The sequence below is a fragment of the Spinacia oleracea genome, chromosome 2 (assembly GCF_020520425.1).
Source record: "Spinacia oleracea cultivar Varoflay chromosome 2, BTI_SOV_V1, whole genome shotgun sequence".
NCBI lineage: Eukaryota > Viridiplantae > Streptophyta > Magnoliopsida > Caryophyllales > Amaranthaceae > Spinacia > Spinacia oleracea.
Window position 1 is genome coordinate 4,707,460 of NC_079488.1, and position 72,089 is coordinate 4,779,548.

Sequence of the window (72,089 nt, forward strand, 5' to 3'; positions counted from 1 at the left end):
CCTTAAGGTACTAGAAAATTTCGGCACTTTTGAGCAAGATGTGTGTTTGATTTTCTCTCAAAAAACTCACTTTTGAATACTTTGAAACTTGTATCTAAATTATGACCCCTAGGCCTTTATTTATAGAGTTATGGAAAAGGAATCGTAATCCTAGTAGGATGCGAATTAATTGGAATTAGAATCCTACATGAATTCTATTTAATTAATTTATCCAATTAGGAATAGACATTTAATCATATACTGACTCTTGCAGATTCAGGAATCACGCATGAGCACAAACTCACACACACACGGCAGCCACAAGGACTGCCCATGCGTGCGAGCTGCAGCCCACGCAGCAAGGCCCACGCATCCGTGGCCTTGGCGCGCGCTGGGCTTGTGGCGTGCGTGCTTGCTGGGCGACGGCCTGGCTTCGTGCTGGGCCTTCGTCCGGCAGGCCTCGTCCGATGCTAATTCGTACGATACGCTTCCGATTAAATTTCCATTTCCGGAATCTATTTCCGATACGAACAATATTTAATATTTCCGATTCCGGAATTAATTTCCGTTTCGAACAAATATTTAATATTTCCGTTTCCGGAATTATTTTCCGATTCCGGCAATATTTCCGATTCTGACAATATTTCCGTTTCCGGCAATATTTCCGATTCTGGTAATATTTCCATTTCCAATAATATTTTCCGATACGTACCATGTTTCCGTTTCCGGCAACATCTACGACTTGGATAATATTCATATTTCCGATACGATCCATATTTCCGTTTCCGGCAATATCATCGTTTCCGGAGTATTCATTTCTTGCCTGTGACGATCTTAGCTCCCACTGAAACCAAGATCCGTCGGTTCCGAATATTCATAGATGGAGTATTTAATGCCATTAAATACTTGATCCGTTTACGTACTATTTGTGTGACCCTACGGGTTCAGTCAAGAGTAAGCTGTGGATTAATATCATTAATTCCACTTGAACTGAAGCGGCCTCTAGCTAGGCATTCAGCTCACTTGATCTCACTGAATTATTAACTTGTTAATTAATACTGAACCGCATTTATTAGACTTAACATAGAATGCATACTTGGACCAAGGGCATTATTTCCTTCACGTTCGCCCAAGCATGGGGCTCATTAGCTCCTTTGGAGAACAACAGCCCATTCCCATACTTAGCAAAATAATCTAAGTCATTTTCAAGAATGGCGCATCATCGTTCGCCCAAGCATGGGGCTCATTAGTCCCTTTGGAGAACATCAGCCCATTCTCATACTTAGCAAAATAATCTAAGTCATTTTCAAGAATGGTGCATCATCGTTCGCCCAAACATGGGGCTCATTAGCCCCTTTGGAGAACGGAAGCCCATTCCCATACTTAGCAAAATAATCTAAGTCATTTTCAAGAATGGCGCATCATCGTTCGCCCAAGCATGGGGCTCATTAGTCCCTTTGGAGAACAAACAGTCCATTCCCATACTTAGCAAAATAATCTAAGTCATTTTCAAGAATGGCGCATCGTCGTTCGTCCAAGCATGGGGCTCATTAGCTCCTTTGGAGAACAACAACTCATTCCCATACTTATCAAAATTTATCTAAGTCATGTGCGGAAAGTAGAAGCCATGGCACCGTCATGTGTATGACAAGTAGAAGCAGAAGCCATGGCACAATCATGTGCGGCGAGTAAAAGCCACGACACCATCATGTGCGGCAAGGAGAAGCCATGGCACCATAAGTATAAGCCTTGGCACCATCATGTGCGGCAAGTAGAAGCCATGGCACCATAAGTAGAAGCCATGGCACCATCATGTGCGGCGAGTAAAAGCCACGACACCATCATGTGCGGCAAGGAGAAGCCATGGCACCATAAGTAGAAGCCTTGGCACCATCATGTGCGGCAAGTAGAAGCCATGGCACCATAAGTAAAAGCCACGACACCATCATGTGCGGCAAAGAGAAGCCATGGCACCATAAGTAGAAGCCTTGACACCATCATGTGCGGAAAGTAGAAGCCATGGCACCATCATGTGCGACTCTCTCTCACGCACCGCACCCGACATCGGGCGACAAAACAACAGCCACGCCAAGAGAAAGCATCAGCCATCATCCTACCCACGTACATACAGCGAAAAAAAAAAGAAAAAAAAAACAGGAGCAACCACGCCGAGAAAGGAACAGCCACGCCTGGCATGCCCTTCCTCCGCCAGCCTTCGCCAAAAAAAAAAAAAAAAAAGGGAGCAGCCACGCCTGGCATGCCCTTCCTTCGCCAGCCTTCGCGAAAAAAAAAAAAAGGAGCAGCCACGCCAATCGGCGCCTCTTGCCCGATTAACAAAGAGCAGCCACGCCGAGTCATAACAGCAGCCACGCCGCTCAACCATGCCCGCGCCCTTGGGGCGGAAAACAAAAGCCAAGACCAGCCTTGTTCCCGCGCCCTTGGGGTGGAAAACAAAAGCCAAGCCGAGCCTTGTGCCCGCGCCCTTGAGGCGGAAAACAATAGCCAAGCCGAGCCTTGTGCCCGCGCCCTTGGGGTGGAAAACAAAAGCCAAGCCGAGCCTTGTGCCGGCGCCCTTGGGGCGGAAAACAAAAGCCAAGCCCAGCCTTGTGCCCGTGCCCTAGGGGCGGAAAACAAAAGCCAAGCCGAGCCTTGTGCCCGCGCCCTTGGGGCGGAAAACAAAAGCCAAGCCGAGCCTTGTGCCCGCGCCCTTGGTGCGGAAAACAAAAGCCAAGCTCAACCTTGTGCCCGTGCCCTAGGGGCGGAAAACAAAAGCCAAGCTCAGCCTTGTGCACACGCCCTTGGGGCGGAAAACAAAAGCCAAGCCCAGCCTTGTGCCCGCGCCCTTGGGGCGGAAAACAAAAGAAACAAAAGCCAAGCCGAGCCTTGTGCCCGCGCCCTTGGGGTGGAAAACAAAAGCCAAGCCGAGCCTTGTGTCGGCGCCCTTGGGGCGGAAAACAAAAGCCAAGCCCAATCTTGTGCCCGCGCCCTTGGGGCGGAAAACAAAAGCTAAGCCCAGCCTTGTGCCCGTGCCCTAGGGGCGGAAAACAAAAGCCAAGCCGAGCCTTGTGCCCGCGCCCTTGGGGTGGAAAACAAAAGCCAAGCCGAGCCTTGTGCCGGCGCCCTTGGGGCGGAAAACAAAAGCCAAGCCGAGCCTTGTGCCCGCGCCCTTGGTGCGGAAAACAAAAGCCAAGCCGAGCCTTGTGCCCGCGCCCTTGGGGCGGAAAACAAAAGCCAAGCCGAGCCTTGTGCCCGCGCCCTTGGGGTGGAAAACAAAAGCCAAGCCGAGCCTTGTGCCGGCGCCCTTGGGGCGGAAAACAAAAGCCAAGCCCAGCCTTGTGCCCGCGCCCTTGGGGCGGAAAACAAAAGCCAAGCCCAGCCTTGTGCCCGTGCCCTAGGGGCGGAAAACAAAAGCCAAGCCGAGCCTTGTGCCCGCGCCCTTGGGGTGGAAAATAAAAGCCAAGCCAAGCCTTGTGCCGGCGCCCTTGGAGCGGAAAACAAAAGCCAAGCCGAGCCTTGTGCCCGCGCCCTTGGTGCGGAAAACAAAAGCCAAGCCGAGCCTTGTGTCGGCGCCCTTGGGGCGGAAAACAAAAGCCAAGCTCAACCTTGTGCCCGTGCCCTAGGGGCGGAAAACAAAAGCCAAGCCAAGCCTTGTGCGCGCGCCCTTGGGGCGGAAAACAAAAGCCAAGCCTAGCCTTGTGCCCGCGCCCTTGTGGCGGAAAACAAAAGCCAAGCCGCGCGCGTCACACCCATACCTCTCTCAGCACAAATTTGAAGCAACCGCCCAATGTGGAATGTCTCAACTAGGCATGGCCTTCGCCAAGCTCACAAACATTGCTAGCCAGCCGGGCAAGTAACCCATGTATACGTAACAAAAGCCGGAGGGCTGAGTTCATTCCGCCAAACTCCCGAGTCTTTGGCCAGAACTCGCAAATTTGGCGTGGGGCTAATGTTCGGGCCCCCCCGTGTGGGACCCACTTTCTACACAAATTACCAAGATACCCTTTCAGGGGAAATTACTGAAAATACCCTCAAACACAAACCTCTTGATGGGCTCAGACCAGAAGTTAGGGGCCCATATCTCAACCCCCTACAGGCCCAAGATTCCATACCCCTACACTTGCCTATATTTACTAATAATGCCATCCTGCACTACTATAAATATGCTTCACCTAATCATTACTCAGGTATGCAATTATTCCCACACTGACTCTCTCACTACTTTCTCTCTTTACAAGAACTGACTTGAGCGTCGGATAGGGTTTTCTCGGGAACACCCCCGAGCCAGTTTACGTTTGTCGTTTTTGTAGGACAAACCACAACCGATTGGAGGAAAACGACAGCCTGGTTGAAGAGGCTTCCCCTATTTTCACACTTAGCATTTTCTTCGCAGAAACAATACTTAATACAAAGGATAACGTGAAATAAAGTAAACTAGTTCTTTTTAAAAAAAATACTATTCAAAAATCGGTGTCTATATAAGCATATAATATCTCATCAGAGTCATCACACTAATAATTGGAAAAAAAAATTGCCTTATTAGTCATCGAACCCACTACTTCTCTTTAAAACTATGAAATACAAATTAAGAGAATACTTAGTATAATTCGAGTTGTTCTAATTTTCTTTATTGGACATGTAAAACTCTCATTAAGGTAACGTCTTTATTCGATCATTTTAAATATTTGTATATATAATGAAGTATAAGAAATTGTCCATGAGTACATTCATATACGATCAGATCAAACACTCAGAAAATCAAACTAGATCAAGTGAAAAGAACACAGATTCTTATTCTCTTCTTCGCCCTTGTGCCTCATTCGCTAAAACATAAAAAATTTAAAAAATTAACCAAAAACCAAAATAGAAACCCTTTCTATAAAATGCCTACACTGTACTCATATCCTTCCCTCTAATTTCCTCGAAAACACAACCACTCTATCTCTCTCAACACTCTTCCTCGTTGCACAAACACATCTCCCACTTTTTTTTTATCGAAAGAACACCAAACCCAGAAACCCAGAAAAATGGACCACCACCTCAAATTTGTGATCAGTGCATCAGAAGCAGAAACAATGGCCAAACAACAAGGCTTTAAATCAGTCCTCAACCTCCTCCCATTCATCGCAAAATCCTCTAAAAAACTCGCCCGCCGTCCTATCTCCGGCTTCTCCGTCGCCGCCGTAGGCTTAGCTTCCGACGGCCGTATCTTCATCGGTGTAAACGTCGAATTCCCAGGATTACCCCTCCACCACTCTATCCACGCCGAGCAATTCCTCATCACCAATCTCTCTCTCCACCACCACCACCACCAACCCTATATCAAAAACGTCGTCGTCACCGCCTACCCTTGCGGACATTGCCGTCAATTCCTCCAAGAAATCAGGGATGCACCAGAAATCCAGATCTTCGTTCTAAAATCTGATAAATCGGATTGCCCAGATGATGAATTAGATCAATTTATGCCGTTATCTTACTTTCTACCTCACAGATTTGGCCCGGATGATTTACTGGATAAAGACGTTCCTCTAATTCTGGAGAATCGCGATAACAATCTGGTTCTCCTCGATCGTGAAAATAATGTTGAAAATGGTGGATTGTGTAATGGATTTTCGAAGTCTGAAGAAAGGGGGGTTGTTTTAGCAGCATTAGAGGCGGCGAATAAGTCTCACGCGCCGTACAGCGGGTGTCCGTCTGGGATGGCGTTGATCGATAAGGATGGAGTTATCTACAAGGGTAGTTACATGGAGTCTGCGGCTTATAACCCGAGTATGGGACCCGCACAAGCCGCCATTATCGCTTATATGGCGGCGGCGGCAGAAGGCGGCGAAGGTGGTGGTGATTATGAAAGGATTGTGGGTGCTGTGTTGGTTGAAGTTGAAGGTGCTGTTGTTAGACAAGAAGAGACTGTGAGATTGTTTCTGAATGCTGTTATACCAAAATGTGAATTTCATGTGTTTCATTGCCAGAAATCAGGTTCTGGTAATGTGATAGGTAAAGGGAATCAAATTGTTCAAAAATGATTTCATGAAATCGATTGTTTGTAATAATTCTGATGATTATTCATATATTATGATCATTGTGTATAGAAAATTGATATAAATGGTACTTTGATTTGTTGTGTCTCTAAATAATGGGTGATTTGATTGGGTATTTGTTTATCTTAACTTGATTGTCTGGTTTTTGCCCTTTGATTAGGCTAAAAGGTTCAAAACTTTCATGTAAGCAAAGTTGTTTGGTGATTTGAGTTGATCAGCATATTTGATTTGAGCTGCAAAAAAAAAAAAAAAAAAAAAAAAAAAAAAAGCATATCTGATTTGTACTAAAATAGTGCTGTTACATTAAAAAGCTGACCCATCTTGGCCTCATTGTGACTTGGGCTAGAAAGTCGAGTCTCGTCAGTAGCGAAATGTTTGAGAAGGGCTAAGCCTAGACCCATTTCTTTGTCTTTTCATATAAAAAGAAAATGTGCTTAGTTGAGCTGATTACCTTGTGACAGGTGTTGGTTCAGTAAGATCTATTATTCTAACCTAATAAAATTAAAAAGATCTTGGCCTTATTATAACGAAAGGAGCAGCCCGACTGCTAGATATGTTTGGGACGGGGGCTTAGAACTGATTTGATCATAGGGTCAACCTCAAATGGCTCGAATTGAAATTTACGCGACCAAAAATCACTTGTTCTACGGATTTTCATAAACTAAACTGGATCACAAACTTATTATTGGAATCGATAGGATAAAACATCGAATATAGCTCGAACATGTTCTATTTCAAATGATCAATTTGTCATCACTGTAAACGATAAGCACAAAGAGATCACTACATGATTGACTGAACTAGCTTAGTTGATATCCATATAGCAACCACTAGATAATTCCTATAGAAATGATGACTAGATTGTTTATGTGTTGTTAGTGGCCACGTGGCCCACGACCCACGGCTAATCGCAGTCGTACACGTATTAAAGCCTTGAAGTTGTTGGCTTAGGAGAAAAACGTTGGGGCAACAATAATGGTTGTGCAAAATTAACCATAATCACAGATCTTTTTGTTTTCTTAAATAGTAGAGTGATCTTACTGTTGTATTCAAGGTATGAAGCCGCTAAAGCAAAACTTTTTGGTACTTCCCATTAAGCTCAGTGAGGCGGCATGATGTGAAGTGTGAGCAAACACATCACACCGCCAAACATGTACCCTTTCTTTAAAAAAGAGTACAATTTCATTTTTAAAAAAAGAGTACCATTTCGATAAAAACATGTACAATTTCGTTAAAAAGAGTACAATTTCATTAAAAACAGAGTACCATTTCGATTAAAATATGTACCATTTCATTGTAATAGAGGATACGTACTTCCTAGGAGTCCAGGCGATACGTACTTCCAAAGATTTATTTTTGTGTCAGAAAAAATATTCATAATTTACTTATGAAATTCCATCTGCACACTGCTAAACCTGTGCGTACCCCTCTTCCTAGTCATACCACACTTTCATCATTGTTGACTATAAATAGGCTGATGTAGATGACTAGACATGCATATTCTCAAAGACAACTTGGTTTTAGATAAATAACATGATCCAGCCACCACCTCATCTCAAGTTATTTAACAAAAAAAAAAAACATGCATATTTTGATAACTTGTTTCAAATCAAATGAAGCTTTTTCAATATGAAATTATTCGTTTTTTATGCTTTGTTTTGAACTAGAGTTAGGATTGTGTCAATTCTAAGTGAACTCATTTAATCAAGTCGTATAAAATAAACACAAAGAGGTAAATCTGATGATGTTCTTTTTTAGTTGCGATTCTGTATCACACGTTATTAGAGCTGTCAGTTCTCAACCCGAGCTCAGAAAGTCGGGATGTATCTTGTAGAAATTTGTATCCGGTTCTCCACCCTCAATATCCTAGACTCAACCGTATCACAAGGTTCCAAAAACAGAAGATTAGCGATCATGTATCACACGTTACAAAGGCTGTCAATCTTCAACCCGAATCGTTGAATCCGTGGGTTAGTCGGATGATCGGATAAAACCCGAACCGTTAAACTTTCCTGTTATCCTTAAACTAACAAATTTATTAAAATACCCTTAAACTTTCCTATCATCTCCTCCTTAATTCCACCAAGTGACATTATATACAAAGTGGTCAGTGTTTCTCGTGATAGTGAAGGTTCGACTGCAAGAGAGTAGTTGGTTTAGTTCTACCCTCCTCCTGGATAGGATGCAAGTTAGTGTTTGGTTTTGTCAGGTTTAAGGGAGGGGTAGTTTTTGGTAATCTTAGTCAGGGTAGTTTAATTGTTAATATTTTGCAGTTAACGGGCTACAAGTTTTTGGGGTTTGCCCGATTATCTTTTGTAAAATGCTTAAATGTTGATATCCTAGTAATATAATGTTCTCCTTTTGCGCGTAAAAAAAATAAACTACTCTTTGCTAAACATCTATACTATATATTAAAAGGCGTTTCTAAATAAGTTATGTGCCACGTGGCGCTCTGTTTGTGAATATTTCATTTCACATAAACTTCATATATTTAAAAATTTAGAAATGGAGCATGTATAAGATTCGAACCCACGACTTCACGTTTAAACAATGAAGTGTTTACCATTGAGCTATAACACATTACATGCTTCCATTGTAAAAAAAAATATACTAATAAATGTAATAAAAATGAATTGATTAATAATATTTTCAAAATACGAAATAAGAATAATATAAATGTTACTAATGCAGTAACCCGGGGCATCGCCCGGGCCTAAAAACTAGTTCTTTAATTAAATACGGATTACGTATTATAATTTATAAGAAAATTATAAATGTAGGTTATATCCTTGATATGTTACCATTTGTGACATTTTTTTGAACAATTAAGGTGTGAATGAATTAAGGTGTTACTACGATAAGACAACGAAATTACCTTCCAAAAAAGCATGATTCAATGATTTTGACCCTATATTAAAACAATTAAATCGTGCTTTCATAGAAGTTAATTAAATAGATTCACCTAGTATACTTGTTATTGTTCACAACTCAAAAATTCAAATAAAGTATGACAAAAATGGTGACATGTCAATGTTCTGGCTTTCAATTTTACTGTGCAATATATATTTAGTCAAGAGTGTTTAGAAATATATTATTTTAAACACCCCTAATTAAATTTAGTACACATAAAATTGTAACGAAATAATAAAAGTGTAGGTCAGAACATTGATATGTTACCATTTATGTCATTTTTTCTTTGAACTTTTTAGTTGTGAACAATAAATAACAAGTATTACTTGGTGAATCAATATAATTAGCTTCTATCAAAGCACGATTTAAGTGTTTTAATACTTGGGTTGTTCAAGATTATATCTAAATTTGATGTTGTGATTTAAAAGTTTCTTAAATTGGTAATGAGAATTACATAGATGATTGTTGGGTTTGTGAGACGCCGAGGTTTGGAATTGAATTTGAATCTATTTTGGTACCCTCTTAGGTAAAAACCTAAGATATCTACCTTTAGAATTGGAATTGTAGATTTCGGTTTCCATATTACTCCGTAAGAAAGAATTGGAATTGGAATGTAATTGCAATTTTAATTGTTTGTTTTTTTAAAAATCATATTACATTTAAAGTTAGTTAGTTCTGTGTATAGAGCTTCTTCTAGCCTGGCTAACTAAATATCTTCTTCTTCTTCTTCTTCAAGCTTCTAACTACTTAATAATAATAAACTACAAAGCCAGTCTTATTCTTAAAGAGATGGTGTCGGATGCATAAACCGAGAGTCTATCTCATGCGACCATCCTCATACTGATACTCCGGCTTTATAGTTTTCCTTTGATCTCAGAGTCTGTTTTGGGGCTTGCATAAAGATGCCCCGGCCTTAGAGGGTGGGTGCTGGTGGGGAGTTGTCAAGTGTAGGCAGCATGACCCTTGCTATAAGCCTATAACCGAGAGGTTATTGCAAATAAATGCAGGATATTAAAGAACTGTATAAGAATATTATTAGGGTACTATATAAAAATATGGTACTGTATAAAAATATTAAGAAAGACAGTTCCAGTGGAAGGCTTTCTGCGTTTTCTATAAACTAATTTCCTTTTATGTATGTATGGTACTATATAAAAATATTATTGATTTATTTAATTTTTTTTATTATTATATAACGAGATATTGTCTTTCTTTCTGATTCATTTTATCATCCCCTGAGAAGGGTTTTAAGGTATTTTTGATTTTTGATTTTTTCCCCCGGGTGTTAACTTTTCAGATTGTTAGATGCTGATTTTTTTTCCTATTTCTTTAGATTCTGGACCAGGAGGAAGGAATTGAGGTGAACAATGGAGCATTTGTTGATTCTGGGAAGATTGATTGCAAGGCTGTTTCTTTTTATATACGAATTCGGAAATTCTATTCTAAAAAATGTATTCGAATTAAATTGGAGTTGTCTGACTTTTTAGTTTTCTTTGATTACCTTAGTGGATTATCAAGTTTAGATACGTCAATTGTAACATAATAATTTTAATTTTTTTAATACTTTTGTACGCATCGAGTGCATATAAGACTAGTTACTATATACTAAAAGAGACACCGGGAATGACACGTGTCAATTCCTAGTGCGATTTTTTCCCGCTAAAAATCACTTTCCCAAAAACGTGCATCTGTTTTTATTTTATTTTTATTCTCTACTTTTTTTTATAAACTATTTATGTACGGAAACGAAATTTGATTTATAAATTATGGCAATAATAGATACGGCGTAATAATAAGTATTCTAAATTGGTAATATTTTAGTCAAATCGCTATATTAATAATGGAAAATATATCACTCAATATTTTGGTCAAAGTACCATATTAGCATTATAAATATGCATATTAGTAAATCTGATGAGGTTCTTTTTTAGTTCCGATCTTGTATCACACGTTACTAGGGATGTTAATTAGTTCTCAACCCAAGCTCAGGAAGTCAGGATGTACCTTGTAGAAACTTGTCTCCAGTTCTCCACCCTCAAGATCCTAGACTCAATCGTGTCACAAGATTCCAATATCGGAAGATTAGCGATCATGTATCACACGTTATAAGGGTTGTCAATCCTCAACCCGAATTGTTGAACCCATAAGTTAGTCGGACCGGTTAAAACCCGAACCATTAAACTTTCCTGATATCCTTAAACTAACAAATTTATTATAATACCCTTAAACTTTCCTATTGTCTCCTCCTTCCACAAGTGTCATTATATAAAATCTAAACTACTCCTTATGACATACTCCCTCCGTTCCGGAATACTCGACCCGGTTTGACCGGCACAGAGTTTAAGGGACTTGAATTGACTTATTTAATTTAATAGGTAGTAGTTGATAGTGGGGAATTATTTTAATATAGTTAGTGGGAGGTGGGTTAAGATGTGGGGTTGGGGGAGAGTAGGGCTTGAATTTTTAATTATTTTTTGTATGGAGTAGGGGGTAGGTGGGTTAATAGGGGTGGAGTGAGAAATAATATAATATTGTTAGACTATTTCCATTTTTAGAAACAGGTCAAGTATTAAAGGACGGCCCGATAAGGAAAACAGGTCAAGTATTACGGGACGGAGGGAATATACATTTGAATCAATTTTATTAATATAAAAGAAAGACCATAGATAATATTTAGTGAATATATATTTATCATTCTAATCAAGGTTGTTAGGATTAATTGAGACCTCATTTTTCTTATGACAAATATAAACACTATATTTCTAAACGTTCTTTAATTAAATACGGAGTACGTATTATAATTATAAGAAAATTATAAATGTAGGTTAGATCCTTGATATGTTACCATTTGTGACATTTTTTTGAACAATTAAGGTGTGAATGAATTCACAAGTGTTACCACGATAAGACACTGAAATTACCTTCCAAAAAAGCATGATTCAATGATTTTGACCCTTTATTAAAACAATTAAATCGTCATTTCATAGAAGCTAATTAAATTGATTCACCTAGTATACTTGTTAGTTATTGTTCACAACTCAAAAATTCAAAGGAAATATGACAAAAATGGTGACATGTCAATGTTCTGGCTTTCAATTTTACTGTGTAATATATATTTAGTCAAGAGTGTTTAGAAATATATTATTTTAAACACCCCTAATTAAATTTAGTACACAAATAAAATTGTAACGAAATAATAAAAGTGTAGGTCAGAACATTGATATGTTACCATTTATTTCATTTTTTCTTTGAACTTTTTAGTTGTGAACAATAACTAACAAGTATTACCAGGTGAATCAATATAATTAGCTTATACGGAGTATGAAAGTACGATTTAAGTGTTTTAATATAGGGTCAAAATCATTGAATCATGCCTTTTTGAAAGGTAATTTCGTTGCCTTATCATAGTAACACTTGTTACTTCATTCACACCTTTATTGTTCAAAAAAATGGTCACATATCAAGGTTCTATCCTACATTTATACTTTACATGCAAACCACCTGGAAAAAAAATCATATGAATTAAAAATATGAATAGATACTAACCGAATTCAAACATACCTATCTTCGAGGGTGAATTGAATTACCATTGCACTAAAGTTGAATTTGCTCCACTGAGTACACACAACCTTGAGACAATCAACCTCCATAGATCAGATACACGATACTTAAGAAACAAGTATATGTAAATGTATTTGAAATAATTTCAGGAGATAGATTATTTTTCCTGTATGTTTATTTGTCGAAGGCAATAGTCTTTATAAAGGAAAAGGTTGACCATAAAATCGGAAGGAAATCATTTTTTCCTAAATTAAAAACATAAAAGAAGGAATCAAAGAGGAATTAAATAGTGAAGATTATGGAAAATAATCCTTAAAAAATAGAAAATCATGAAAAATAGTCGGCTATCGTTTTAAGGAAAAAAACTAGTTATTAGGTGTGAGGGGGTCGAAAAGAGCGTTTTCCGCCCTTTTGAAATGGTGTCTCTAGCTCACAAAGTTTTTATTGAGAATGCACACCATGCCAGCTAGACTAAGTCACATGTTAATATTAGTGTAGCTTTATTCTTTTCTTTTCTGTTATTTGCATAGGATCCCAAACCTTGATTGATCCAGGTTGATATTGTTTTTTTTCCTTTGTGTTGATCTCGTCCTTTTGTAAAACTAAGGTTTAGAAGAATAGGGTTTAAGCTTCTCCCCTTGTATATATAATCTAGGCAAGGCTTTGTGCCGCTTCGTAATAAACACGTAACACATTACAGTAAACAATATTACGATATTACAGAAAGAGAGATTGAAATCTGGAATTATTCTTCCAGTAGAAAACTGAAATCAAGTTTTGAAAACTTCTTTATAGTATCTGATCATGGAGTTTGAAAGATCCCAGAAAGAAGAAAAGTTTTCTAAAGACTTGTTCTTGATAAACCAGAAACAAAAAAATCCAAGCTTTCTTTTTCAAAACAACAATGGCACCAGCAACTGAAACCCCCACACTGAACCCTTAAAAAGATACTCTTTTTATTGTTGTGAATGAAAGAGCTTTCACACCGCTGGGAACATCATCTTTGAAGGAAACAATTTCTTAAACTACAGCAGAAGTATCAAGATTTATCTTGGTGCTAAGAACAAACCGGTGTTCATGAAAGGAAAGTATCCAAAACCTGCAGAAGGTGTAGATGAAATACAGAAATGGGTTAGAGCTATTGTCACAATATAGAGCTATTGGTCCTTTAATGGAGGGGACTACACCAAGTTCACCTATGAACTTCCTTAGCCAAATAGCTTCCTTTGCTGCTTCATGTGCAACCCTGTAATCCGCTTCAGTTGTAGAATCCGCAATGGTGCTCTGTTTATCACTTTTCCAGCTTACTGCACCTCCGTTGAGGCAGAAGACAAACCCAGACTGTGATCTGAAATCATCTTTGTTGGTTTGGAAACTTGCGTCCGTATAGCCTTTAACAATTAATTCATCACCTCCACCATAGACCAGGAAATCATCTTTGTGCCTTTTCATGTACTTCAGAATATTCTTGGCATCAATCCAATGTGCCTCTCCTGGGTCTGACTAGTATCTGCTCGTAGCACTGAGTGCTTACGCAACATCCGGGCGTGTACATATCATAGCATACATTATTGAACCACTCAATGATGCATATGGAATCCCACTCATTCGTCTACGCTCATCCAGTGTTTTTGGGCATTGAGTCTTGCTTAGAGTCATTCCATGAGACATGGGTAGGTAGCCTCGCTTGGAGTCTGCCAAATTGAACCTTTCAAGCACCTTTTATATATATATATATATATATATATATACATGTGTGTGTGTGTTGACTAAGTCCAATCATCCTTTTAGATCTATCTCTGTAGATCTTGATGCCCAGTATGTACTGTGCTTCTCCTAGATCTTTCATAAAAAAATATTTCCCTAGCCAAATCTTGACAGAGTTCAACATAGGAATGTCATTTCCAATAAGTAATATGTCGTCGACATATAATACTAGAAAAGCAGTTTTGCTCCCACTGGCCTTCTTGTATACATAAGATTCGTCTGCGTTCTTAACGAAGCCAAAGTCACTGACTGCTTCATCAAAACGTATATTCCAGCTCCTTAATGCTTGCTTTAATCCATAGATGGACTTCTTAAGCTTGCATACCTTTTTAGCATTTTTTGGATCCTCAATACCCTCAGGTTGTGTCATAAACACAGTTTCTGTTAAAACGTCGTTTAAGAAAGCGGTTTTGACATCCATCTTCCATATTTCGTAATCGTAATATGCAGCGATTGCTAACATTATCCGAATAGACTTTAGCATTGCAACTGGTGAAAATGTTTCATCATAATCCACACCGTGGACTTGCCTGTATCCTTTTGCAACCAATCTAGCTTTGAAAACTTCTAGTTTCCCATCCTTGTCCTTTTTCAGTTTGAAAACCCATTTTCTTCCTATGGCTTGGTAGCCATCTGGTAAATCGACCAAATACCAAACTTGGTTTTCAGGCATGGAGTCTAATTCAGATTGCATGGCTTCTTGCCACTGCTTGGAGCTAGGGCTCGTCATAGCTTGTTTGTAAGTCGCAGGTTCATCACTTTCCAGCAATAGAACTTCATGGCTCTCGTTCGTCAAAATACCTATGTATCTTTCCGGTTGAGACTTATATCTCTGCGATCTACGCAGGGTTACATTTCTAGTTGGTTCTTAATTCTCACCAGATGCTTCTAAAGATCTCTAAGTTTCAACCTGAATGTCATCTTGAACATTCTCTAGAGTTTGTTGTTCGACTCGAATTTATTCGAGGTCTACTTTTCTCCCACTTGTCATTTTGGAAATGTAATCTCTTTCCAAAAATATACCATCTCGAGCAACAAACACCTTGTTCTCAGATGTATTGTATAAGTAATACCCCTTTTTTCCTTTGGGTAGCCCACAAGGATACATTTGTCTGATTTCGGTTGAAGTTTGTCTGAAATTATTCGTTTGACGTATACTTCACAACCCCAAATCTTAAGAAAAGACACATTTGGAGGCTTTCCAAACCATAACTCATATGGAGTCTTTTCGACAGCTTTAAACGGAGCATTATTTAGTGTGAATGCAGCCGTGTTTAGTGCATGTCCCCAAAATTCTATTGGAAGTTCGGTCTGACCACTACTACAAAAAAGGGATTAGAGCACTGTTGAAATACACTTTATAGGACGCCTTAGAGGCGTTCTCCAACTCAACGCGCTATAAAGTTTATAAAACGGGTAAAAGAAGCGTTTTATATACCTAGTCATAAAGTACAGGGATAAGAGATAAGCGTCCTCTATTCCCTTCCTAAAATCAGAAAATGGAGAAGGAATATAGAACGGTTAACGTACATAACTGTCTCCTATACTCTACAATAAAACGCGCCCTCCGTACATAACCGTCCTCTATTCTTCCTGTTAAATATTGAGATACAAAACATCTTCCGTACATAGGCGTACTATATACTTCATGTTTAATATTAAAATATAAAGTTGTTTTCTTACCCAACCGTTCTATATTCTACCCTTTTTTATTTTTAATATTATTTAAAAATAGCAGCACACACATCCCTAACATAGGATATTACGATTCTAGTATGTAACCAAATCTAAATAGATAAAATAAAAATGATATCCACACGACCTTTCATCCAATAACAAAATAATACGGAATATTGTTCATTCAATAACAAAACCAATACATATTACAAAATGCATACATGGAAAAAATACACCATATATTATATTACGGAGTACAAAATCTATAAGTCATTGGTAAAAGTAATCTCGCTTCTTGTCAAAATTTGTGCGAAGATCTGCGAGTATCTGTTCTTAATTCTCTCAAGTAAGTCTGCAAAAACAAAATAAATAAAAGAATGTTAAGAGAAATTTACAAATACCACTAATATCAAGATCTTTAAAAAACAAACAACCACTGACATTTAAATTGCACCTCCACATCAGCAAAGCTACATCCAGTTAAACCTGAAATCAAGAAACTCAAATTAGATGAATATAAAATCAAGATTTGATAAAGGAATATAAATTGGCTACCAAGAGAAGTAAAACAGGGGTAAAGAAAAACGAAATGAAGAGGGGAAAAGAATCTAATTTAATTAAATTGCAAGTGATAATAAATAGTTCAATATGTCAAATCAAACTCCATAATTCAATCTCTGGATCAAATTACAGAGAAAGGCTTCCACAAACATTGAAAAGTTCAATAATTAAATTGAAGTACAAATTATGTTTTCAATTACCTTGTATAACTAAAATCTTCACAGACAGAGAGTATAAATCAAGAAATGAATTGTAGAAGAAACAGACCTGTGACAAAGTCAAACCGCTAGCGTCAATTCCGTTGGTACCTTGTTCAACGAAAATAAACACAAAAATTATAAAACCTAAATAAATGATAAGAATTGGGGAAAAGAAAATGAATCAAATAAACATTAACTCAAATAAAAATTCGTGAGACATATATATAGAGATGTTTAAAGGGCAAGAACAAGTTTTGAAAGATTAAATCCGCTGACAATCAACTGCTAGGAGTAGAGATTGAAATTGAAATCGCAATCGCAATCGCAATCCCAGGATGAACAATTTTGTAAACCAGTATTTTTGGGAAGTAGGAAAGAGAAAAGAACATATAACTGTAAGAGAGAGGAGTTTAATGACCCAAAAGCAAGTGAAGGAGTGGAAGAGGTGGCGGCTAATGAGGGTAGATGGGACTAAGGTAAATATGGGTTTAAAGTATTTTACAGTATAATGGGTTAATGGTGGAGAAATTTTGGGTTAAACATACAAAGCGGTTGGTGACTAGGTATTATCACAGCTTTCTATTCTTATTATATTTTTTATTTTTGAACTTAAAAATATTTTATTGTGGTAGAAAGAAGTAAAACGTTTATCTGCTATAGGCGTTTTATATGATTTAACATACGTAACTGTCAGAAGAGGCAACCGTTTTATATAATTATGTAAAACGCTTAACATACATATGCGCTCTCTATCTAGCGTTACGTATTCTGGTTTTTGTAGTAGTGGACCCATCATTGATCGAACCATGTCTAGCAAGGTCATGTTCCTTCGTTCTGACACACCGTTCCATTGAGGTGTTCCGGGAGGAGTCAATTATAACTAGATTCCACCTTCTTTCAGATGGTCATCAAATTCATATCTCAGATATTCACCGCCTCTATCAGACCGCAGTGCTAATCTTCTTGCCTAATTGATTCTCTACTTCACTCTGAAATTCCTTAAATTTGTCAAACGATTCAGACTTATGCTTCATTAGGGAGACATACCCATATCTACTGAACTCATTAGTGAAAGTGATAAAGTAGCTGAAACCACCTCTAGCATTTGAACTCATTGGTCCACATACATCTGTATGGATTAAACCCAATAAATCAGTTGCTCTTTCTTCAACTTTAGAGAAAGGTTGCTTTGTCATTTTGCCAAGTAAGCATGATTCGCATTTACCATAATCCTCAAAGTCAAATGGTTCTAGAATTCTTTCCTTTTGAAGTTTTTTTTATGCGTTTCATGTTAATATGGCCTAATCGACAATGCCACGGATAGGTGAGATCTGAATCATTCTTTCTGGCCTTTTTAGTATTTATGTTATAAACTTGTTTGTCGTGATCTAGCACATAAAGTCCATTGATTAATTTAGCAGATCCATAAAACATCACTTTAAAATAAAACGAGTTACTATTGTCTTTTATTAAAAGCTAAATCCCTTAGCATCTAAGCAAGAAACAGAAATGATGTTTTTAGTAAGACTTGGAACATGGAAACATTCTTCCAGTTCCAAAACTAGCCCTGAGGGCAACGACAAATAATAAGTTCCTACAGCTAATGCAGCAATCCTTGCTCCATTTCCCACTCGTAGGTCGACTTCACCCTTGCTTAACCTTCTACTTCTTCTTAGTCCATGTGAATTGGAATATAAGTGTGAGCCACAACCTGTATCTAATACCCAAGAAGTTGAATTTGCAAGTATACAGTCTATAACGAAAATACCTGAAGATGGAACGACAGTTCCGTTCTTCTGATCTTCCTGAAGCTTCAAGCAATCTCTCTTCCAATGCCCCTTCTTCTTACAGTAGAAGCATTCAGACTCAGAATTGGGTTGGCTCACCTTCTTCTTTTTATACTTGGTGCCGCCAGTTTGCTTAGTTGGGCTGGCTTTCTTGCCACATTTCTTAGCATTCCTCTTCTTGCCAGATTTCTTGAACTTGCCCCCACGCACCATAAGCACATCTTGCTTATCACTTTTGAGCGTCTTTTCAGCGGTGTTCAGCATACCGTGAAGCTCAGTGAGCGTTTTGTCCAGACTATTCATGTTGTAGTTCAGCTTGAACTGATCATACCCGCTATGAAGAGAATGGAGGATGGTGTCTACAGCCATTTCTTGAGAGAACTGTTGATCCAGCCGACTCGTATTCTCAATTAGTCCAATCATCTTGAGAACATGGGGACTTACGGGCTTGCCCTTCTTGAGCTTGGTGTCAAGAATTTGCCTATGAGTCTCGAATCTTTCGAGTCGAGCTAGATCTTGGAACATGTTCTTCAACTCACTGATGATTGTGAAAGCATCTGAGTTGATGAACTTTTTTTGTAGATATGCACTCATGGTTGCAAGCATTAGACATTTTACATCCTTGTTGGCATCAATCCAACGATTGAGGCCGGACTGCCTGAGTGACCCCTTCGCCTGCGGCTCCGGGCATCGCCTCTTCCAAGACATACTCCTTTTCTTCCTGCATAAGAACTATTTGCATGTTCCTTTGCCAGTCAAGGAAGATTTTCCAGCTCAACTTCTCCTTTTCAAGAATTGATCGGATGTTGATTGAATTGTTGTTTTTCATAGTTAAAACTACAATTGAAAAGAATAAAAAAATAAATACCCATTCATACTTTCTCTTAATAAACTTAAATTCTAGCATACATGCATAATTCAAAATTTTTATTAAGCATTTTATTCGAGTTTTGTGTTCCGACATGTGTGAATAAAATGAATCCAAGATCCTTAAATCATTGAAGAATTAAGCACATTATGTATTTATACCCAATTCTAAAATATTTTAGGTAAGCAAATCCTTTGCTAATAGTCTAGAAACTACTCTTGGTTGATAGATAGGTCTAATAACTTATTAGGTAAACCTATCCCATTTGCCACGACATAAAATGACTCCTTACTTGTATTGTTGAGTTTCACCAAAACTAACATGTACTCACAATTATTTGTGTACCTTGCCCCTTTAAAATCAACAAGTAACACCTCGCTATGGAGGAAAACTATTACTTAGATTGATGTAAAGGTTATCCAAGTAAGCGTTATTTTAGAATGGCATCTTTTAACTCAATTTTTAAAGTTTGGAACTTAAGGCTCTTACTATGTTGGTTAGATTGTTTGTAATAAATTCTGATGATTAATCATATGATATATATGATCATTGTGTATAGAAAATTTATATAATGGTACTTTGATTTTTCATGTAAGCAAAGTTGTTTGGTGATTTGATTGAGTATTTGTTTATCTTAACATGGTTGTCTGGTTTTTGCCCTTTGATTAGGCTAAAAGGTTCAAAACTTTCATGTAAGCAAAGTTGTTTGGTGATTTGAGTTGATCAGCATATCTGATTTGAGCTGCCAAAAAAAAAGAAAAAAAGCATATCTGATTTGTACTAAAATAGTAACGTTACATTAAAAAGCTGACCCATCTTGGCCTTATTATTAACCAACATAAGTCGATGGTGAACTCACCTTGTGACTTGGAAGTTAGGAAGTCGAGTCTCATCAGTCGAAATGTTTGAGAGTGGCTAAGACTGTGTTCTATTCACATGATTTTCACTTATTTTTCCTGAACTTATCTTATCTGAACTTATTAAAACTTATCAAAACTTATTTTAGTTATAAATTGTAATTGACCAACCCTTATTTTTCCTAAACTTATCTTATTTGAACTTAACTGAACTTATCTGAACTTATTTTTCCTGAAATAAGTGGAAATAAGGTGAACAGAACAGGGCCTAAGTCTAGACCTATTTCTTTGTCTTTTTATATAGAAAGAAAATGTGCGTAATTGAGCTGCTTAACCTGTGACAGGTGTTAATTAAGTAAGATCCATTCTTTTTACCTAATAAAATTAAAAAGATCTTGGCCTTGTTATAACGAAACAAGCAACCCGCTAGAGATATTTGTGAGGGGTATATAATGAGCGACTAGAACTGATTTGATCATAGCGTCCAACCTCAAAGGGCTCGAATTGAAATTGACGCTACCAAAATTCACTTGTTCTACGGATTTTTCATAAACTAAACTGGATCATAACTAATTATTGGAATCGATGGGATAAAACATCTTTCCATATAAGCCTATATATTCTTTTTACAATAAAAAAATACATTGAATAAAAGTGAATGCAAAAAAAGGAATGACTACTTAATTCATAAATGTACAATTATTACTTTGAATAAAAGGATCCGACTTTGTTTAGATTTTTGGATGTGGGGTTTAATCAGAAATGTTGTTGATCGGCCACTAATCTTATGTCACTACCGCAATTTGATGATGACATCATCTCTACGTACACATTTTTTTTTATAAAAAACCCGAATAAAAGTCAAAACTCGGGGCAACGCCCGGATTACATACTAGTTTGTTTTCTTAAAAGTAGAGTGTTCTTAGTTTCTTAAAGTTGTATGCAACGTATGAAGTCGTTAAAGCGAAACTTTTAGTACTCCTCATCCATCTAAGATAGTGAAAAATGTCTTTTTTTTATTTCATTTTGGTTCTTTGTTTACAAAGTAGTTCAAGCATAGTTGTTTATGTATATGCATTATTGCTGATTATAAAATAGGCTGATGTAGATGGTAGACAACTTGGATTTTAGATAAATAACATGATCCGGCCACCACCTCATCTCAAGTGATTTAACCAAAAACAAAAAAAATATGCATATTTTGATAACTTATTTCAAATCATTTAAGTTTTTCCAATATGAAATTATTTGTTGTTTATGCTTTGTTTTGAACTAGAGTTAGGATTGTGTCAATTTTAATTAGTGAACTCATCTAATCAAGTCCTATAAAATAAACACAAAGAGGTAAATGATGATGTTCTTTTTTCACGTTACTAGGGCTTTAAAATCTCAATCCGAATTGTTGAACTCGTAGGTTAGTCTGATCAGTGAGAATCCGAATTCTTGAACTCGTGGGTTAGTCTGAATAGTCAGAACCTGAATCGTTTAACTTTTCTATTATCCTTAAACTATCAAATTTAAATACCCTTAAACTTTCCTATTATCTCCTCGGCTCCTCCTCCCCGAGCAATAACTTGACAATCTCATAGATTCACGAAATAAGCCAACCAAGTGACATTATATACCATCTAAACAACTGTGTATTACCTATACATTCGAATCTAAGATAGACTTCATTTGCTTATGACGAATATAAACACTATATTAAAAATTATAAGAAAAATATAAGTGTAAGTTAGAACCTTGATATGTTAACATCTGTAACGTATTTGTTTTTAATATTTAAGGTTTGAACGAAGTACCAAGTATTACTACGATAAAGCAATTGAATTACCTTCCAAAAAAGCATGGTTCAATGATTTTGACCCTTTAATAAAGCAATTGAATTGTGCTTATATGGAAGCTAATTTCATTGATTCACCTAATAATACTTGTTATTTATTGTTCACAACTCAAAAATTCAAAGAAAATATGACAAAAATGATGATATGTCAATGTTCTGTCTTGCAATTTTATTATTTCATTAATAATATTATTTGTGTAATATATTTAACGGATTTTTCATGAAATACCCTCGAGTTTTTGCAGAATTCACCAAGTGCCCCTCGACTTTCAGAAATTCACCAAATGCCCCTCACAAATAACTTAATACCCAAAGTACCCTTACTAATGACGCGCCGTTAGTCCTCCGTTAGTCTAGTTTCAAATTCACCAAATACCCCTATTTTAATACTTATTTCACTAAATACCCTTATTCTGAAATTTAATTCACCAAATACCATAACTTAAAATTACTCATTTTGATGAGTTTCTTGATCTCTAGGTGACTAGGTGAGCAATTGTGATTCAAATAACAAAACTAATAGGAAGTATTAATTTAAGGGTATGCCCAATTACAAAACAAGTCCTCTCACACTCGCTCCTCATTCAATTAAAATGGCACAATATGGTAATGGTGGCACAATATGGTAATGGAGTAGTCTTGATATGATCTCAACCTGCACAAGTATAACACTAATTAGGCTAATTTTGTTTTTAAATTGCTGTTAAATTATTACTAATATGTAAGGCTTCCCACAATAGATCAGGGATTGGGAAGATTGCAAAAGCAGGTTTGCTTATACCCCCTTACAGAATTCTGTCAGAAGCTAGTCCCTTAGAAGCTTTAAGTCGTTTCACAGTTACTGTTCTACCATCTTTAAGATGACCACGATATACATAGCTGCATCCCCTAAATCCAATTAAGTTATCATGAGAAAATTTGTAAACTCTGAATATGTAAAATGGGTGGTTGTGCCATTCATATGTAAAATGTGATTGGATCTTTGGCAAGCATCGGGCAGAAACAGCTGAATTGAAGATTTCTTTCACCATTTTAATTAATTAAGGCTTCTTTATCTGTTTTGAAGATTCCATCAATGCAATGGTATTTGAGGCAAGCCCATATAAATCCTTTCCAGCTTAACAGTTAACAAGACACATCAGTTGGCTGCTATTGGGCAAGATCACCAGCAGGAAGTGTTACACGTTTGGTGGTGACATCATACGAGGACAGGACATTCTTCTGCAACCAACAATTCAACCAGTTAATATCAATATTGTATCTTCTTGAGGGAATTCACTGAGTTAATAAAATCCTATATCAATACCAACTAAGAATGATCAAAAATTCATTTCCCACAAAAATATTAAATGAAAAGTTCTATTCAACTGATGAATTATCAACAACGAAGTTCATGTTAAAGGCCAATTCAAAACAGAAAATGTTGAGAATCAATTGAAAGGGAGCGATAGAATCGGTATAAAGAAAACTATTCTGATCATTTCAGTTACTGCAAACAAAATGGCAAATTCAACAAACATCAACATTAACCTAAAATGCTAACATTTACTAATCTAAACAACGAAACCTGAATCAATTTTACAAACCGAAATCCACCAACACCTTCAAATTTCTTTTCAATTTCCCCCATATCCAACTGTTTACAAACCCTAAAAACATCGAAATCAAAAACATGTGGTTGATGAGGCTGTTCATGATGCTCACCGCCTTGCTGGAAATTCCAATGTCAGCGTGAACTTGCTTGAGAACCTTGAAGATGTGGACCTTGTAAGTATCGACGCTCTTCTTGTGCTCTTCTTCTTGTCTCTAGCGGCAGCAGAGCTTCTTTCCGGCCTTTGGCTTCTTTTCAGCCGGAGCTTTCTTTGCGACAACGGCCTTTCTTCTCCTCCGCGGGCTTCTTCCCAGCCTTTGCTGCCATAGTTGTTGATGAGAGAGAAAGTGAGACTTTTGGGGAGTTTGTTTAAAGCTAGAAGAGAGAATGCAGATTGAAATGTGTGATAGAATGAGGGTAAAATAGTAAAGTTATGCTAACGGAGACTTAACGTCCGTTAAGTGTAGGGGTATTTTGCGTATTAAGTTATTTGTGAGGGGCATTTGGTGAATTTCTGAAAGTCGAGGGGCATTTGGTGAATTTTGTAAAAACTCGGGGGTATTTCATGAAAAATCCGTATATTTAATCCAAAGTGTTTAGAAACATATTATTTGTCTTCTCCATAAGTGAGTTGAATTTCATTTCAAGTTGATGTGATAAGCAGGAGCCTTTCCGAGTTAATCTCAATGATTGGAAAAAATTTCCAATCAAATGGCATTTTCGTAAATAATTGATGATTTTATTACGAAAATGCCAATGTCATCAAATATGGGCCACATGTACGGTCATAATTGTATTTTCATAATACATCAAAACTATATAATATACAGTCAACAACTCGCAATGTACAATAAACTTCTACTAATAATCAATCCAGAACTATAAATATACAATCAACCACTTACCAATTCAATAAACAATATTGCATTTTAGTAATTCATCAACAATCATAAAATATACAGTCAACGATAAGCTGTATACAATCAACACCGAGTAATATGCAGTCAATAATTACAAATATACAGTCAACACGTAACATTATACCACCTACAGTTTTCAAGCAAAATATTTACAAAAATGTCATTTAATTGGAAATTTTTCCAATCACTGACATTACCTCAGAATTTCTCAGTAAGCATTGTATATAGAGTCACAAAGCTTGCCACATCAACTTGACATGGAGTTTATTTTCCTTATAGAGGAAAAATAATAAGTATATTTTTAATTACCCTTAATTAAATTTAGTATACAAACAAAATTGTAATGAAATAATAAAATTGTAGGCCAGAGGCCCAGAACATGATATGCTACCATTTATGCCATTTTTTCTTTGAACTTTTTAGTTGTGAATAATAAGTATTAAGTATTACTATGTGATTCAATGAAATTAGATTCTATAAAAGCAAGAATCAATTGTGTTACTAAAAGGTCAAAATCACTAAATCATGCTTTTTTGAAAGATAATTTCGTTGTTTTTATCGTAGTAATACTCGTTAATTTGTTTATAGCTTAAATATATAAAAACAAGTACGTCAAAAATGATAACATATCAAGGTTCTATCCTAATTTATAATTTTCAAAACACTTGGGGAAAAAATCATACTACGTATGAATTAACAATATGAATAGTGCCTATTAGAATTCAAACAAACCTATCTTTGAGGGTGAATTGAACCAATATTGCATTAAAGTTGAATTTGCTCCATTGATTAAACACAACCTTGAGACAATCAACCTCCATGAATCAGATACACGATACTTAAGAAACATGTATATGTAAATGTATTTGAAAGAATTTCACGAGATATATTATTTTCTGTTTGTTTATTCGTCAAAGGCAATAGTCTTTATAAAGGAAAACACTGGTCATAAAATCAGAAAGAACTCATTTTTTCCTAAATTAAAATCGTAAAAGAAGGAATCGAAGAGGAATGAAATAGTGGAAGATTATGGAAAATAATCTTAAAGAATAAAAAATCACGAAAAATAGTCGGCTATCGTTTTAGGGGGAAAAAAACTAGTTACTGGGCGTGACAGGGCCGAAAAGACCACCCTTTTGAAAGGGCAAGACACGTGCTTTCCCTCGTTATGTTGGAGTGCCATTTGCGATTAAGCAAGAGATCGACGTATTCTGCCTTAACGAGTGTATGGAGCCGCCAAATCAACTTCAATTTCCACTTCCACTTTCACTTCCATTTCTTTTTTTCTATAACAAACAACCCTAATAATTTGTTTTCCCTTATGGGTGTTCCCTTAGCAAGGGGAGTTTCTTTTAGTTGGTTGTTTCATATGAGAGAAGAGATTAAAGAGGTTGAGGACGATGATAAAGGTCGCAAGTTGCGACAACATTTAGTTGTCGCAATCTTACGTGTCGCAGTTTAATTGGTACATATAAGCGCCACGTAGGTTACACGTCATTATAATATTTTTACTATTAATTCAATATTTCTACTATGAAAATATGTAAATAAGGTAGCCGATATAAAAAAGGAAAAAAAAATAGAATATTAAGATTTTCCTACCTTTTTTTATAACATGTATAATAAAAAATATAAGTTAAATATTTTAATTTCCAATTTAAATCATGACACATAAGCATGCCACATCATCATTGTGACACAGCTTAAAGGTCGCATGTTGCGACCTTTATCATTTTCGAAAGAGGCTAAGGTTTGGGGGTTCAAGTGTCGGATTTGGAGTTTATGTTGCAGGTTCCAAAACACGAATTTTGGTTCCTTGGCTAGTTTGTGGCACTAGTATTTTGTGGATGTTGGTGATTCAATTGTCTAATGATGGATCGAGGAGTTAATAGGAAAATCCAAATTGGATGTTGAAGGCAATGTTCTAATTCTTTTGGATGTTTTAATTGTGGGTGTATGTTCTTGAATTTGGGGTGCTCAAGAAACCCCTCAACCTTGTGTCGGGTGATGGTCACTCGGGCCATAGTTGTTAATCAAATCTTGAAGGAGGCTCCTCAATTGGATAAGTTGAGGAAAGTAAGTTCCTCCTCGATTCGGCATTCTCGTAATCCGGGAACATCCAGTGGCTAGTTACTAGGAAAAGTAGCTCACAATCAAAGATCCCAAGAATTTTGCCCTTCGTTAGGGCCTAGAGGTAATGTCATAGACGATTGTCAGTTCTCGCCTTTTGTGTCATGGCAATTTGGGGTTGAAGGTGTCTCTGGTTCGCAACGTCTTCCATCGTTAGGGTCCTCTGGCTTATTCGCTACGCTCCTCTTGTGTATCTGTTTTCAGCTTCCCCAACTTCTCAGTCACTTATGTTCTCCAAAGTGTGGCCGCATTTTCTGGTTGGCGTTGTCAACGTTGTTGTTGATATCATGAAGGTAAGTTCTAACAGGGGTTTGTCCGGCGTGCTCTCCTCCATAGTTGTTATATAACCAAAGCTTGTAATTTACTTTGCCACATGTTGTATTTTATTTTCCTTTAGTTGATTAGGTTGTAATCGTTGTATAGGTTCACCGGTCCAAACCCGAACCAGATCGGACCGACCCAGCCCGGTTTTTGGATAATTCTAGACCCGGAGGCCGGACCGATTATGTTTGGAACGAACCTCGATCGGACCGGAAAATTTGGTCCAAAACCCGGACCGGACCAGTTGTAAGCCTATCTCTATTTTATTTTATTTTCCCTACAAAATACAATAAAAATTAAACAAGTATATATAGAAAACTAATTGTTTAAAGCCTTTTTTTGGGAAGATACAATAAAAATCCTATAATATAGTAACATTTTCACGTATTAAAGGAGGAAATTAACTTTTTAAATAGTTTATATTATACTCCGTATTTCTTTAAAGAAAAAACCGGTTCGGTCCAGTCCAAAACCCGACTTTAAGGGGTTTTTGACCGGACCGGACATGACCAAAGACCTGCAAATAATATTATTTGAACAAAGGCCTCCGGTCCGGCCAGGACCGGTTTTTGCACACCCCTAATTATCGTTATTTCAATTTAATGAATCCTTTGTCAAAAAATATACGGATTTTTCATGAGATACCCCCGAGGTTTAAGTTTATTCACAAAATACCCTCGCAGTTTCAGTTATTCAACAAATACCCCTAAGGTTTTGTAAACGTGCACAATATACCCTTAATGACAATTTTCCGTCAAATCGTTAACTTTTCCGTTAACCTCAACTCTAATTATTATTTTACCTTTTTTTTGCTTTTAATCTTTTCTTCATTTCTCTCCATTGCTCTCTCCCCTTCTTGCCCAACTTTCTCTCTCCTATTCTTCACCATCATTATCATCACATTAAAATCTTCATTAACATGCTCCTCGGAAGACTCTCCTTCTTGCCACTTTCTCTCTCCTGTTCTTCACCATCATCATCATCACATTAAAATCTTCATCAACATGCTCCTTAGAAGACTCACTCTCCCTCTCATCATGAGATTCCTTCCGTTGCACACAACACAATTCAATTTAGAATCAAACATTCCAAGCAACTCAAACAAATACCCACAAAACCAATTCCCAAAATCAACAACACGAACCAATCAAATAAAAAAAAAACCAAAAATCAAATGCCCCTCAAATGAAACCCCAAATTACCACGGTGGGAACCCCACCGACAAAGATGGAGAGGGTGCAACGGTCGCCGCCGGAGACGGGTGCGTTGTTTGAGGCACGAGATTTAGCGACGACAGCCGACAGCGGTGGAGATGGAGAGGGCGGCATCGGAGGAGAGAGAGAGTACACCGTCGGAGAGGCAAACCGAGTGAGGAAGAGACGACCCGTCGCCGAAGACCTTGCGGTGGTCGTCGCCGATATTGGAAGGGGAGGATGACCTACAATTGATTAGGTGATGATCGGTGGGTGTTAAGGACGAGGAAACTGAGGAGCGGAGTTTCAGAAAAACGGATCTGGTAGTGGTGAAGAATTTGTAATGATGATGTTGTTGCTGCTTAATAATCCAAAAACCCCAAATGAAATGGTGTAGTTGAATTAATTTTTTTAGGGCTTCATTAGTTTAATTTATTTAATTAGAGGTTAATGTTAGGGTTAATAGAGAGTTAATAGAGAAAATGGTTAATTAGGGGTTAATTTGTTAACGGTTGTTAGCCAGTAGGGGTATATTGTGCACGTTTACAAAACCTCAGGGGTATTTGGTGAATAACTGAAACTGCGAGGGTATTTGGTGAATAAACTTAAACTTTGGGGGTATCTCATGAAAAATCCGAAAAATATAATATAAAAATAAAAATAAAAATAAATGAATACTTATGAATAAAGTAATAATGATATCGGCTTTCAATCAAAAAAAACATTAATGATATCGGCAAGCAAACAACCACATAATCCAGCTTGTACCAGAACATCAAAGTTTCCATTATTGGCACTATAATAAGAAAGTTGTATTATCAAAATAAAAGGACAATACTCAAAAAAATATCGGTAGAAGTCTAACAAACAATCGTTATACATTAATACATGTTCTTCCATGTTCAAATAATGCAAAATGACAAGCATACATTTACATTTGCCGCCAACAACAAACCTTTTCAATCAATAGTGAACCTATCAATCTAAACGAATTGGCATCATCTATGCGTCTCTATTACACCAAAATCGATCATTTTAACCAATGAAAATGGAAGAAAACTTATCAGATTCGAATCAATAACTATATACTAAAAGAGGCTGAACCTCGTTGAAATGCAACTAATGTCTAATGAGCAGTGATAAATCACTCTCCGGAATTGAATAATCAAATGATCTGATTCCGGTAAAGACAGATGTGGATCGGGCAGGTAGGGCTGTCATAAACTGACCCGATCCAACCGATTTCTGACAAAAATCGAAGTGATCGGAAAAACAAAATTCTCAAATTCAATCCGCATAAGCATAATGGCCTCGCACAACTACATTGTCCGATTATACCCGACCAGTAACCGACCAATGACCCAATTTGACACCCCTACCGGCAGGGCAGGGTTTCGGACCGAGCCCATGGGTCGTGGGCATGAATGGGACCGGCACACGTCAATCCAACTCTGTGCCGGATAGAAAATTTTTAAAATGGCGTAGACCCACGGGCCTAGTCGGGACGTCGTGTCTAAGTCCAATTTTACTAAATTTAGTGGGCTTTGTCGTGTCGTGCCTTGTGTTGTCGTGCTTTTTCCAAAAAAAATACGGCCTAGGCACGGCCCACGACTTCGTGCTTGTGTCGGACGGTGCTTTTTTCGTGCCCGTGCCGAGCTTTTTTTATGTGAAGCTGGTTCAGGCCTCGGGCTAGCCCGACCCACATCCATCTTTAGATTACGGCTTTCCAAGACAAGAAGAGATGTTCATCAACTTACAAGCTCTAACATTGTAATTTTGCAACAACAATATTCTCACAATGGCAGCAATTTCAAACAAAAATCGCCATGCCAATTTGTTCTTACAACAATATCAATTCAAATTTCAATAACATTGTTGAACACAAAATTCCAGAAGCAGCAGAACAGCTGAAGCATCAACATTTGGACATTGTAAACCAAACTTACAAACTAGCAACCAAATCAAAGTTTGTAATCAATTAAACCCAAAATCAACTTCAACTTCAATTCCCACTTCCATTTCTTTTTTTCTAATGATCAACCCCTATAATTTAATCAATCAAATGAACATTCCGAAACAGAAAATCAAAAAAAAAAAATCACAGAAATTTGATACATTACATTATATTTTCCCTAAAATAATTAACAAAATAAGCTCATAATACACTAATTAACTAAAATATTAACCGACGGAAATTAAATTAAATTAAATTTAAATAGAATGAACTCACAGTTTCTGATTACAGCACTGAATTTTCAATTGGAAGCAGAGAATGAAGACGACGCCGTATCCTTCAACGGAAGCCGATCACCCAACCCACCCGCACCACGGTTGTAAGCAACACGCGCGCCACTCTCATCTTCAAAACCCCCCACCGCCGTATCAGGAAGATCATCCGTCCCTCTCACCACCGTATGAACCACAATCACAACAACAGCAACACCAAGCGCCACCACGATATTCACAGTAACATCAGTAAGAAGCAAGAAAACCACCGTCAAAACAGCGAGAACAGCGAGCACAACGCGATCATCAATATTATACCCGAAAACAAACAGAGGCGCGTCACGGAGGAAGTAGAGGAATAGCCATGCCGACATGGTGAGGAGGAAGACGAGGAGAGAGATTGGGTGATACAGAAGAGAGAGGAAGAGGATTAAGAGTGCGATGATGGCGTAGTTCATGCGAAAGAAGGAGAGGTTGGTTTTGAAGCGGAAGTAGGCGTCGTTGAAGGAGGAAGGGAGAGAGAGGGAGGAGAGAGAGAAGAGGTGGTTCCATGGACGGCGGTGGGTAGTGTAGGTTGATTGGATCTTGGTGGTGGCGCGTGTGATGAAGTGGAGGTTTGTTGCGGGTTGGTTTGAAGGGGAGTGGGATGTGGGTATTGTTCCATAGGTTGTCATTTTTGGGTGGGCGGTGAATCTGGAGTTTGAAGAGAGATTTGGGGAAAATGGAAGAGAGAGAAAGTGTATTGGTGGCGCGTGTTGGAGTATTTATGTCAACTTTTTTTTATTTGATTTTTTAATTTTTGATTTTCTTTAATTTGGAAATTGGCTAAAACATTTAGGCTTTATTCTACTCCTTCCGTATTCAACTTATTTTGACTGAATTTATATTATCTGAACTTAACTTAACTTAAACTTATTCGAGCTTAACTTAATTATATGGACTTAATTTATCTGAAAAATACTTATTTTCTCTGAAATAAATTTTTTGTATGTGAAAATTCTGAAAAAAACTTTCTGAACTTCAACTGGTCATGTGTGCACTCGTACAATAATTTCATCGTAAATCGGGTTAATTTTTACTTAGTTTTTAATAACTTTTAACATGTTTTGTTTAACTTTTTATATTATAAAGTAATTTTTGATTACTTTTGAAAGTGGTACGTGGTTAACGTTATACATTGTGACTTAATTTTGAAAGGTATTTTTTTTAAATATCGCACTAAATAATAAATAAATTTTACATCGGGGTAAGTTTTGTTCACTTTACATCCATCTTACAATATTTTGTGTATTCTGATGTAATTAAAAGTTTGTGAATACGGAGTACGAGCCAATTTCAGAGAAATCTCGTATCCAATTGAGTAATTAAGTTGTAACTAGCATTTGGACTCGTGCAATGCACGGGAACATTTGTAAAGTTATACGAACTTGCATTAGTCAAAATACAATAACTTTAGGTATTGTGATCTTTTAAATTATTTATGCGCATCCGTAAATTTTTGCTTAGTGTAAGACACGAATATATAAATACATAGAATCACATTTTGTATATGTTAAGATTATTACTAAATTAATCTAACAACATTTAGAAGGAACCATCAATGATGATGATAACGTAACATATAATATAATGTCAATAGCAAAACAAACCGTTAATAAAATAATCATAATAAATTGACGAAAAATCAAACTTAGCCATAGAAAAAGAGAATAGACACATAAAGTAATGCACATACCTCTGAAAATGTAGATGATATAGAGTTGATTGTGTAAGTGATATAACAAAAAATAATTGTTAGTCAATTTATAAGGAGTGCATGGAACATGAGAGGTTGATGAAGAAAATGTTTAGTTTCTTATGATTTAAAAAGACTATTACTCCCTCCGTCCCTTAATACTCGCACCGTTTTGACTGGACACGCTTGCCAATGCACATCTTTGACCACCAATATCTTTAACTACATATTATAAAAACCTATAAAAATATTAATATTTTGAAAATATATATTACGATGAAGCCAACAATATATTATATACTAACATTTATTTTCATATACTATATATAAAATAAGGTCAAAGTGCATTATGTGAATAATGCAAAAATTCAAAATGGTGCGAGTATTAAGGGACAGAGGCAGTAACTCATAAGTACTAATGTTTATTGTTATGGTTATGGTACTAATAACAATTTAAGTTAGCTCCTTAAGTTTTGATTATTATTTTTTTCTTTTTTTGATGGGAACTCTTTTGGGTTTTCCCTCTTTTAAATATAAGTACACATTAATATTGATGTCTTTTGAGTTTTCTCTATTTTAATTAACAAAAAAAAAAAAAAAGATTGATGAGGTGATGAGTTGATGACACATGTCTCATTATCATCTATGATTTTAGTAGGTATATGAAAAATTACTCTTTTGAAATATTAGGTGTACATATTTTTTTTAAATGCAAAGCATGTAAGAACATTTCCATACATGAGGAAATTTTGTTCCCTGCATGCCTCTTCATCATTTTCTCGATCATTAGACTTCTTCTTAAGCAACATTACATAGGTTAATCGGTCTAAAATCTCCCATTTGCATAGTAGTCATGAATCAATTGATATAGGATATACTCATATTAATTGTCAAACAAGTGTATAAAAGACTAATAAGAAGTACTTCGTACATAGTACAAGCTTAATAATTATTTTCATATTTGCACGTATTATGGTAAGAAGAACGATTCTACTGAATCAATATTTATCTCGGGTAATTAGCTGACCAACTATGCAGGTCAACGTTTGAGCCACTTCAATGCACCTAAATCTTGTGCAAGATAAGAGGTGCACCAAATTGGGGCACCATACCGGCTAGTAACAAGGGTGCATGAACATAAGAAGGAGAAAGCTCAAATGAGAAATGTTGAAGAATCTTTGTTAAGGCAAGTTTGGCTTCTATTAATGCAAAATTTTGTCCAATACAAATTCGAGGTCCTCCACCAAAAGGCATGAAAGATCCTGGAATTTTGGATGCTTTTAACACCCCTTCGGAAAATCGATTTGGATTGAATTCGTTTGCATCATTTCCCCATAGTTCTTGATCTCGATGTACAAGGATTGTTGGCAAATGTACCTCCATGTTGGGAAGTAGAGTCAATTGTTTTAATTCAGTATTTTGATGGATCAATCGAGATAGAGATGTAATAGATGGGTATAACCTCAATGTTTCGTTTATAATCATACTCATCTGCACGTTAGGCATGTCAAAAGTTAGTCTTACACACTCTCATAGTGAAAAGATCGAAATTAGGCTCTATTTTGTTTGATTTATTTTTACTTATTTCAGACAAAATAAGTTCAGTTAAGTTCAGATAAGTTCAGATAATTTCAGATAAGTTCAGTAAAAATTTGTTGTTTTTTTTCCAAACATTACACACAAATAAGTTTATTTCTGATAAAATAAGTTCAGATAAGTTAAGTTAAATTAAGTTCAGAAAAAATAAGTTTTTCATACATTTTCTCACACACAAATAAGTTTACTTCAAACAAAATCAGTTTTTTTTTTTCAGATAAAATAAGTATAAATAAATTAAATTATGTCCCGATAAGTTCTGGAAAAATACTTTTTTTCAGGCATTTTCACACACAAATAAATTTATTTCAGACAAAATAAGTTATTTTTAGATAAAATAAGTTTAGATAAGTTCAGATAAATTTAGAGATTTTCACACACAAATAAATTTATTTCAGATAAAATAAATTCAGATACGTTCTGAAAAAATAAGTTTGTTCAAACATTTTCACACACAAATTTATTACAGACAAAATAAGTTTTTTTCCATATAAAATAAGTTCAGTTCAGATAAGTTAAGTTAACTTCAGATAAGTTTAGATAATATAATATCAGCCAAAATAAGTCCAATAAAACAGAATCTTTAATGATGAGCAAACTTACAATTTTAAGGCGATTAAGACCTTCATAATCATGAGGAGTGTTACTATAATCTTTTCCAAAATGCAAGAAAACCTCTTCTCTAGCTTTGGTTTGCCAATCTTGATTTTGGCAAAGGAGTATTAATGTCCATGTTAATAAAGATGATGTTGTGTCTTGTCCAGCTACAAAGAATAGCTTGCATTCATCAACCAATTCTTCCATTGGCAATCCAACTCCATTTTCTTCAATCTCTTTTTCATTAGACTCTAACATTATACTTAGCAAGTTATTTTGATGCTTAGTATCCCCTGTTTGCTTTAATTTTAACTTGTTATCCACCAAACTCTTCACAATTTCTTCAATTTCGCGCTTTAGTTTTTTCTTCCTCAGATTTATCTTGGTCGGGAAATATCTGAAAAATTCAAATTCAAATTCAAATTCAAATTCAAACATTGAAAAATTATTGCAACAAACATACCTAGGGGTGTGCACACGTCTAAAACTAGAGCGGACCGGCCGAAACTGGTTGGACCGGTGGACCGGAAATTTTCAGAATTCACGGACCGAGGACCGGGTCGGAAAAGAATCCGATCTGGACCGGACCCGGACCGAAAAATTCAGGACCGGAAAAGAATTTGGACCGGCTTGGACCGGTTTTTTTTTTTAAATTTTGCGATTACTATCTTAAACTCAATTTGCTTTTACAATTTTATCTTTTTACAACCTATATGTCTCTTTAAGTATGTCATACTTCACATCATAAGCTTAATTTAAAGGGGATAAAAACCAATGACATATAAAAAATATCCAAAGTCTTTTTTTTTAAAGGGAGATTAATGTATGTGGGCTACAAATTTGGCTCCTCTATCTAAAATTTTTAATTTTAAAATTATATTCAAGGTCACCGGTCTGGACCGAAAAATTCTGGATTTTGACCGGACCAGATCGAACCGGAAAACCAGAATCGTATATTTTCAAGGACCGAGAACCGGACCGAAATCTATTGGTCCGATCCGATTCCGACCCATTTTCCAGTCTGGACCGTGCACACCCCTAATTTACATACGTAGTAACATACTAACATAACTAACATAACTAACATTTATCTCTTTTTACTTACAAATTGCCAAGGCTTATATTTTACGAAAATTGTTATACAATACATATACACTTGTGGCATGTATAACAAGTCCAGCTTTTGTAATCGTCAAAGCCTTTATGATTGCCTGCCAAAGAGGGTGTCCCTTTCATAATTTATGAAGGACTAAACTAGTTGTTTTAAAATATATGTAGTAGGTACCTATGAAATCTTTACATGAAAAATTGAAAATAATGAGGTTTGAATTACTTAAAATGTTTAATGGAAGAAAAATATTTACGTTTTAAAATGAGAAAAATGTCAAATATTAGTGTTTCAAATATAAAAACATAGTTTCCATGGATGTTAATTGAGCCCGTTCGGTATCATTGTCAGTTTCCAGTTATTATTTTAACAAGTCATACTTCAGTATCAAAGCCTTTATGATCGCCTACCAAAGAGGGTGTTCTATTAAAAATTTATGAAGGACCAAACTAGTTGTTTTGAAATATAGGTAGTAGGTACCTATGAAATCTTTACATGAAAGATGAAAATAATGAGCTTTAAATCACTTAAAATGGTTCATGGAAAAAATATCTTCGTTTTAAAATGAGAAATCCATCAACTAATAGTGTTTTCAATACAAAAACATAACTTCCATGGATGTCAATTGGGCATGTTCGGTATCATTGTCAGTTCCCAGCTATTGTTTTTACAAGTCATACTCCATATGATTTACATTGAATCATGAACTAACAAATAATCATACCTTAGTAATCATGTTTTTTTTGTGAAAACTAGCAACAAAAAACTGAAAACTACTTTTTATGATTTTTATATTTTATTTCCTCCGTCCCATATTAGTTGTTACAGTTACCTTTGCATAAAGTTTTAGGTGATAAATGTTTGTTTGGTTATCTATTGTTATTTTATTGAAAAAGTAAATATGATATGGAATAGAAGTTAGTGGGATATTTTTTAAATTGAATAAGAGAGGGTGTGGGGACAAAAAGAATAGTGAAAAGAGAGAGACAATATAATAATTGTGGGGTATTTCCTAATTTAGAAGTGTAATAACTAATCTTGGACGGACGAAAAAGAAAAATGTAACCACTAATCTGGGACGGAGGGAGTAGTTTTTAGTTTTGCAAAAAAAAAAAAAAAAAAAACTGAAAACAAAAAACGATAGAACATACCTGGATCCAGGAATGTAGTGAGACATGGATCGCATTCCTTGAAAAGCTAATCCGAGTGCTTCATTTTGAAGCTCAAATAATCTTTTACCTTCTTCATAAGAGCTTCCAAAAGCTGTTCTAGCAATTACATCGCCTGTACAACTAGAAAGACTAGAATACACATCCACTTCAGCTGACCCTGTTAGTGCAACCATTTCTTCCCATTTTTGTATCATTATATCGCAACATATCTCCATTGTAGGCACCATGTTCTGAACAACACATCACATCCAATCAATATAAACATAAACCTGGTTAATATAAACATGATTACATAAACAGAGGGTTTAGGGTTACCGTACAGGAAAATGCGTAATTACCGACTGCCTAAACCGGTCGATAAAGTTCATAGTAGGACCCGTTTGGTATCGTTTTTGTTTTCAGTTTTCTTTTTTTATTTTACAAAACTAAAAATTAAAATATGAAAACCAGAAATAGTGCTTTTCAATTTTTTGTTGTCAATTTTCAAAATTAACATGATTACTATAATAAAGATTAATATTTAATTCACGATTTAATATAAATCATGACTTATAAAACCAAAAACTGAAAACAGTTGGTACATAATTTACCAATTGTTAACGGTCAGCAAAGGGTAATCGGTGTAGAGTCGGTATTTAAATGTGATATCGTTTTGTTACTGATCTACTAGTACGGTCTGTTTGATAAGTGATTATAAATCGTGTTAAAATATGACTTGAAGCGGTCAATCCCCCTTACTGTAAAGATGGTCGTGGGCCGGGCCGAGCCGTGCTTCGGGTCGAGCCCACGGGTCGTAGGCCTAATCGGGTCGGGCCCACGCCAGGCCCGCGTTGTTTCGTGTCGTGCCGTGCCAGGCCGAAAAGTTAAAAAAGGGCCCAGGCCCGGCCCAAGCCTACGAGCTTTCGTGCCGTGCCGGGCCGACCCGTCGTGCCTAAGGCTAATTTTACTAAATTTAGTGTGCTTTGTCGTGCCGTGTCTTGTCGTACTTTTTCCAAAAAATTAAGGCCTAAGCCCGTACCACGGCCCACGACTTCGTGCCCGCGCCGAGCCGTGCTTTTTTCGTGCTCGTGCTGGGCCGGGCTTTTTTGTGCCGGGTCGGGTCTGGCTTCGGGTCGGCCCGACCCACAACCATCTTTACCTTACTGCAACGCCACAAAACGGGAATATGTTATTCTGGACTAGCGTTATCTGTTTTGGGCCTATTTTTTAGATACTTTCGCATCTATCTAAAGAGTACTAATATAAACTCTTTAGATCGTAACTTAATTGTATTTTATAATCTGTATTCCTCAAGATAAATAAAGCTTTCTGGGAGTGAGGGATAGCTCAATTGGTAAGAGCTTTTCTCCCGGTTCCAGGTGATCCTGGGATCAATTTTCTCCCCCGGCATTATGGCTCATTTGCACCCAAAAAAAATGGACGTAGTTAACGCACTGTTAGTGAACCGCGTACCATTTTGTGTTCTTTAATTACATTCTGAATGGTCTTTCAGAGAGTGGGGGATAGCTCAGTTGGTAAGAGCTTTCCTCTCGTTTTCAAGTGATCCTGGGATTGATTCTCATCCTCGGCATTATGGCTCAATAAATAAACGTAGCTAACGCATTGTTAGTGAACTGCGTACCATTTTGTGTTCTTTACTTACGTTCTAAATTGTCTTTCTCACTTTCATTATAACAAATCGGGGGTACTACAAGATTTGAATTTGAAAATTCTCACATATCCGACCCCTCTATCATTTTTGTAATTTTGTAAAGTCTAACACACTCTTTCTGTTATAATATAAATTACCTTGGTAGTAGACCTGATTAACATGAATCCGACCTGCTTGCACAACCCAATATGTTACGGTGTTGGGCATGATTTTTTGGCCTGTTGGCTCAGCCCGAAATTTCAAAATAAATCAACGGGATCTTGAGCAACGTAGAACACTAAAACTACACTTTCAGTTATAAATTTGTCCCGTCTCGAAAATGACCCGAATTACGAATTTGGGCACAAAAAATCGGCCTAAATCTTGGCCCAGCCCGACCTAACTTAATGGGCTTTTCACAGATCGGCCCACCTTTTAATCGGGTGTACTTGGTAGTAACTTATCAAAGTTTAATGCCACGATTAAATTAGAAAGCATAGAATTTCATAACTTAAGAGTTACCTTTAACTTTTCCAAATGAAAAGCAGGGTTGATAATTCTTCTGACTTTAGCCCAATCTTGACCATCACGCATCGCAAGCCCAAATGTTGTTTTCTTTCCCGGAGCCTTTTTCATATACACATCATACTTGTTCAATATTTCCCTTATCAACTCTGGGTTTGTAATGTTTACCCTCGGTTTTCTTCCGAACCACATAAACGAGTCCTTCCCTACGTTAAAAAAAAAACACATATTCATTTACGTATTGAACAACGCGTGATTTTTCCATAAACTTGTTTACTTTTAGGGTCTGTTTGATTTGATGTAAAACGTTTTAATATAAATAATTTTCTCCTTTTTAATCATTATGTGTTGTTGGATTCGGCAAATTATATAAAAAAAAACAACAACAATTTTCAATAACGCACTCAAAGCCTTTGTGTTTCCTTAAGTGGTAAATGAGTACGAGAACAGTGAGGCCAATATTAGATATGTATTACAAAATATATCTCAACCTACAAAACAAAAAAAATAGGGAAAAAACAAACGGCACTTTTTTTTAAAACAAACGTCATTTCTCGCATACAAACATCACTTTGTTCTTTAGTGTTTGTCTTTAGTCTATTTTGTCGTTTTGTTGACCGGGATATATTTTGTAAACATATCTGATATTTGAATTTACTTCCTCAAATGAGTACTTGTTTGGTGCTCCGTATATATTAGTAAATGAGAGGGAAAGAGTGAAGAACATATGAGATATTGAAGTTGTTGGAAATACAGAGGAAACAAAATAAAGTTAGGATATCTGATTTCGGGGTATACGATCCCAAAAAACGGATATTAGTTTTTACAAATTTCGGATACGGATATTCGATCCAAAACGTGATTTTTAGTTGGATATCCGATCCGTGCTCACCCATACTCAAAGGTGGAAAAACATTTTCCACTTCAAAGGAAGATGAACCATTTTTCCACCTTACATCTCTCTTCCTTTTGCCCCTCAATCTTTACCCATGACCCATCTTCTCTCTTTTCCTTTTTCTTTCAAAGGAACCAAACAAATGACTAATTTGAAATCGTGCTTTCCTTTGGAAAATATTTTGCATGAAAAAAATATATATTTTATGTTAGAGGTGATCCAAATTCGGGTCGAGACCGGGATTTAACACAAAAAATCATGCCCAAACCCATAAATTTGGTACAGACTGGAACGGGCTTTTCGTGCCGAGCTCAATTTTTGGTCTAAAAATGCATATCTTGTACTATCCAAATCCATATTTTTCGGGTCGTGCCAGCAGGTCGGACTATAGATAATCAGGTCTATTTTATGTCAAGCCAAACATAGCCTTAGGTTATATAGTTCGCATATGAAAAAATGATATTACTAAGAAATTAGGACGTACGTACCATATTGTTGAACCGTCTGATGAAAAAAGGGCATGATATGAGGAATAATATCATGAGAAAGTGATGATATTGGCTTCAACAGTGCAGATTTTGCCATGTTGGAAATCTCCGGTAGATCACCGAAAATCGGACGGTAGGGATTTCCCCGGAAACCTTGATCTCTCAAACACTTCTCCCGTTTCTGTGGAGATAGCCATAAGGAATTGATGTAATAAAATGACACCAAAACTAAGATTATGATTGAGAATACAAAGAATATAATTTGTAACATTGTTTAAATTAAGAGGAAAATGGTGTTATTAGTTATTTATGTTGTATGTTTACTTTTATAAACATAAAAGAAGAAGTTGAAAGTGAAATTGGAGGGGTTTTTGGAATTTTGTTCTTTAGGAATTCATCCAACTATACCGACATCTTTGATAGTACCATTTTTAAGTTATCATAATTTGTACAACTCCTTCGAAAAATCACAATATCAATGAAGACATTAAAAAAAAACTCTTACTTTTTCCGTTAAACTAAGATATCAAGCACATCTATAGAGAAGAAAATCAAGTAGCAGACTGTATTGTTAATGTCTGCCACCTCATCAGCAACACTATGTGCATAGATACTTGTAATATTCCTTAGTTACTTTCCATTTTAAATAAAGATTTTTTTAGGAGTGACCCTCGAATGAAGAGGCTCGTAACGTATTATTCTCCTTACCTTTCAGGAAAAGAAACTAGTATAGTACCCGTACGATGCACGGTTTATGATATGCATATTAAATTTACATATTTAAACTATTACTATAGACAAATCAAAATAGAGCTTATAGATAATATTCTTATTAAAACTAATGATGGATAGACCGGTTACTGTCCCATTACATGTCTTATTTATTTAACAAATTAAAAACCTTAATTTGTTCCCCTTTCATAATTCAGGCCAAACATAAATTTATTCTCATCCGCTCTAGCTTTACTTCAATAGTGTCACCCACTTAATATTCCCCTGTCATCTACATCATTGACCGATCATTTAACACCTCCCCCCACCGTATACTTTTTTCAGCTAGAGATAACTTCGAAGCGGGGTGGGGTTTGTCCCTCAACACCTATACCTGCCTAAAATTTTCATCCTCGTGCCCGTCCCCGTCCTAAACTCCGCATCATAGACGGAAAATAAAATCAACTCCGCTTCATCACCCGTCCGTGTATCCATACCCACCTCAAACCAAGCTTTAAACGCCTAGAACCGACATTATTTTTTGATAAGAGGGTTTTTAATTTTAAAACTCTAAGAATATTTGAAATTTTGGTTGTCCGGTTACATTATATTTTGTAAACATATAGCTTATAGATATTTTCCTAATTATTTAATGATGGATAAATTTGTTATTGCCCCCATTCAGTGTCTTATTTATCAAAAATAAAATAAAATAAGGGTACATAAACAAAATTATTTTCTTCCCCATGCGTCAAACCTAGCCCTAGATGGCTGGACACTTACGTTATTTTTGGTAAGAGAGTTTTGAATTTTAAAAACCTATTCTAGAGTGTTTGACAATTTGATTGTCTAATTACATTATACTTTGGACACATATAGCTTATAGATATTCTCCTTATTAAAACGAACTAATGATGGATAAGTTTGTTAGTGCCCCATTCGATGTCTTATTTATTAAAAAAATAAAACACAAATAAGGGTACATAGAAAAAATTATTTTCATCCCCACTCATCACATTTGTCAAACCTAAACCTATACGGCTGGACCCGACATTATTTTTTGGTAAGAGAATTTTGAATTTTAAAGCCCTGTTCACAATTTGGTTATCTGATTACACTATACTTGGGACACATATAACTTATAGATATTCTCCTAATTAAAATCAATTATGGATAAATTTGTTATTGCCTCATTCAATGTCTTATTTATTAAAAAAATAAAAACAAATAAGTGTACAGAAACAATATTATTTTCATCTATGTTCTTCATATGTGTCGATCATAGTGTTATTCTCATCCACCCTTCGCTTCGATAGCCATAAATACTTAATCATTTTATTATTTACATCATTACCCGATCATTTAAACCCTACTCCAATATTTACTTTATTCAGCTAGTCATGACCTTGGAACTGGTCGGGGTCTCCACACCGTACTCGTCTAAAATTTTCATCCTTATTCCAGTCACCCACGACAGGAAAGATATTCACCCCTCCTAATCTCGTTCTTAACATGTAAAAAATTAAACACATCCTCGATCTATTATCAAGTAGCAGACTTTATTGTTAATGTCTGCCACCTCATCAGCAACACTATGTGCATAGATACTTGTAATATTCCTTAGTTACTTTCCATTTTAAATAAAGATTTTTTTAGGAGTGACCCTCGAATGAAGAGGCTCGTAACGTATTATTCTCCTTACCTTTTAGGAAAAGAAATTAACAAGAATGACAGCGAATACCTTGTAGATTATGCTATCTAAAACCATACATAACAATTAAGTAATCACAAATTCTTATTTAAAGATACAGGAATATAATTTCTAACATTGTTAATCAAGAGGAAGATGGTGTTATTAGTTTATTTAGTTATTTCATCTTTTATGTTTACGTTTATAAACATAAAATAAGAAGTTGAAAGTGAAATTGGAGGGGCCCAAAGAATTTTGTTTTTTAAGGAATTAGTCGAACTTACCGACATCTTTGAGATCATATTTTTAAAATCATAATTTGGACAGAAAATACGTTGTAGATTACGATATCTAAAACAATACAGAGCAATTAAATAATTTATAATTGAGAGATTACGTTATGTTTAGAGTGGTTCAAAGCTTTGATTAACGTAATTTTGCTAGCTAATCTGAGAACTGAGATAGGTATTTGTTCAATTTTTAAATTCACTTTCCTTTTTTATTTTTCCATTGATTAAGGTCCTCGTATTATAAAGGGCACATGGCCTCATAATTATGGCGCTATCGTAATTTCGACACGGTTAAAATCATCGTTATTACTCATAGTGTAACTTAACCCAAGACATCGTCAAGACTCAAAACTGTTTTATTTCTAATCTTCTTTTTCATTAGTACTTCCTCCGTTCTTTTGAATAAGACACAATTATTTAGGCATTTTTGTCAATGTACCATTTTAAACATTAATATTTTCAAGTACGTATAAGAAAAAAATTATAAAAGGTTAATATTTAAAAACTATTAATTGAGACGAATCTAATAAGACCTCATGTTTTTTTCTTAAATATAAATCACAAAAGGAATTCAAAAGAACTTGTGTGAATAGTATTTAAAACCCAATTTATATCATCTAATAAGAAACGGAAGAAGTAAATATTAGGATAAAATAGTAATTAGTTTGGCAATTTCTGACCATACACGTCACAATTAATTTCATGTTGCTTTTACGTCTAAGTGTTCATATGAACCACGAAAGAAAAGTTGTCAACTTATTAAATTAAATGTGAATGCCTTTGAGTTGCCCACATAACAACAAGGAAAGTGAAACTTAAGGAAAGTTGACAAATAATGTGTAATTTCCGACCTGTCGTTCTTCTCATTACTTTACTCCGTATATATATATTACATTAGGAAGGCTAATTAGGTAATTCGGTATCTCTAGAATATTACAATATTAACCTAATATACTATTGTATCCTCCGTATACTCCTATACTATCGTAACATCCCCCTCAAGGCGGAGCATGAATATCTCGAATCCCCATCTTGTTTAGAAAAAACTCAAATTGCGCCTTCCCTAATGTTTTAGTGAAAATATCCGCTAACTGAACCTTCGTGGACACATACGAAGGACATATGATCCCCTCCATGATTGCATCACGAATAAAATGACAATCCGACTCAATGTGCTTTGTCCGCTCATGAAACACTGGATTTTGTGTAATATGCAGTGCAGACAAACTATCACAGAACATACTCATACCTTGCTTGTGCGGTACTCCCAAATCCGGTAGTAGTTGCTTCAACCACTTTAATTCACATGTCAATGCAGCCATCGAACGATATTCTGCCTCTGCAGACGAACGAGAAACCGTATGTTGTTTCTTGGTTTCCCAGGACACCGGCGACGTACCAAGAAATACAAACCAACCAGTCAATGAGCGACGAGTCAACGGACAACTCGCCCAATCCAAGTCACACCATCCCTCCAGCTGGAAAGCACTGTCAGGAGGAAGTAGAATACCTTGACCCAGGCACTTCTTTAAGTACCTTACCACCCGTAGCGCCGCTTCCCAATGTTCCTCTTTTGGTGCTTGCATGAACCATGATAAAATATGTACCGAGTATGCCAAATCAGGTCGTGTAACGGCCAAATAAATCAAACGCCCAATCAAGCGCCTATATTTCTCACCATCTGCCAAGTCTGCCCCGTCCGCCAAGGCTAGTTTATGATTCTGCTTCATCGAAAAATCCACAAGCTTGGCACCCAATAACCCAGTCTCTGAAATTATATCCAGAGCATATTTTCTCTGACATACATAAAAACCATGACTATTACGAGCCACTTCTAGGCCTAAAAGATACTTCAGGCCCCCAGATCATTCATTTTAAAGCATTCACTCAGATATGCTTTAAAGCTCTCAAGCGCAAATGTACTATTTCCTGCAATAATCATATCATCCACATAAATAAGTACACTTAATTGTAACATACCCTTGGAAAGTGTAAACAAGGTATAATCAGAATACGACTGTTGAAAACCGTATTGTTTAAGGGTCATAGACAATTTCTCGAACCAACACATGGGTGCCTGTTTCAGTCCATACAACGACTTTCTCATTCTGCATACTTTGTCCGAATTATTCTTTTGAAAGCCCGGTGGTATTTTCATATAAATTTCTTCCTCCAAATCTCCATGAAGAAAAGCATTATGGACATCCATCTGATGCACCTCCCAATTCTTAACCGCTGCAACTGCCTGAAAAGTACGAACTGTAGCTATTTTCGCCACGGGCGCAAACGTTTCATTATAATCCAGTCCTTCTTCCTGATGATTACCTAGACAAACCAAACGTGCCTTTAAAATTAACAACTTCCCTTCTTCGTCCCGCTTCTCAGTGCACACCCATTTACTTCCGAGTGCTTTCTTTCCTACCGGCAAGTTTTCCAATGTCCAAGTACCCTGATCCTCTAGTGCGGCAATTTCAGCGGCCATTGCCTCACGCCGCCCCTCATGTTGCATTGCCTGTTTAAATGTTTTAGGTGCCTTTTCTGCCTGCAATGCTGCAATAAATTTTTTGTGTTTCGACGAAAAACGTTCATAATTAACAAAATATGTGATAGGATAAGGAGTACCTGAGTAGGATGTTGTTGTAACACCCTAATAATTCCTTGCTTTTTATAAAACATTTTCCGACTTAAAACACAGGAATTACCAAGATATTACCGCCACCGTGATAACGGCTAAGGCTATTTACCAGAATTACGCAGCGGAATTAACTAACTTTCAAACGCATTAAATAAATAGTTAATGGCAATTAAAACAAGTTGGAATCGTTTAGGCCCAAACTAGAACAAACCGTTTGAAATCCATTAACTGAAAATAGTAGTAGTCATGACTATAAATAAAAATAGAGTTTAAGTATTACGGAAGAATAAACTCTCAACTCGAATTCCATGATAACTTCTCCCGCAAGTTATCTCTACAAACCTGCTTTATTAAAATTCTACTCCCCAACAACGCAAATGCAATTGATGGATCATCATAGGGTCATTAAGGCGAAGGCCATGACCAGAAGACATGAAGCACGAAATCAGCGAAAGCTGAGTACGAACAACCTAGAATAACATTCTATCCTAACATTCTTCACTCGACAATTTAAATAATCCACATGCAAAAGCCATAAAATAAACAAGTAAACATGGAGACAAGACTCGATACTTGACACGACTCTTGACTCACAGTTTAATAAAAAGTAGCTTTGAACGGGTAAAGTAAGGTATCCTCAAAAGGAAAGAAAAGGGTGATGGGAGCCAACCATACACCAAAATAAGTCGGGCTACTACCGACAGTCGGGCCATACCGACAGGAATTCCAATGCACAACGCATAAAAGAGAATGAAACAACGTCTTGTATCATTCTAGGAGTAAAAGTTTTCCGGCAAGACTCCCCCCATTGTTCATACTCAAGGTATATACGTTCCAAGAGTTTTGAAGCTCTTTGGGTTACACTTTACGTTAATTAGTATATTATGTTCAGGGCGACTCAAGACACAACATACAAACAATTAAACAATTAACAATTCCACAATAACTCTTTAATATTTTACTTCTTTAGGACTTGTGATCAAACAAGACTGATCAAGTGAAATTACTCCCATTGTTCCTTCTCAAAAACACTGTTTGAGATAACCCGACATTGCCTATTAACAAGCGGGGTGTGCCCTTAGCACGAATTGTCCTTAATTCAATTCACATAGACTCTCTAACATATTCTACCCCTTTGGTAGAATATATATTGCTCACTGGCAATATTCGACTGGCTCAATAATTATGCTAGACATCCTGTACTATAGCATAACAATAATAACAACTTGCATGCGCACTACTCATACATGCAAACCAACTTGAACAACATGCTTGACATAATTCAACGATTATAAAAGTCCATAACATGATAGTTCAATAGAATCTACAAAGCATAATCCAATTCATAACATGCTCATTCACATAGATTCAACAATAGTAATAACATGCTCGTTCTCAACATTAAACATGAATTCATAACAACATAATCATTCCCAATCATCAAACATGAATTCATAGTATATAAGTTCACATGATTCGCATTCAATACACTTCACAAAGTCCTCAAGGGATGAGTGGTCACCCTAGTCTTGTACGTACCTGGAATACCTAAGTACGGGGGTCACTGTGCGAATCACAACTCACTAGAAATCAACTCCTATAAAACAAAATAAGAGAACTAAATTATTATCCATGCTTACTAAATTTCCAGCAACTATTTAAAAAACTAAAGCTCTTAGTTTAATTAAAATTCATTCATTAATTGGTAATTTAATAGTCTCAAATAGTCAACTCAAGTCCTATCATAAAAACATTGACTTTTTAGCTTTAAAACTCTTAAAAACCAACCTTTTAAAGCTTATAAACATTCTGAAAATTTAGATTGATTCCCATAATTTAAATTGTCATTAAATTATGTAAATCAATTGCTCAATCAATTTGAAACCAAAACCCTAGCAATAGTTTAATCCGAAAACATGTTTTGTCCATTTATACTAGACCCAGAGATTTGCCCATTTAGCCTCATTTCCCCTCCCAATCAGTTCTCGATACAGAGCCTTGATCACCTCTGATTAACCTGTAAACATTTCCAATTGAAAATTGATCAGCATTCAACATCTGATTTCTCTGCACAGACCCTGTAACATAATGTGCAGCACCTAAAAAAACAAAGGCTAATCGGCTTTTAATAAGCTTATAAGAAATGAAGGGGAAAGGCTCAAATGGCTAGCAAGTGGGCAAATGCAAACAAAAATATGTGAGAAAAATAAAATAAAATAATGTCCTAATCTAAAAAGAAAAATAGTCACCGAAAGAAATGTCTCTATCGCAGTTTCAGGAAGGAAAAAGTCAAATTCGGGATATAGGAAAGTCAAGCCAAGGATCCATGCCACTCAATATTTGTATATTTGTTTTTGGGCTAAAATGAACATGAACCTCACAAATGGGAGCAAATGCCATCCTTTCCGGTTTCAAGTCACTAGAGAGAACGGCACCATCTTACCACAAACCAAGGGTTCAAGACTCATGCTAGCCAAAGTTCTAACCGACTACCTTTACACCCAAATCCTAGACTCGAACCAAGACATTCAAAACCGTGCATACCTCTACCAATTAGGAATAAAAGCATTCTAACCTACAAGTTCAAATTTTATTATGCCCGAATCAAGAATAAATCCTAAAAACTAGAAAAACTTGCCTTGACAAAAGGAAAAGAAAAGAATGAAAAAGAAGGAAAAAGGAAAGAAAAAGAAGGAAAGAGAAGAATAAAATCCAAACAAAAAAAGTATATACAAGAGCACACAAATGCACGTAATCATTGGCATGAACATCATAGAGGCAACCACAAATAAAATCTCGCCCCAAGCTCGAATTAGGCCATGTCCTCAAGGCCTAAAACGAAATAAGGAGGGGCACAACTACCCATCCAACCAATGCCCCACATGAATAATGCCCGATCCCAAAGAATGCATGTGAGTTAGAAGGATATTATCGGGAATGACGTGGGAGCAAGTCCCGCAAAGAACCGTAATAAAGAACGAACTCACCAATAAGAATACACGGGTATGGAAAAGGTGGATGCAATGAATTCCACGTCAAGGAAACGCACGCACTCAAACTCAAAAGAGAAAGAAAAAGTAAGTATACAAGGGCCAAATGGCCAAAACCACGGGTTGCATCCCGAGTAGCGCTTCTTTAACATTACTAGCTTAACGAATATCACCCATATTGAAGGGGCACGAGGCAAGAACACTCAAAGAGCAAACAAGATCAGTAAACAAGGCCACCATGGCCAAAAATAATGTCAAATATCAAGAATCATCAAAAATATACAATTCCACACAATGTGGTCAAGAAGGCATCAACAAAGAGGAAAATGACACATCGAACAAACAACGCCCCAAGCTAGGCACGAAGCAATAAGCAAGCAAAACAAGCCTAGTCCCCATGGCGCACTTCTCCCCCAAGCTAATGAAAAGCATACCATCACAACAAAAATGATGGGGGAGAAGTGGAGGGGCTCCTAAGCATCACTCAGGCCGGTGCCCTTCCTTGTCCGATCATACTCACTCCAATATTCATCCCGTTCACGACGATGAGCAATTGCTTGCTCGTCGGTGAAAGGGGTGAAGTTGGAAGTGGGGTCCACATCGGGACCCGAAGCATTGGTGTAGGGGGGCCATGAATAAACGGGCACTAGGGGGTAATTGCCTTGGGGAGGCTCTCCACTAGGACCATCCCAACCGCCGGTGTAACCCTTGGGTCACCCACCGGTGTAACCCACGGGCCAATCACTAGGCCGCGCATCCGGCATAACCGTGGGGTACATGGGGTCACCACAATAGTCACTCCCCCCCATTTGAGTGTAATCATAAAGAGGGAACGTGGGGGGAGTGACATCGGGTTAAGAAGGTCCGGTCCAATAAGGGTAGGTGGGTGTATGCGCTTCGTTCCAACTAGGGACGGGCCCTTGTTGGGGTGGATGGTAGGGATAATTGACATAAGGCTTAATATCCCCTTTGTCCACGTGAAAGTCATACACTCGCCTACCATAATAGGACGAGTCAAAATCATCATAAGAACCCACCTCGCGGCTCCCTTGAGAGGCAAGAGAAGCCAAAGTACGGGCTTGCTCGGTTTGCCCTTGCAAGTTAGTCGTGAGGGTGGATTGCAAGCCATTAAAATCAAACATGTGACTGGAAGAAGACGTACCAGCCTCTTGGAGGGGAGTGGAAACCGGCGGAATGTCAATGGGGAGAGTGTGGCGGGCTTTCCGCTTAAGAGCCTTAGCACGAATGGAATCCGGGAAGGCAACCTTGGGCATGAGCCAAGCATCATTGCGGTTGGGGGTCACTTTGGTGATGGTGGGGTTAGGGAGGAGGCATCACTCCTCCTCACTTGGTCCAACACACCAAATGAACTTAGCCGTATTGTCGGTCCGGTGCAACCACTTATACCCCATCATTTCCCCCACGGTGAGACGATGGTCCCCCACGGGAGGTAGTGCCAATAGCTCCTCCTCATAATTTTTGTTGAGCCCTTTGACAATCAAGGTGAGCATTACACCAAGTAGTATGTCACCACTAAGAGGGTGCCCATCTCGAGTATCAACTATGCGGTGCATGAGCAAGGACCCAAAGTTGAGAGTCCCCTTTGAACCCCCATGATGGGCCAACCATATAGCACCCAATTCCAAGCTTGAGAGGGCCCCCGCACTATGCTTTGAGAACACGGTGAATACAAGGAGGCGGGAGAGAACTCTCATAATCGGGTGGATGTAGGAGGTGGCCTTGGAGGAGTTCGTCGCGAAGGCCGGTAACCCCGTCAAATTCTTCCACCATTGTTGCTCACTAAAGTCCGGGCAAGAGGAGTAAAGCTCCGAGTGTTGAGAATACACATTTTCCTTGCAGAAACCAAATATGTCATTGACTTGGGTTACTGTAAGGGTGTGGGAATCCCCGAACACTTGAAAAGACATCTCAAGCTCATCATCAACGGTATTTAAACGGGCCGAGGAAATGAATTCCAAGGTCAATGCACGATAAGTTTCGGCCCGCATACCCATGAACTGCGGAATACCCCAAACTTCGGAGCAAATACTCTACTTCTGGCCGGATGCCCAACTTATCAACTTCGGAGGCATCATAGAACCTCGTGGGCCGAATGGTTCGGTCCTTGATACCCATAAAATAGTCCCACGGGGCTTGATCGGAAAAATCGATCCCCAAAGTATCCACATTTGGTGGGCTAACCACCCTCCTTCTCGACCCCGAGGGGGCTTTGGAAGTCTTTGATTTCTTTTTACTAAACATTTTGATGGCAAGGTGACACAAACTCAACAACCAAAAACTACAACAAACAATTCCCACCAACAACCTCCACTTCAATCACCCAAAAATCAAACAAACCTAAACTCTACACTACTCCTCCAAAAATACCAATCACCAAACAAAACAATTGAACAAGCAACAACCAAATCCAAAACACACAATAATACAGCAACAATCCATAAACAACCAATAAACCACCAAGTATTAAATCACCAACAACTTAAAATTAAAATTTCAAGAACAAGGAGCAAAAACAATTAAAGGAGACGAAATATACCACCCAAGAGTTGGAAATGATGAATAAACTCCCCAAGAACAATCTCTAGCTTCCAAATGCTTCCAAAATCCCAAAATAAAGAATTTGTGAAATATGGGTTTCAAACCCTAACTTTGAGAAATTCTGAAAATGTGAGTGGAGAGGTGGTTTTTGTGAGAATGGGGTATGGATTATAGATGTGGAGATGGATAAAAGATGATTTTTGTGCTTGATTTGAGTTGAAATGATGAATAAATTAAGAATTGAGGGGGTGAGAACCGAAAATGGGGATGGAGGTTTTGGGGGTTTCGTGTTTTTGAGAGGAGGTTTGGTGGAAGTGAGGAAAGAGAACACAGCCAGCTCAAAATATCCAGGAAAAAAAACCCGGGTGCGGGCGCACCAAAATTCTACGCGGGCGCACCAATACTATTCATCCGCGGGCCCACCCAGAATTCGCCGCGGGCGCACCGTTACAGAACTGCTAAAAAACTAGAGATCTGAATGTTTTGGGAATTCATTTCTGTGATGGTGCGGGCGCGTCCAAAGTGGCTGCGGGTGCTGTTAGGTTATGATACATATAAAAGAATATAAATCATGCGGAAATAACCATTAATGTCAGGATTCCAAATTAATTGCCACATAACAATTAGCATAATTTAGATGCATACAATTTGTAGCGTGCCCTCCCTTGCTGCGCCCAAACCGAACAAGAACAAGTCTTTAGGACTCCAAGTGTTGTCCCTCCGTAGAAAGTCCACAGCACGTCCGGATCCGCCTTAAGATTGACCAACTAGAATCGCCCTTAAGGTACTAAAATATTCGGCTATATGGGCAAGTGTTTTGGCTGAATTTTTGCTCAAATTCTTACCTTTGAATACTTGAAACTCGTTGTAAATTATGAGCCCTTAACTCATATTTACAGGCCATGGAATAAGTAATCGAATCCTACTAGGATACGAATTAATTAAATTAGAATCATAGCAGAACTCTAAATTAATTAATCTATCTTTTAGGATTAGGAAATTCAATCAAAAAATGAATCCTATACGCTTTAGGTTTCGTAAGTGAACACAAACACACACGCACGCACAACAGCCCACGAGGGGCGCCATGCATGCGCGCGTAGCCCACGAGCACTCGTAGCCCACTGCCACGAAGCCCACACGCTGCCGCAGCCTTGGGCGCGCGCTGGGCCTGCCTTGCGGTAGGCCTGGCGCAGCCTTGGGCTGGTGCGTTGTGGTGCGCGTTTCTCTTCCTGGACGTGGGCCTGGCTTCATGCTGGGCCTTCGTCTAGCAAGCTCGTCCAATGCTAATTTGTACGACGCGCTTCCGATTAATTTCCCGATTCCGGAATTCATTTCCGATACGAACAATATTTAACATTTCTGATTCCGGAATTAATTTCCGTCTCGAACAAATATTTAATATTTCCGTTTCCGGAATTATTTTCCGATTCCGATAATATTTGCGATTCTGAGAATATTTCCGATTTCGGCAATATTTCCATTTCCGATAATACTTTCCGATACGTACCATATTTCCGTTTCTGGCGACATCTACGACTTGGATAATATTTATATTTCCGATACGATCCATATTTCCGTTTCCGGCAATATCATCGTTTCCGGAGTATTCATTTATTTGCCTTTGACGATCTCAGCTCCCACTGAAACCAAGATCCGTCGATTCCGAATATGTATTAGATAGAGTATTTAATGCCATTAAATACTTGATCCGTTTACGTACTATTTGTGTGACCCTACGGGTTCAGTCAAGAGTAAGCTGTGGATTAATATCATTAATCCACTTGAACTGAAGTGGCCTCTAGCTAGGCATTCAGTTCACTTGATCTCACTGAATTATTAACTTGTATAATTAATACTGAACCACATTTATTAGACTTATCATTAAATGCATACTTGGACCAAGGGCATTATTTCCTTCAGTCTCCCACTTGTCCTTAGGGACAAGTGTGCATTTCCTAATTCCTTTGTCATTCGATGCTTGCTCTTGAACATAAGGTAAGAGTTGTCATCCTTATTATGTCCAGAGGTGTTTCTCGGTTTCAGAGTTCAACTGATCAATTAAACAGATAATCATAGCCTATGATTCATCTGAGCATGGCCATGCATTTTACAGTTTCTAGCTCTCCGAGTGGCCTTGTACAACTTTCAGCATCTCATCCCGATTTATGGGAGGACAATCTCAATCTTGCGATATTGAGATTAGACTTCGTTTTATAGGTGATTACCTGAGAGTTGCCTTTATAGCCTCCTTTTACGGTGCGACGGTTGACAACGTCAAAGTAAGCAGTTCTCAAACAAGTAATCTCAAATCCCTCAGGTATTGAGGATTAGTGTCTAATAATTTTAATGAAATTTACTTATGACAGATTTTCATCTCTTACAGTAAAGTTTCATAGGTCTGTCCGATACTAGTCTTCCCAAAGTAAGTATCTATGCAAATGATTACGACATTGCCATGTCCACATAGTTCAAGAAACAGAACTACTAGTCATCTTGCATTCTAGTCGTCTAACGTTTTCTATGCGTCCATCTTTATAGAAAACCAGGGACCATTTTCAACTTTTGACATTCAAGTTCACTTGATAGACATTTCTTAGTCACAGGACTGGTCCTGACAGTCTATCTTGAATATATCATCAAATTGAAGGGACTCATCATTTAATAAACCACAAATTAAATGGAAAAATGAATTCTATTCATTAATGTGAATGATTAACCAATAATGTTTTACAAAGTATTAAACTCTAAAACTTTAAAACATTATATAAGGACATCAAAGCCATTCTCCAACATGCTTGATTCCTATAGCTGCAGTGTGCGAGTTGTGCTTCGCCTGCGGCAGAGGTTTAGTCAATGGATCTGAGATGTTGTCATCAGTTCCAATTTTGCTTATCTCGACTTCTTTTCCTTCAACGAACTCTCGTAGAAGGTGAAATCTACGAAGTACATGCTTGACTCTCTGGTGGTGTCTAGGCTCCTTTTCCTGTGCAATAGCTACATTATTATCACAATACAGAGCTATTGGTCCTTTAATGGAGGGGACTACACCAAGTTCACCTATGAACTTCCTTAGCCATATAGCTTCCTTTGCTGCTTCATGTGCAGCAATGTACTCCGCTTCAGTTGTAGAATCCGCAATGGTGCTTTGCTTAGCACTTTTCCAGCTTACTGCACCTCCGTTGAGGCAGAAGACCAACCCAGACTGTGATCTGAAATCATCTTTGTCGGTTTGGAAACTTGCGTCCGTATAGCCTTTAACAATTAATTCATCATCTCCACCATAGACCAGGAAATCATCTTTGTGCCTTTTCAGGTACTTCAGAATGTTCTTGGCAGCAGTCCAATGTGCCTCTCCTGGATCTGACTGGTATCTGCTCGTAGCACTGAGTGCATACGCAATATCCGGGCGTGTACATATCATAGCATACATTATTGAACCAATCAATGATGCATATGGAATCCCATTCATTCGTCTACGCTCATCTAGTGTTTTTGGGCACTGAGTCTTGCTTAGAGTCATTCCATCAAACATGGGTAGGTAGCCTCGTTTGGAGTCTTCCATCTTGAACCTTTCAAGCACCTTATTGATATAAGTGCTTTGACTAAGTCCAATCATCTTCTTAGATCTATCTCTGTAAATCTTGATGCCCAGTATGTACTGTGCTTCTCCTAGATCCTTCATGGAAAAACATTTCCCAAGCCAAATCTTGACAGAGTTCAACATAGGTATGTCGTTTCCGATAAATAATATGTCGTCGACATATAATAATAGAAAAGAAATTTTGCTCCCACTGACCTTCTTGTATACACAAGATTCGTCTTTGTTCTTGATGAAACCAAAGTCATTGACTGCTTCATCAAAACGTATATTCCAGCTCCTTGATGCTTGCTTCAATCCGTAGATTGATTTCTTAAGCTTGCATACCTTTTTAGCATTCTTTGGATCCGCAAAACCCTCAGGCTGTGTCATAAACACAGTTTATGTTAAAACGCCGTTTAAGAAAGCGGTTTTGACATCCATCTGCCATATTTCGTAATCGTAATATGCAGTGATTGCTAACATTATCCGAATAGACTTTAGCATTGCAACTGGTGAAAAGGTTTCATCGTAATCCACACATTGGACTTGCCTGTAACCTTTTGCAACCAATCTAGCTTTGAAAACTTCAAGTTTCCCATCCTTTTCCATTTTCAGTTTGAAAACCCATTTGCTTCCAATGGCTTGGTAGCCATCTGGAAAATCGACCAAATCCCAAACTTGTTTTTCAGACATGGAGTCTAATTCAGATTGCATGGCTTCTTGCCATTGCTTGGAGCTAGGGCTCGTCATAGCTTGTTTGTAGGTCGCAGGTTCATCACTTTCAAGTAATAGAACGTCATAGCTCTCGTTCGTCAAAATACCTAAGTACCTTTCCGGTTGAGATCTATATCTCTGCGATCTACGCCGGGTTACATTTCTAGATGGTCCTTAATTCTCACCAGATACTGAAGGAAATAATTCCCTTGGTCCAAGTATGCATTTAATGTTAAGTCTAATATATGCGGTTCAGTATTAATTGACAAGTTAATAATTCAGTAAGATCAAGTGAGCTGAATGCCTAGCTAGAGGCTGAAGGAAATAATGCCTTGGTCCAAGTATGCATTCTATGTTAAGTCTAATAAATGCGGTTCAGTATTAATTAACAAGTTAATAATTCAGTGAGATCAAGTGAGCTGAATGCCTTGCTAGAGGCCGCTTCAGTTCAAGTGGAATTAATGATATTAATCCACAGCTTACTCTTGACTGAACCCGTAGGGTCACACAAATAGTACGTAAACGGATCAAGTATTTAATGGCATTAAATACTCTATCTATGGATATTCGGAATCGACGGATCTTGGTTTCAGTGGGAGCTGAGATCGTCACAAGCAAGAAATGAATACTCCGGAAACGATGATATTGCCGGAAACGGAAATATGGATCGTATCGGAAATATAAATATTATCCAAGTCGTAGATGTTGCCGGAAACGGAAACATGGTACGTATCGGAAAATATTATCGGAAATGGAAATATTGCCGGAATCGGTAATATTGCCGGAAACGGAAATATTGTCAGAATCGGAAATATTATCGGAATCGGAATATAATTCCGGAAACGGAAATATTAAATATTTGTTCGAAACGGAAATTAATTCCGGAATCGGAAATATTAAATATTGTTCGTATCGGAAATGAATTCCGGAATCGGGAATTTAATCGGAAGCGTATCGTACGAATTAGCATCGGATGAGGCCCGCTAGACGAAGGCCCAGCACGAAGCCAGGCCATCGCCCAGCGAGCCGCACGCACCAACACACGCCTCGATCAGGCCCATCGCAAGGCCAGGCCCAGCCAAGGGCGCGCGCGCGCAGCAAAGCAGCATGGGCTGTGCGCCTGTCGTGGGCCGCAAGGCCTGCGCGGGTGCACGGCTTGTGCGATGCGTGTGCGGGAAATTCTTATCCTATTAGGATTTGTGCAAAGATTAAAATCCTAATCCTATTAGATTTGCTTTGTTATTTAGAGTCCTAATAATGTTCTAACTAGCAAATCCACATCCTAGTAGGATTACAATGACTTGTTTAAATTGCATGATTGCTTTAATTTTCAAGTTATTACTCATGATAAATATTTAGACTTTGCATGCTTCAATGTATGTTTTAATTATCGTTTATAATTAAATATCTTGCACTGCAGTAAATCCTTTTAGAAAGGTAACAGTAAATTTCCTCGATTGGTAGTGAATACAAGAACGATTCACGGAAATGAGAGAAAATGAGCAATTTAAAATGTACGTTTCTTTTAGCGACTTTTATGGCTGTTTTCGAGTATCAAAGTGGAATGGCAAACCGATTGGTGCTTGTGAATTCAAAATACAATGTAGTTTTGAGATCATAAAGCATTGAGTTTAAACGCTCAGCTTTACCAATGGTTAACAACCTAAAATCTTTTTTCCATTTAATTCTCGAATGAGTCTAGTTCCTAGACATTCGAATAGATCGATGCTTAGAGAACTTTAGAAGCTTCTGGTAAGATCATCTAGTTAAAACAGAATATTCAACATAAATGGTAAGAACTTTGTTGGAGTGACATTGGACATGTCTAAACAAAGTATAAAAGTCAACACTGGAGAATTCAATTCTTAAGGCTATTAGAAAGGGTACAAGAAATAGGAAAACAAAGGAACAAATGAAAGGAATTTACAATTCCGTTTCTACCTATAAGTTTATGTTTGTAGACACCTACTTTTGTCCCCATTCCCGAAAGGGAAGGTTCAATGATGAGAACCTAAATCTCCACTTGGCAACGCATCTCCTATAAAATAACGAATCTCAATCACCCCTTTCATTTGGCCCGAAACCTGCTATTTATAGAAACCTGCTAAAAATAGTAACTGCCGTAATGGGTAGTTGTTAAAAGTGGCAAGTCATAAAAGATAGAAACCTGTCAGAATTAGGTGTTGCACTCCAACATAAATCCTAAATGAGATAGAAATTGCGAGAGGAATCCTATTCCTAATATGATTCGAAAATAAGAGTTACGTATTAATTAAAATCCTAACGAGCCTAGAGTTCGTAACGGGCCCAGACGCATTCCGTCATAAAGTTAATACGCACTAAAAGACTCGAATAAGTCTCAAACATTCCGGATTCTAAGAGTCCAAATCTGACAAGGAAATACGACCCCGACCCTATTTTCAACGCCTGGCTCTGGGCGCCGAAGTCTTTGGCGCCCAGCCCTGGGCGCTGAAAATACCATGGTACGTGTTCTCTCCTAATTCTTCTTGGATTAGAGCTCTACAATTCTATCTTTCCACGAACTCGTTTCTATAAATATAGCCCCAAATTCGGCGTGAAAGGAACACACACAATTCATATTCTGAGTATTGACTCCAACCCCTAAGCCTAAGCCTCACGCTGCGAAATTGATCCCGCGTTCTGTCGCAATCGATCCAAAAATCGAACAGAACGTATCTTGTCCCTTGTAGCTGAAGAATTAAGCCCGTAACTTGAGATTCGTTAAATAAAAGGAGAAATAGCAAATCCAAAGTGGTTAGTTTTCTGAGAACCGTGACGCACCTCTCAAGGGTGCGTCGTAATGTGTCCCTTCGCATGATTTAATTGCTTTCCTCGCCCTTTTATAAGTTGTTAAACTATTAAATATGATTGTTCTGTCACGCCTAATAAAGATAATATTTTGGGAAATTGAACTATCATGCTAGGTCCCTTTAAGCAATCTAAATCAGATAATCGCGCTCGATCTAGTATTATGTGTTGCATATTGTTAAAATCAACTCAGATTAGTTTAATAGTTAACGCATGTCCCTTCAATTATTTATGCTGAGCTAGTAAGGATATCCTGCCTCTGGAGTTATCGAAGAGCGAGTACTCCTCTCGGTAGTTACAGTCCCCCGAACCCTCAATCTCTACCCTGCGGGTGTACGTTGAGAGATCCCCACACCAGGGATCACAAGGGAACCTACGGCCGTCGTGGTCAAACATAATTGCACTCCCTTTATGTCACGATAACCGGGTTTTGTCAGTTTTTCTCATTGTCGTTAAAAACTGAATGGCGACTCCTATATTACTAGTCAATTGGGTGTCAACTCACAGGAAATCCAAGTACACTTGATTTGACAAAAAGAAGCGTCACACCCACGAGGGACGAGGTCACGCATTAGCCTCGTGCTTTTTCGACCCCCTCACAGTGGCGATTCCGCTGGGGATAGTGAAGGAAATACCCGTGCTTGTAGGTAATCAAAATAGCCGAAGGGTGAAACGATCCTACCCCGCGTTTATTTCCCCGTCAAGTTGGGACGACCGGAAAATCAGCATATTAATGTGAACGGGAAGAACCGCATAACGAATCTTGGCTCCCTTAGGGAGTTTGGACTAAGGATACCCATCGCCAACCGGGGGGTGCATACGCTTCGAATGTTGTCCACTCGGCACTTTCGCTAGTAGTACACCCGTCCCAAACCCAATCGCTCGCCCATTAGGTCCCTCTCATTGGTGCATGCCCCCTTGGCTTACATCGTGATTGGCCTCTTGGGAGAAATTTGTCTGTTGAAGGTGTTAGGTTATGATACATATGACATTACATAGATCATGCGGAAACAACCATTAACCCAGGACAACATATTATTTACACATAATCATATAGCATAATTTAGATGCATACTCTTTGTTGCGTGCCCTCCCTAGCTGCGCCCGAACCGAACAAGAACAAGTCTTTAGGACTCCAAGTGTCGTCCCTCCGTAGATAGTCCACAGCACGTCCGGATCCGCCTTAAGATTGACCAACTAGAATCGCCCTTAAGGTACTAGAAAATTTCGGCAATTTGAGCAAGATGTGTGTTTGAATTTTCTCTCAAAAACTAACTTTGAATACTTTGAAAACTTGTTATAAATTGTGAGCCCTAGCCTCATATTTATAGGGGTATGGAAAGGGAATCGAAATCCTATTCAGACACAAATTAATTAAACCTAGAATCCTACAAGAACTCTAATTTAATTAATTTATCAAATAGAATTAGGAATTTAATCATTAACCGAACTCTGCATGTTTTAGGAAACGTGCACAAACACAAACACTTGCACACACACGCACGGCAGCCACGATGGGCCCCCATGCGTGCGCGCGAGCAGCAGCCCACGCAGCGCCCGCGCGCGCTGCGCAGCCTGCTGGGCCTGGCCTTGCGCTGGGCCTAGCGTGGCTGTTTGTGCGGCGCGCTTGGCTTGCTGGGCGATGGCCTGGCTTCGTGCTGGGCCTCGTCCGGCAGGCCTCGTCCGATGCTTATTCGTACGATGCGCTTCCGATTAAATTTTCCGATTCCGGAATTCATTTCCGATACGAACAATATTTAATATTTCCGATTCCGGAATTAATTTCCGTTTCGAACAAATATTTAATATTTCCGTTTCCGGAATTATTTTCCGATTCCGGTAATATTTCCGATTCTGACAATATTTCCGTTTTCGGTAATATTTCCGATTCTGGCAATATTTCCATTTCCGATAATATTTTCCGATACGTACCATGTTTCCGTTTCCGGCAACATCTACGACTTGGATAATATTTATATTTCCGATACGATCCATATTTCCGTTTCCGGCAATATCATCGTTTCCGGAGTATTCATTTCTTGCCTGTGACGATCTTAGCTCCCACTGAAACCAAGATCCGTCGGTTCCGAATATTCATAGATGGAGTATTTAATGCCATTAAATACTTGATCCGTTTACGTACTATTTGTGTGACCCTACGGGTTCAGTCAAGAGTAAGTTGTGGATTAATATCATTAATTCCACTTGAACTGAAGCGGCCTCTAGCTAGGCATTCAGCTCACTTGATCTCACTGAATTATTAACTTGTTAATTAATACTGAACCGCATTTATTAGACTTAACATAGAATGCATACTTGGACCAAGGGCATTATTTCCTTCAGTCTCCCACTTGTCCTTAGGGACAAGTGTGCATTTCCTAATTCCTTTGTCGCTCGATGCTTGCTCTTGAACATAAGGTAAGAGTTGTCATCCTTATTATGTCCAGAGGTGTTCCTCGGTTTCAGAGTTCAACTGATCAAATAAACAGATAATCATAGCCTATGATTCATCCGAGCACGGCCATGCATTTCACAGTTTCTAGCTCTCCGAGTGGCCTTGTACAACTTTTAAGCATCTCATCCCGATTTATGGGAGGACAATCCCAATCTTGCGATCTTGAGATTAGACTTCGTTTGATAGGTGATTACCTGAGCGTTGCCTTTATAGCCTCCTTTTACGGTGCGACGGTTGGTCAACGTCAAAGCAACCAGTTCTCAAACAAGTAATCTCAAATCACTCAGGTATTGAGGATTTAGTGTCTAATAATTTAATGAAATTTACTTATGACAGATTTTCATCTCTTACAGTAAAGTTTCATAGGTCTTGTCCGATACTAGTCTTCCCAAAGTAAGTATCTATGCAAATGATTATGACATTGCCATGTCCACATAGTTCAAGAAACAGAACTACTAGTCATCTTGCATTCTAATCGTCTAACGTTTTCTATGCGTCCAATTTTATAGAAAACTCCGATTAGGGACCATTTTCAACCTTTGACATTCAAGTTCACTTGATAGACATTTCTTAGTCACAGGACTGGTCCTGACAGTCTATCTTGAATATATCGTCAAATTGAAGGGACTCATCATTTAATAAACCACAAATTAAATGGAAAAATGAATTCATTTCATTTATTGTGAATGATTAACCAATAATGTTTTACAAAGATTTAAACTCTAAAACTTTAAAACATTAAACAGAGACATCAAAGCCATTCTCCAATATGCTTGATTCCCATAGCTGCAGTGTGCGAGTTGTGCTTCGCCTGCGGCAGAGGTTTAGTTAATGGATCTGATATGTTGTCATCAGTTCCAATTTTGCTTATCTCGACTTCTTTTCTTTCAACGAACTCTCGTAGAAGGTGAAATCTACGAAGTACATGCTTGACTCTCTGGTGGTGTCTAGGCTCTTTTGCCTGTGCAATAGCTCCGTTATTATCACAATACAGGGCTATTGGTCCTTTAATGGAGGGGACTACACCAAGTTCTCCTATGAACTTCCTTATCCATATAGCTTCCTTTGCTGCTTCATGTGCAGCAATGTACTCCGCTTCAGTTGTAGAATCCGCAATGGTGCTTTGCTTAGCACTTTTCCAGCTTACTGCTCCTCCGTTGAGGCAGAAGACAAACCCAGACTGTGATCTAAAATCATCTTTGTCGGTTTGGAAACTTGCGTCCGTATAGCCTTTAACAATTAATTCATCATCTCCACCATAGACCAGGAAGTCATCTTTGTGCCTTTTCAGGTACTTCAGAATATTCTTGGCAGCAGTCCAATGTGCCTCTCCTGGGTCTGACTGGTATCTGCTTGTAGCACTGAGTGCGTACGCAACATCCGGGCGTGTACATATCATAGCATACATTATTGAACCAATCAATGATGCATATGGAATCCCATTCATTCGTCTACGCTCATCAAGTGTTTTTGGGCACTGAGTCTTGCTTAGAGTCATTCCATGAGACATGGGTAGGTAGCCTCGCTTGGAGTCCGCCATCTTGAACCTATCAAGCACCTTATTGATATAAGTGCTTTGACTAAGTCCAATCATCTTTTTAGATCTATCTCTGTAAATCTTGATGCCCAATATATACTGTGCTTCTCCTAGATCCTTCATCGAAAAACATTTCCCAAGCCAAATCTTGACAGAGTTCAACATAGGAATGTCATTTCCGATAAGCAATATGTCGTCGACATATAATACTAGGAAAGCAATTTTGCTCCCACTGACCTTCTTGTATACACAAGATTCGTCCGCGTTCTTGATGAAACCAAAGTCACTGACTGCTTCATCAAAACGTATATTCCAGCTCCTGGATGCCTGCTTCAATCCGTAGATTGACTTCTTTAGCTTGCATACCTTTTTAGCATTCTTTGGATCCTCAAAACCTTCAGGCTGTGTCATAAACACAGTTTCTGTTAAAACGCCGTTTAAGAAAGCAGTTTTGACATCCATCTGCCATATTTCGTAATCGTAATATGCAGCGATTGCTAACATTATTGGAATAGACTTTAGCATTGCAACTGGTGAAAAGGTTTCATCGTAATCCACACCGTGGACTTGCCTGTAACCTTTTGCGACCAATCTAGCTTTGAAAACTTCAAGTTTCCCATCCTTGTCCTTTTTCAGTTTGAAAACCCAATTGCTTCCAATGGCTTGGTAGCCATCTGGCAAATCGACCAAATCCCATACTTGGTTTTCAGACATGGAGTCTAATTCAGATTGCATGGCTTCTTGCCACTGCTTGGAGCTAGGGCTCGTCATAGCTTGCTTGTAAGTCGCAGGTTCATCACTTTCAAGTAATAGAACGTCATAGCTCTCGTTCGTCAAAATACCTAAGTACCTTTCCGGTTGAGATCTATATCTTTGCGATCTACGCGGGGAAAATTTCTAGATTGACCATGATTCTCACCAGATTCTTCTAAAGATCTCTGAGTTTCATCCTGAATGTCATCTTGAGCATTCTCTAGAGTTTGTTGTTCGACTCGAATTTCTTCGAGGTCTACTTTTCTCCCACTTGTCATTTTGGAAATGTGATCCTTCTCCAAAAAGACACCATCTCGAGCAACAAACACTTTGTTCTCAGATGTATTGTAGAAGTAATACCCCTTTGTTTCCTTTGGATAGCCCACAAGGATACATTTGTCAGATTTTGGATGAAGTTTGTCTGAAATTAATCGTTTGACGTATACTTCACATCCCCAAATCTTAAGAAAAGACACATTTGGAGGCTTTCCAAACCATAATTCGTATGGAGTCTTTTCGACAGCTTTAGACGGAGCTCTATTTATAGTGAGTGCAGCTGTATTTAGTGCATGTCCCCAAAATTCTAATGGAAGTTCGGCCTGACCCATCATTGACCTGACCATGTCTAGCAAGGTTCTGTTCCTCCGTTCCGACACACCGTTCCATTGTGGTGTTCCAGGAGGAGTCAATTCTGATAGAATTCCACATTCTTTCAGATGGTCATCAAATTCATAGCTCAGATATTCACCGCCTCTATCAGACCGCAGTGCCTTAATCTTCTTGCCTAATTGATTCTCTACTTCACTCTGAAATTCCTTGAATTTGTCAAAGGATTCAGACTTATGCTTCATTAGGTAGACGTAACCATACCTACTGAAGTCATCAGTGAAAGTGATAAAGTAGCTGAAACCACCTCTAGCATTTGTACTCATTGGTCCACCTACATCTGTATGGATTAAACCCAATAGTTCATTTGCTCTTTCTCCAACTTTAGAGAAAGGTTGCTTTGTCATTTTGCCAAGTAAACATGATTCGCATTTACCATAATCCTCTAAGTCAAATGGTTCTAGAATTCCTTCCCTTTGAAGTCTTTCTAAGCGTTTCAAGTTTATATGGCCTAATCGACAATGCCACAGATAGGTGAGATCTGAATCATCCTTTTTGGCCTTTTTGGTATTTATGTTATATACTTGTTTGTCGTGATCTAATAAATAAAGTCCATTGACTAATCTAGCAGATCCATAAAACATCTCTTTAAAATAAAACGAACAACTATTGTCTTTTATTAAAAAGGAAAATCCCTTAGCATCTAAGCAAGAAACTGAAATGATGTTTTTAGTAAGACTTGGAACATGGAAACATTCTTCCAGTTCCAAAACTAGCCCGGAGGGCAACGACAAATAGTAAGTTCCTACGGCTAATGCAGCAATCCGTGCTCCATTTCCCACTCGTAGGTCGACTTCACCCTTGCTTAACTTTCTACTTCTTCTTAGTCCCTGTGGATTGGAACATAAGTGTGAGCCACAACCTGTATCTAATACCCAAGAAGTTGAATTAGCAAGTATACAGTCTATAACGAAAATACCTGAAGATGGAACGACTGTTCCGTTCTTCTGATCTTCCTTTAGCTTCAAGCAATCTCTCTTCCAATGCCCCTTCTTCTTGCAGTAGAAGCATTCGGATTCAGAAGTGGGTTGACTGACCTTCCTCTTTGTAGATTTGGCGCCAGTTTGCTTAGTTGGGCTGGCCTTGTTGCCACCTTTCTTAGCATTCCTCTTCTTTCCAGATTTCTTGAACTTGCCCCCACGCACCATAAGCACATCCTGCTTATCACTTTTGAGCGTCTTTTCAGCGGTCTTCAGCATACCGTGAAGCTCAGTGAGCGTTTTGTCCAGACTATTCATACTGTAGTTCAGTTTGAACTGATCATACCCGCTATGAAGAGAATGGAGGATGGTGTCTATAGCCATTTCCTGAGAAAATTGCTGATCCAGCCGACTCATATTCTCAATGAGTCCAATCATTTTGAGAACATGTGGACTTACGGGCTCGCCTTTCTTAAGCTTGGTCTCAAGAATTTGCCTATGAGTCTCGAATCTTTCGACTCGAGCCAGATCTTGGAACATGTTCTTCAACTCACTGATGATTGTGAAAGCATCTGAGTTGATGAACGTTTTCTGCAGATCCGCACTCATGGTGGCGAGCATTAGTCATTTCACATCCTTGTTGGCATCAATCCAACGATTGAGGGCTGCCTGAGTGACCCCGTCGCCTGCAGCTTCGGGCATCGCCTCATCTAGGACATACTCCTTTTCTTCCTGCATAAGAACTATTTGCAAGTTCCTTTGCCAGTCAAGGAAGTTTTTCCCGTTCAACTTCTCCTTTTCGAGAATTGATCGAATGTTGAATGAATTGTTGTTTGCCATATTAAAAACTACAATTGAAAAGAATAAACAAATAAATAACCATTCACAGTTTCTCTTAATAAACTTAAATTCTAGCATACATGCATAATTCAATGTTTATTAAGCATTTTATTCAAATTATGTGTTCCGGCAGGTGTGAATAAAATGATTCCAAGATCCTAAAATCATTGAAGAATTAAGCACAGTTTGTCGACTTAATCCTAGAACATCTTAGGTAAGCAAAAGCCTTTTGCTAATAGGCTAGAAACTATTCTTGGTTGATAGGTACGTCTAAGAACTTATTAGGTAAACCTATCGAATTTGCCACGACATAAAAGGACTCCTTACTTATATCGTTGAGTTTCACCAAAACTAACATGTACTCACAATTATTTGTGTACCTTGCCCCTTTAGAACCAATAAGTAACACCTCGCTGAGCGAAAACTATTACTAGATTGATGTAAAGGATATCCAAGCAAGTGTATATTTGGGCATGGCACCTTTTAACTCAATTTTTAAGTTTGGAACTTAAGGCTCTTACTATGTTGGTTAGATTTTAAGTGAACTAAAATCCTTAATCATGCAACATAATCAAGCTTTTGATCTCATGCATTTTAAGACATATTTAAAAGCAATAAATAACTTAAAACATGCATAAGATATTTGTGATCTAGTATGGCCCGACTTCATCTTGAAGCTTTGACTTCAAAGTCCGTCTTGAAAATCTCCGTGGGAGGCACCATTTTCTTCAAATAGGATAAGCTATAACTAATTACAACTATTTGATGGTTCGCAGACCATATTTGAATTGAAAAATAACTTTGGTACTTTAGACCAATTACATTCAAATTAATGGTACGCAGACCATATTTTCTATCCTATTTGGGCCATACTAGTCACTTCATAACCTGCAAAACAGTACATATACAATATATACCATTCACCCATTCATTATCATGAATGGCCCACATAGCTGGTTAGTAAAACACATTATGCATCACGTAAACATTTGCAGCAATTAATCAAGGGCACCAATAATCTACCAATTATTCAGTCCTTATTAATTCTAATCAAGCTGTTTTAACCTTAAGGATTTGTAGACCTAATCAAGAGTTTATGACTAAAAAGCGCTCCCACTTAAACCAATAAATTCATATGCTTTACTGATTTTAAACATAAAAATGTATTTCTAGTCTAACCGGAAACATACAAATTTAATTAAAATTTAAAGCTCATATAAATTTATAATTGAATCCAAAAAGTTTAATTTAATTTCAGTCGTATTTAAATTAATTCATGATTTTAATTTTAGTAAGATAATTAGAATAAATAACATTTATTATAATTACAATATTCAAAATTAAAATCCAAGAAAATAATTTAAATTATTAATTTTAAAATTAATTAAAATTACTTGAACTGGAATTTTCAAATTAAACGTTCAAAACGATCTTTAATCGTAACGCAAACACCCTACGCGTTGCACGCCCATGGGCCGCACGCACACAGCCATTGCTGGCCATGTGCGCGCAGCCCATGCGCTCGTCGCATAGCTGCTGCATCCCCATCGCAGGCCTCCGCACGCATTGGTGCTCGCTGCGCGCGCCAGCGTTCATCGCACGCGAGCTATTGCTCGCAGTGCGCGCGCGACATCGCTCGCTGGGCGCGCGACATCGCTCGCAGGGCGCGCGAGCCATCGCTCGCTAGGAGCGCGACATCGCTCGCTGGGCGGGCGACATCGCTCGCTGTGCGCGCGAGTAATGCTGGGCGCAGCGCTCGTGGCACGCGAGCTTGCGCTCGCTGCGCGCGAGGCTGCGCGCTCTTGTGCGAGGCAGCGCGCGTTGTGGCGCAGCTCGCTTGCTGCCCACACGCGACTGCCTTGGCTCGACCTTCGCCCATGCCCATTCGTCCATTGCTCGTGGCATACGACACAAGGCAGGGCTGCTGCCTTGTGCTCGTGCACTACGCCCTTGCTCATTGCATTCGTGCCGCACGGGCGACGAGCTCCCTTGCTCGTCGTCGCATGCCCGCATTATACAACACCCCTTAAGGGTAACACGAAGCGTCCATTGCTTCGTGCGTGCAAGTTTTATGAACGAATCGCATAAAAATTTAAAATTTATATTTAAAATTAATGACAAATTAATAAATAATATTAATTTCATAATTTTAGGGCGAAAAATCGAAAATTTATTATCCAATTGATTTCCGATTGTTATGGATTCAAGTCTAGGTCATAAAAATTTAAAATTTATCATAAATTTACAATTTTTATGGTGGTTTTTAATCATAGGTTTCTAATTAAATTACAATTAATTATGAAAATCAAATTAATTCTAAATTATTCTAATTTTCAACAAATTAATCATAATTACAAATTAGATTGCATAATTAACAAGACTAGGCATTCAAACTTGTTAAACATATGCAGTAGGTCAATCAAAAATTCAAGATTTATCAACAAGAATCGCAAATATTTAATTTAACATCTTAAATTTACGAAATTTTGCATTCGAAAAACTAAAACCTTCGAAAAGTCATAGTTAGGCTTCGAATTTGAGAATTCTGGGTTCGGCAGAAAAATACTTTTTTTGTCAAAATTTTAGAATGCCTTTTACATGCGGAATTGACACAAAAATCACTCAATTCGGATGAGTAACGAAGAAACTGCCGAAAAACTGCGTACGTATAATTAAATAAACGCAATTTGCAATTAATTAACAATTACGAAAATTAATCACCCCTTTTAATTCTTGCAAATTTGTAATATTTAACCATGTTCATGCAATTTAGATTATGAAAATAATAAGGGGCTCTGATACCACTGTTAGGTTATGATACATATGACATTACATGGATCATGCGGAAACAACCATTAACCCAGGACAACATATTATTTACACATAATCATATAGCATAATTTAGATGCATACTCTTTGTTGCGTGCCCTCCCTAGCTGCGCCCGAACCGAACAAGAACAAGTCTTTAGGACTCCAAGTGTCGTCCCTCCGTAGATAGTCCACAGCACGTCCGGATCCGCCTTAAGATTGACCAACTAGAATCGCCCTTAAGGTACTAGAAAATTTCGGCAATTTGAGCAAGATGTGTGTTTGAATTTTCTCTCAAAAACTCACTTTGAATACTTTGAAAACTTGTTATAAATTGTGAGCCCTAGCCTCATATTTATAGGGGTATGGAAAGGGAATCGAAATCCTATTCAGACACAAATTAATTAAACCTAGAATCCTACAAGAACTCTAATTTAATTAATTTATCAAATAGAATTAGGAATTTAATCATTAACCGAACTCTGCATGTTTTAGGAAACGTGCACGAACACAAACACTTGCACACACACGCACGGCAGCCACGATGGGCCCCCATGCGTGCGCGCGAGCAGCAGCCCACGCAGCGCCCGCGCGCGCTGCGCGCTGCGCGTGCTGTGCGCGCTGTGCGCGCTGCGCAGCCTGCTGGGCCTGGCCTTGCGCTGGGCCTGGCGTGGCTGTTTGTGCGGCGCGCTTGGCTTGCTGGGCGATGGCCTGGCTTCGTGCTGGGCCTCGTCCGGCAGGCCTCGTCCGATGCTTATTCGTACGATGCGCTTCCGATTAAATTTTCCGATTCCGGAATTCATTTCCGATACGAACAATATTTAATATTTCCGATTCCGGAATTAATTTCCGTTTCGAACAAATATTTAATATTTCCGTTTCCGGAATTATTTTCCGATTCCGGTAATATTTCCGATTCTGACAATATTTCCGTTTCCGGTAATATTTCCGATTCTGGCAATATTTCCATTTCCGATAATATTTTCCGATACGTACCATGTTTCCGTTTCCGGCAACATCTACGACTTGGATAATATTTATATTTCCGATACGATCCATATTTCCGTTTCCGGCAATATCATCGTTTCCGGAGTATTCATTTCTTGCCTGTGACGATCTTAGCTCCCACTGAAACCAAGATCCGTCGGTTCCGAATATTCATAGATGGAGTATTTAATGCCATTAAATACTTGATCCGTTTACGTACTATTTGTGTGACCCTACGGGTTCAGTCAAGAGTAAGCTGTGGATTAATATCATTAATTCCACTTGAACTGAAGCGGCCTCTAGCTAGGCATTCAGCTCACTTGATCTCACTGAATTATTAACTTGTTAATTAATACTGAACCGCATTTATTAGACTTAACATAGAATGCATACTTGGACCAAGGGCATTATTTCCTTCAGAAGGCACTACCTCGACCGGGGCATGTGTCGGATATGCGATAGAAGCGGTACCAAGCCGGCGCAAATACTTCCCATAGAAGCCTATCATAAACTACATGACATGTTATTATTGCCTCATGATGTAATGTTAGTTATGTGTAGCGAAATATGTGATTGTGTGTGACAAACAATGCTAGAAAACCAATGACCTTAAAAATTGCCCAAACGTTCATAGACCAATTGGCCAAAGAGTTATACCAAAATACGTGTTCCGCAAACCCGAACGATCGCCGCAAAAATAAGCGACGCTCGGGATGGCCCGTAACGAATCCCACAAACGCTGCACAACGCGTAAAGGACGTTATTAGGCAAGCACGCAAAATCAAAATCGCATAAACAAAAAGTATACGCAAACAAAAGACGAGAATCAGCAAGGGACGCATTTTCAACGCCCCTGGCTGGGCGCCAAAATTTCTCACGCCCTACGTTGGGCGCTAAAGTTGCTGCCTGGCCTTTGGGTCAGGCGCAACAGCCTCGGTGCCCGCGCAAAAAATACGTAGCAAAAAAAAACTATTCGTAAAAATTGCTGCAAGGGCGTGTGAAAAGCACTCGATTCTTAAAGCGACTAAAAAAATGAATAAAAATAAATAACTCTTTGTGTCGTTGATTAGGCCTCCTACGACGACAATGCTCGGCACCAAAACTGAATATGCCAATAACTATGAATGTCACACGAGCAAGTGTTTCGAAAATCCAAAGAATGACCAAAAAAAAACCAAAAAGTGTACCAACAAAAGAAAGAGCGAAAAAAACCAATAGAGAGAGTCAAGAGTCTAGACTAAGTAATGATTAAAACTTTGGGGCCTAAACTTTAGCTTATCTTATGCATAGGGCTGGTCCTACCACTTGGTGCCGATCTGAAAATCAAAGGTTAGTGCGTCTCGAAGATACATCACCAACACCAGGTTTAGTGACTCCAAGCTTCGTCCGTCATCCCTCATTTCAAGGATCTCCGCTTCCCCAACCTCGATTCGCACCCTCAAACATGTCCATCGAAGAATTGCGAGACCAGATGGTCCAAATGACCCAACTTATGAGCCAACTGAAAATGGAAAACGAAGCCTTAGCAGCTGCGCAAGCCAAAAACGACCTCGATAACGAGAAGAGGATTAAAAAAATGGTTCTACAGCAAACCATGGTGAGCAAGTACTTCTCCCTCGATCCTGAACCTTTTCCTGGCAAACTACTAGAAAAGTTTAGTTCATCTGACTTACCGAAGTTCAAAGCCACGGACAATCCCCGTGATCATCTATTGAGCTTTGTGAATGCCATGAACTTGAAAGGCGTGGACAAGTCCATCTATTTACCTGCCTTTCCTTTGTCCTTGGAACCTGTGCCGCTCAAATGGTACTACCACCAGGAACCTAAGCTCTTCCCCACTTGGGAAGACTTTGTCAATGTTTTCATCAAGCAATACTCGTCGAACATGGATTTTCAAGTCACCATGCGCGAACTGGAAGTCCTCTTCCAAAAGAAAAATGAAGGTTTCACAACCTACTTTGCTAGATGGAGGGACCAGGCGGCCCAACTAATCAATAGGCCTCCCGAAACAGAATTGGTCCAAAAATTCATTGACAACCTGGACCCGGCTTACTGACAACACCTTAGGTACCTGGGACTTGACACTTTTAAAAGATTTTATGATGTGGGGATAAAGATCGAAGATGATCTCGCAAAAATAATACAAAGCAAGCCCGCATACAAAAACAATACACCTTGGATGAGGCACCCCACCTCACCAAGACCAAAACAGCTGAAATGTTAGACAACCGGGCTCTATGGACATTGTTTAACGAATCGAGGCCTATGGAGGACGAGACTGTGATGACTACCCTAGCTTTACAAGATGAAGGTTTCGATCCAACCCGGTTAATCTCTCCTGCATCAACACTAGAAGAGGCCGAGATGGGTGAAGATATGTCAGTGGGTCAACACAAAAGGAATAGAATTCAAGATGAGTACCGGTGAAGGACCAAAGTTTTACGAGACTAAACCCAAGGCTCGAGCCATATAGAGCACCTTAGTAAAAAAGCGCCTAGTAGTTCTTTAGATTGATAGAAAAAAATAAAGGCTTTAGATGGTCCTAAGACCCCTTAGAATATAGGCTAATTTTGTTTCAGTGTGTTTTCCTTACTTTCCAAATTAATAAAGGCGTAAGACTTCTCCTAAAAATTTTTATTCTAACACTAAATAAGCACCAAACGTACTTGCAAATACAAAAACAAAGAGGCGGCCCACTCTAGGCCCAATAAACAAGGCCCACCCGGTCTTGAATCGTGACATCAAAACTCATCAAAAAAAGGAATCCCCAAAATAAGCCACACTATCATATTGCCACAACATGAGGGTCTAACCCATGCAACCCAAAGAAATCAAAAAAGAAATCAAAAATATGCAAATGTTGCTCAAAAAAAAAACTCATAAAAAAATAAACAACGCCCCCCGCATCAACACGCACCTCAAGACCACTCAAAAGCCTACACAAAGATCT

The 72,089-nt window shown here is 38.0% G+C and overlaps 3 protein-coding genes across 5 annotated transcripts; 1 reads left to right on the forward strand and 2 right to left on the reverse strand.

The window, feature by feature from the left end:
* Positions 1-4,795: 4,795 nt before the first annotated feature.
* On the forward strand, positions 4,796-6,110 carry LOC110793860 (cytidine deaminase 1). The gene has a single exon (XM_021998793.2). It carries the CDS (start codon positions 5,004-5,006, stop codon positions 5,997-5,999), a length of 996 nt encoding a protein of 331 aa, XP_021854485.1. The 5' UTR covers positions 4,796-5,003; the 3' UTR covers positions 6,000-6,110.
* Positions 6,111-22,729: 16,619 nt separating this feature from the next.
* On the reverse strand, positions 22,730-31,191 carry LOC110793859 (PRA1 family protein F2). Of its 3 annotated transcripts, XR_008927438.1 has the most exons (3): positions 30,431-31,191; positions 23,750-23,956; positions 22,730-23,266 (listed from the first exon to the last, which is right to left on the reverse strand). XR_008927438.1 is itself a non-coding variant. In XM_056836408.1 (2 exons), exon 1 carries the CDS (start codon positions 31,098-31,100, stop codon positions 30,456-30,458), a length of 645 nt encoding a protein of 214 aa, XP_056692386.1. In that variant the 5' UTR covers positions 31,101-31,191; the 3' UTR covers positions 22,730-23,266; positions 30,431-30,455. The 3 variants fall into 3 exon arrangements, 2 of the variants coding, with proteins under 2 accessions (XP_056692386.1, XP_021854483.1); XM_056836408.1 differs by lacking the exon at positions 23,750-23,956; XM_021998791.2 differs by lacking the exon at positions 22,730-23,266 and having other exon boundaries at positions 23,607-23,956.
* Positions 31,192-33,015: 1,824 nt separating this feature from the next.
* Positions 33,016-40,605, reverse strand: LOC110793858 (cytochrome P450 CYP72A219). Its single transcript, XM_021998790.2, has 5 exons — positions 40,173-40,605; positions 38,787-38,995; positions 36,614-36,864; positions 34,361-34,751; positions 33,016-33,652 (listed from the first exon to the last, which is right to left on the reverse strand). Exons 1-5 carry the CDS (start codon positions 40,441-40,443, stop codon positions 33,227-33,229), a joined length of 1,548 nt encoding a protein of 515 aa, XP_021854482.1. The 5' UTR covers positions 40,444-40,605; the 3' UTR covers positions 33,016-33,226.
* Positions 40,606-72,089: the final 31,484 nt, after the last annotated feature.

Bases quoted from the DNA above. Each gene is read 5' to 3' on its own strand.
- LOC110793860 (XM_021998793.2), top strand. From the start codon at position 5,004: ATGGACCACCACCTCAAATTTGTGATCAGTGCATCAGAAGCAGAAACA.
- LOC110793859 (XM_056836408.1), bottom strand. From the start codon at position 31,100: ATGACAACCTATGGAACAATACCCACATCCCACTCCCCTTCAAACCAA.
- LOC110793858 (XM_021998790.2), bottom strand. From the start codon at position 40,443: ATGTTACAAATTATATTCTTTGTATTCTCAATCATAATCTTAGTTTTG. The intron at 38,996-40,172 runs GTACGTACGTCC...TTTTTAACGTAG, and splicing joins TCAGACGGTTCAACAATATG to GGAAGGACTCGTTTATGTGG. The intron at 33,653-34,360 runs GTAAGTTTGCTC...CCTAACGTGCAG, and splicing joins GTCTTAATCGCCTTAAAATT to ATGAGTATGATTATAAACGA.